Consider the following 72,089-nt stretch of genomic DNA (forward strand, 5'->3'; position numbering starts at 1 on the left):
GTAGAAAATGGTGGATTGAACCTGGTTTTTAGCTACCTAAACCTCTCTTATCTCTCACTCAATACACTTTCTAGTACTTCCTTTTTTCTCTATATACTTGCAGGAGGACAAGACGCAGATCTGAGTTTTTTGAATTAGTACAATATACCTCGAGATTTAGATATCTCTTTTTATGTCAAATTGTACGGACGCTGTAGAGAGAAGACAGAAAAACAATAATATCATCAAATCTTCGTAAACAGTTAAATATATTAATAATAAAAGATTTAGAGTTGAATTTATTTCTCATTAAAATAAATATTGGTTAATAATTATTATGTGTTTACACATGTATGTGCAACATGTACAATCAATTGCAGAGCTTATATGGATGCTATTTAAAGAATAGATATAATACTGTAACAGTTTGTGTCTGTGTATTATATTTTGTTTATCGTTCAATATTTTGTGCATATAGTAGGCCGTTAGTTTTCTCTTTTTAATCGTTTTACATTTGTCATATCTTAGCCTTTCATAACTGACTATGTGATATGGGTGTTACTCATTGTTGAAGGCCATACGGTGACATATAGTTGCTAATTTTTGTGTCATTTAGTCTCTTGTGGAGAGTTTTATTGACAATTATACTAAATCATACTTTCCGTTCGGTGGCACATGTTTCGTTTATGTTCTGGAAAATCTTAAGGTTTAGTTGCACATGTTTCATGTATGTGCATTACTTTACTTCACGTTCAGCAGCATGTTTCATGTTTGTTCAGGACTATACTTTACGTTCAGTAGCATGTTTAATTTCATGTATGTTTAATTTTTATTACTACACTTCACGTTCTGTAGCATGTTTCATGGTTGTCAATGACTATACTTCAAGTTCATGGGCACGTTTCATATGTTCATGATTTTACTTACGGCCTAGCCACAATCAGATGTACATGTTTCACCTGAAGTCATAAATGAACAACACTTCAGGAACAAACTCGTTTGATATTATGGTACAGAAATGGTTTAAGTTATGAAAAATATCAATAACACTGGAAGCATTTATATAATTGCATGTAGTTTTTGAAACAAAAATTTAATATTTTTATTAAAAAAATGGTTTTTAAAAACTGTCTAATATTTTTAAATGATTACTTTCAAGACATGGTCACCAGTCTCAGATTTTGGGTGAATGACAAAGACAACAAAATATGTTTAGAATTATTGAATATCAAACATTTTAATTGAAAACAAAATGACAAGAACATGTTTAAATCACAGTTATTTCAAACAACAGTAGCTTTCTTGATCATCAATCTTATCAAACTACATGTATACCTAACCTATAAAGTAATCTATAAATAACAAAACTTTCAAAAAAAACTTTCTTTTGGTGTATAGAACATTAAAATAACTTGATGCATATTCTTACAATAAACAATCAAACTTAGCAATACAATGTATATGTTTTGTCTACGGACAAGATATTGCATTCATATTTAATGAAATGCATTATTAAAACCTAGTTTTGACAAAGTTGAAAGTGTTCTCTTGAAAAAAAAACCATACATTTAATCAGGTGTATCTATCAAATGATGCTCAACTTCGATGAAAATGGAAACGAATCATTGCGATAATGTCTACGGACAAGAAATTTTATTGATATTTAAATTAATTAATTGCTTTCAAAGATTAAGATCAGTTAAAGTTAAGATTAAAAGTTAACAATTAAATTTTAAGCTGTGTTTTTTTTGATTTGGAAAATATAAAAATGTACCCATAATTCTTTACATATCTCAATAACATATTGATTAAGCCAAAATGAAGACACATTCGCTTAACTGAAATCCATATATCTGACTGCTTAAAACAATCAACTATAATGATTATTAAAACTCAATTTTGACATAGTTGAATGTGTTCTCTTGAAAGAATAACGTACATTTTATCTAGAAAATTAGGTTGAAATCAATGAAATTTGATACAAATATATTGTGGTAATGTCTACGGACAAGACAATTTCAGTTGAAAAAAATCTGTTAGAATTAATTGTGACTACAGTGGCGGATCCAGCCATTTTTAAAAGGGGGTTCCCTACCCAGAGAAAAGGGGGTTCCAACTATATGTTCCCATTCAAATGCATTGATCGTCCAAAAAAAGGGGGGTTCCAACCCCCGGACCCCCTGGATCCGCCACTGGACTATTATATCATCTTATTTTTATAATATTCTTCTTATTGTCTCTGTTGTTATCTGATATTGCTTCTTAAACCAGCTTAAAATAAAAAAAAATAAACTTTCGCATATGATTGATTTAAAGATTGATACTTAGGGAATTCGAAATCTATGATATGAAATAAATTGTTCTGTGTTCGACTTTAGCAGATCTTATTATGTATTGCTACCAGAAAAGGAGCAGGTTTAGGAAATACACTATTCATTCAGGTAAGGAATTTTGGAGAAGACGTTACTAAGTTGTAAAACTTGTGTCTGATCCTTTTGTCATTTTGATCACTACAATATATGTTTAAACTAAACTAAGGAATCTAGTTTGCTCAATTTCGAACGAATGCATGGAAACGATAACCCTGTCGGGAGAATAGTTCCTACATCGTATCCAACTCGATGTGACTTGAACAGAAATTCCTATCACCTGATCATTACTGATTTTTTATAATCAAGATGCGAAAGATCCAAAAGAGGCACTCAATCATATGAATTGAAAATAAACTGACAAAACAATGACAAAAAAAAATAGTATGCAACAACATAGAATAACGAAAGACCGAGCAACACGAGCCCTACTAAAAACCGGCCGGGGCTCCATACCGTGATGTCGTCCGTAAAAAAAATGAAGAATGATTTCAACTTCCCAATTATTGGTAAAATATCTTTCTATTGAGTAGCAATCCGAACGGATGAGAGAAAATGTAATCTCTGGTATGTCGAAGCAACTAGGGCTTGACATATACTCCATATGCTGGTGCTGATGGAATTTTGCTTCATAGAAATGGAAAGTTCACGTTAATGAAGCCGAAATCATCTCTTTTGTCACAACGATTTGCTCTTAAACGACCCTCATTGTCAATTTCTATATTTTGAGTTCCGCGTTGGGTACATATGTTTCAATATACTGAATATAGCAATACTACACAAATCCTTGAATATAGTCACCAAACTTGGATTTATATATTTATAGAACACCATTGATATCTGTATAGCGGAAAGTTAAGTTAAAGGATAATGATAGCAGCTTTTCATTCGACTTCCTATGAAGTTCCTGTAGCAAATCAGACTCATGTAATAAAGGTCAAATCCCGACGTCCCAAAATTCGAAATAAAGAATTCCCGGAAAGGGTCAATCCCGAAATCCCGAGCTTAGAAACACCCGATCCAGAAGTCCGGATAATTTTTTTATCCCCCTCTTAAGACAAAACGCTTTTATCTACGTTGACCTTTTTTTTTTATAGCCTAGGAACTTAGCAGAGCCAAAAGTCATATGCATATTTTAATGCTATTGCATGATTATAAAGTCTTAGATTATATTTACTCTTCACAGACCTTTGAAATTTGTTAGTATCAATAAGTCAATCCCGCCTTCTCTACAATGGGTAGTTTCACAATTACTTTATAAACTCTATCTTTAGAATACAAATACACTACCTGGTCGCCTTTATCTATATAGAACATCTTCTTTCCAATCATATGCAAAATAAATTATGAAAATAATATACTAAATGATCAAAAAGAAGATGTGAAATCAATGCATCTTTTTAATTAATTTCCCCCCAAAAGACACTTCTAGAAAATGATCATTCATCATCTGTGTGAGGCAACTTTGGTAAAACAGAATGTGGTGAGAAGGTAGAAAGTGGGGCGAGTTGGTGATAAAGTGGGGCGAGTTTGGTGATAAAGTGGGGCGATTTTGCCGGTTTAGGGCGAATTCAGGTATTTGGGCGAGATCATACTATATTATTCACTTTTTGGTATACTATTCCTAGAAGGAAAGCAATTTTTGCACATGAGCTGTTATTTTCTTTGTTTAAGAATTCAACTCTTTCAATTGAATTCTGTTTTGCTGAGTTTTGTAACTGTAAATTAATTACAGTTAAAAATTACGTAGACGGAACCGCTCTCATTATTTTAGGTGCAACAAAGAATAACCATTATCTCCCCTCAAATTGCCGCCAAAGTCAAGATTTGTGACAAGTCAAAACTGTAAACAAGAATGGTTTTGGTTTGTATTTCTGTTGATGTGATGCTTATCTTTTAAAATCGAAACTTTTTTCCATCTCGTTTTTGTTTTTATGTAAATTTAATAAGTTGTAGGTGGTCCCCGTTTCAGTACCAAAATGAAATGAGCGTCCGTGGCAACCAAATTGTCCACTTTTTGAAAAACCTTTTTAAAGTCATATTTAAAGGTGAAACAGGGTGTTTCAAGAAAAGTGTTCGATAGGTATAGCCTTACATCCTAGCTCACTGCTTGACAGTTGAGCCGGGCAGAATACACAACAACATGGCTTTGTCTGGTCAAAATAATTATGAATATGAAGTGTGGCAAGGCTATTTAATTTTGTTCTGGGACGCCTTTCTACAACATCACAACACTGAAGCTAGTCCAAATAATTATGACGTCTTGAAAGGCTATTATATTTTTTTTCTTTGACGCCTTACATCAACGTCATAACGCCAAACTCATATATTCAGCTGGACTTTGATAGGGAATTTACTGCTTTATAAAAACGTTTAGCTGATTTCTCCTTAAGATGCTTCATTTAAGGTGTATAAAATATATTTTTGAACCAAACTCGGTACATTTTGACCAACCTGAATTTCCGGATAATGTAAAACAATGGTTCCGGAAATTCGGGTTTTACCGAGTTTGGTGTAAAAATTATTTTATAATCTCCTTAAAAGAAATCCGACAAACGTTTTAAAAAATGCAGTCGACATGTTCCCGCCTCGGATGGAATTGTTACTTATATTATTATTTCTGTAGGGATTAATTGGAAATATTTTCGTAAAACAAACACATAAAAGGTAAGAATTTTTATATATGCATTTTTCTTTAGACATCTTTGAAAATTTGATGGCTAAATTGGGTCTCAAAGTTGAGAGCAAAATATGCTCTCAAAGTCCAACCGAAAATGGCGGCTTCAGCATTATGACGTCGAAGTAAGGCGTCAAAGAAAAAAAATATAATAGCCTTTCAAGACGTCATAATTATTTGGACTACACTGAAGCTATTTTTTTGCGTCTGGAGTTTGAGAGCAGATTTTTGGGGGAACTTTGACACCTAATTTTGGCACGAAATTTTCATTCCGGGTTAGAAATTTTTACGTTACGTTTCAAAGTCCTACCTTTTTTGTGCTTATTGATGAAAAATATTTCTTGAAATATCCAAAAGAAAAGAGAATGTTAGTTGTTTCTTACCTTGTCAATTCGTAACTACGCTTATTTGTAACTGTGACGTTTCCTACCTAGTGTCTCTAGTCTTTAGTCTTTAGAAGTGTCAACTTGACACTATAATCTCTCTGTAATTTGAATCACACTGGTAAATTTACGTCACTTTTGTATAAAACTCATTGGTACATTTGTATTTATGATGTGGCACTGCAGAAAAAAATTAATATATAACTAAATAAATAATTAAATAATTAATTACCAAAAAAATTAAATTAAAATTGAATAAATTATTAACCCTTATAAAACCTTAACTATCTATATTGTGAACCTTCCAGTATCTTTAATAAAGACCCCGAACAAATGTTGAATATCTTCTATGTGATGTTTGTAATTATCATTTTCTGTTGTTGCTAACAATACTTCAGATTCAAGTGTTAGTTTTGCTGTTATGAAGTAGAGTGCTGAGGGGAGTTTTTCTCTAGCCTCCTCATAATTTTCACAATCCAGTAGGTAATGATAGTCCGTCTGTCCGTCCTGTCTGTCCTTCTGTCCGTCCGTCCGTAACACTTTAGTGTCCGCTCTATATCTTGAGAACCGTTATGATTTCAAAGTTTATACTTGACATCCATTTTAACCAACACCAGAGGGTGTGTCATGATGTAGGTACAACTTCCTAGGTCAAAGGTCAAGGTCAAAAACTTTGGTTTCAGTTGACAACCCTGTGTCCTTTGGTGAAGATTGTGTCCGCTCCATATCTAGATAACCTTTATGATTTTATACTTAATACTTAACACGATTATTAACCAACACCAGAGGGTGTGTCATGATGTTTGTACAACTTTTTAGGTTAAAGGTCAAGGTCAAAAACTTTGGTTTCAGTTGACAACCCTGTGTCCTGTTGTGAAGATTGTGTCCGCTCTATATCTTGAGAACCGTTATGATTTTAAATATTATACTTGACATCCATTTTAACCACCACCTATACTTGACATCCATTTTAACCAACACCAGAGGGTGTGTCATGATGTATGTACCACTTCCTATGTCAAAGGTCTGTCTGTCTGTTGGTCTGTCCATCACAAACAAATTTGATCCACACTATATTTTGAGAGGACAGCTGTTATTATTTCATACTTTATACCTGACAAACATTTTCAACTTAACATATATGGACCATATATTTGACACAAAACAATAAATTTTATACAAAATGAAATAATTATTTTATTTTAGTTATAGACATAAGTTTACTTCATGGGTTCCAGTGGAAGTAAGACTAAACCTGGACCAAATTCAAGTAACAATGCTGGCCCTGAGTCAACCAATAAAGAAAACAAATCTGAAGGTTCCATAAGTTTACCACCTCTAAATCCACCACAGAGTACTGAGGATAAAAAGATGACCACTCCATCCAGTAGTGTTACAAAACTGCCTGAAGTTTCAAGCTCAACAAGTCAAAATCAGAATGAACAAAGTAAAAACAAGGGAAGTAACTCATCAGATTCTAAAGAGGAAACAAAGGGAGATAAGTCTCAACCAAAGGGAGATAACTCTCAAACAGAAGATGATTTTATTGAATCAGAGGACCAAAGGAAGTTTGATGAAGCACTGGGTTGTGCATGTGTTCTTGTTAAACCAGAAAGTTTAATGAAAAAAGTGACAAAAAATATAACAAAACTACAAATGTTCAGAGCTTTACCAATGAATTATAATTTTTACGATTTTTTATCCAAGTTGTCAAATTTACAGGTAAGAATTCAATTGATTACAAAAGGGGCACTTATTTATTATTGAAATTTCCTGTAAGAACTGCTCCTATTGTCTGTGTCTTAAAACATGTATACTGTTAATGGAATAAACAGATCTAAGCACATCAAAGATTTACCTGTAGGCTGTTACACCTGTCCAATTTATCAAAATTACAGGAAACACTACATTGTAATATATGTTACAATATGACAGAAGTCAAAGACACAGAAGCATACAGTTATCAGAAAATGTTCATTTTTACAACACAGAAATAATTGAAAAACTGGAACCCCACTGCAACTTTTTGCCTGTCCCAAGTCAGGAGCCTCTGGCCTTTGTTAGTCTTGTGTGATTTTTAATTTTAGTTTCTTGTGTATAATTCGGAGTTTAGAATGACGTCCATTATCACTGTACTAGTATAAATAGTTTTTAAGGGCCAGCTGAAGGACACCTACAGGTGCAGGAATTCTGGCTACATTGGAGACCCATTGGTGACCTTCAGCTGTTGTCTGCTCTGTGGTCGAGTTGTTGTCGCTTTGACACATTCACCATTTCCTGTTTCAATTTTAGTTATCAGAAAATGTTCATTTTTACAACACAGAAACAATTGAAAAGCTGGAAAATCTTCATACAAAACAGCTCATACAGTTATAAGAATATGTACATTTTACTACACCAATTTACACAGCAACAATTGAATGACATGAAAATCTGTTAATGTAAGAGAATCAGAAATGATTTTAAATTACTTTCCATATGACATGTATGATTGCATTCATTGCACGTATACAAAATGTTTGTAATTCAACGTAATTATTTTATGCAGAAAGATTATATTTATTGCAGGAAATTGACATATCTAATAATAACATAGGACCACATTCATTCAGGAGTATTTGTTTAGCAATGTGTAACAATGTGACAGTGTCCAGTCTAAATATAGCAGATAATATGGCCGACACTGACAGTGCTGTAAGTATATATAGTAAAGGGATTTAATATAGGGGAGTCAGGGGCAGCAGTGCATGTGTTGATGCCTAATGGTTTGATAAAGGGAGGATTAGAGGTCAAAACCTTTGTTAGGATAGTTGGAAATAGGAAAGATATTTATATTGAAACAACATTCCTAAAACATACATTCGACATAAAAAAACATTTTTATGATTGTGATCACATCAGTCTCTGGTTAACCTTTAAAATATTTAAAAAAAAAAACCACAAACAATATTTTTAGCATTAGATCCACAGCAAATATTTAATGAACATCAGATTATTATAAACAAAATGGAAGTCAAGTTAAAAACCATAAATTTTATTATATATGTAATACTTTCTTTCATGATTATTGATCTGTTGCCTTTAAAAATAATGAAAGTTTTAACATAAATGTTTTCTGTTTTTCAGGAATGTTTGGGTAAAATGATAACACAGAATAAGACATTGGTATACCTGAATGTGTCCAGCAATTCCCTTGGTAAAGATTACTTCTCCAGATGTGTGGGACCTGCTCTTAAAGTAAATACAACACTCAAGACTCTTAGGTAAATGTAAGGACACTCCCCGTCTGCATTTATACAAATATCCACTGAGAACAAAGAAAAAAAACCCCAGACTCACACCAAAATTTTTAAGGTAAATCTACATCATGAACAAAAAACACCTGTTAATGAAAATACATGTATTATTTGGGGCCCTTTAGTCTGTTGTAGTTTAATTATGTATATTATACATGTATACTCTTAACCAACTTATTTTTCGGAGATACTTATTTTCACTTTTTCTTGTCCATTTTGCGGCTATTTAATTTTGCTGTTTCCTATTTTACTTGACATATTTTTATAAGAAGAAATCCAGGTTTTACATTTTATTGATGATTTATTTCTGTGTTATTTTTCTACTCTCAAAAGTTGTGAAAATAAATTAGTTTTTAGTTTTATATACATGTACTATTTTTAAATTATTGTGCTTTGTTTATCATGCATCTGTATCTTTTAATCAGAGCACAGAATTTAGGATCATCAGACATGAAGGTGTTTATGGAAGGTTTGATGGATAATACAGCATTAACAGATATTGATCTTAGTAACAATGCCTTGTCTGATAGGATGATTTTAGGCAAGGGATTTGGTGAGAAATTAAAGGTAAAATTTAGGCATTATACATTATTTTGAAAATTATCAAAACTTATGGTCATCTTGGATTGTAAAAAACAGTACCGGTACAAAATCAGTCCTGCTAGTTCTTTGTATAAGAAAAAAGAAATTAAATGCCACATTCAGGATGCAGTCTTGTAATTGACTGCTCCATAGGCTTACATGCAAAACAGCTGATCTTTGGAAATAAAAAATGCCACATAGGAAAAAAAAATCATGTTCATATCATGTATGTACTAATGTGAAATTGTGATTAAATCCAAAATAAAAGGGGGTCTTGCCACGAAGAATAAAAAGTTACGCAATCCTGAAGTCAAAACATTTTTTTTCTACTTTCTGTTTGCTATTTTTACTTGGCCGCACCACTTCCAGTAAACATGAGATCCTTCCACTTTCCTGGATTCATATCCCCAAAAGATTTTTTTTAAAGTCTATATATATATGTTTCAATTCAGCCTAAACCTATAATCAAACAGAAAAAATTGAGTTCAGAAATAAATTCAGAAAAAAATGAACTATTTTGTTTCCCTCCATGTTTTGACATGCATTGGAAATTGAAGTTGTAATACAAGACTGATACCTTCAGACTGTTTTAACAAAGACAAAACATTTGTATAGTTCAGATCAATTTTTCGATTAAGCCATTTCAGGGAAGATAACTCAACAGTAAGATTTGTATTTTTTGTTACATTTGCAAGAAATAATAACTCATGTTTAAAAAAAATGAATTATAAAACTAAATAACAATGAACTTGGTTTTTTTTCAGAATCCTAGCTGTATTCTCAAGAGTATCGCCTTGGCTAACTGTGAGATAAATACAGCAGGGATTGATGCCTTTATACAAGGCTATGAATATAACACAACTTTAGAGGAGCTTAATCTCAATGGTAATCAGGTAAATAACATTGTAGAGGAGCTTAATCTCAATGGTAATCAGGTAAATAACATGGTAGAGGAGATTAATCTCAATGGTAATCAGGTAAATAACATTATAGAGGAGCTTAATCTCAATGGTAATCAGGTAAATAACATGGTAGAGGAGCTTAATCTCAATGGTAATCAGGTAAATAACATGGTAAAGGAGCTTAATCTCAATGGTAATCAGGTAAATAACATGGTAGAGGAGCTTAATCTCAATGGTAATCAGGTAAATAACATTATAGAGGAGCTTAATCTCAATGGTGATCAGGTAAATAACATTGTAGAGGAGCTTAATCTCAATGGTAATCAGGTAAATAACGTTGTAGAGGAGCTTAACCCCAATAGTAATCAGGTAAATACCATTCTAGAGGAGCTAAATCTCAATGGTAATCAGGTAAATAACATTGTAGAGGAGCTTAACCCCAATAGTAATCAGGTAAATACCATTCTAGAGGAGCTAAATCTCAATGGTAATCAGGTAAATAACATGGTAGAGGAGCTTAATCTCAATGGTAATCAGGTAAATAACATGGTAAGGGAGCTTAATCTCAATGGTAATCAGGTAAATAACATGGTAGAGGAGCTTAATCTCAATGGTAATCAGGTAAATAACATTATAGAGGAGCTTAATCTCAATGGTGATCAGGTAAATAACATTGTAGAGGAGCTTAATCTCAATTGTAATCAGGTAAATAACGTTGTAGAGGAGCTTAACCCCAATAGTAATCAGGTAAATACCATTCTAGAGGAGCTAAATCTCAATGGTAATCAGGTAAATAACATTGTAGAGGAGCTTAACCCCAATAGTAATCAGGTAAATACCATTCTAGAGGAGCTAAATCTCAATGGTAATCAGGTAAATAACATTGTAGAGGAGCTTAATCTCAATGCTAATCAGGTAAATAACATTCTTAATCTCAATGGTAATCAGGTAAAACACATTGTAGAGGAGCTTAATCTAAATGGTAATCAGGTAAAAAACATGGTAGAGGAGCTTAATCTCAATGGTAATCAGGTAAATACCATTCTAGAGGAGCTAAATCTCAATGGTAATCAGGTAAATAACATTGTAGAGGAGCTTAATCTCAATGGTAATCAGGTAAATAACATTGTAAAGGAGCTTAATCTCAATGGTAATCAGGTAAATTACATTGTAGAGGAGCTTAATCTCAATGGTAATCAGGTAAATAACACTGTATAGGAGCTTAATCTCAATTGTAATCAGGTAAATAACATTCTAGAGGAGCTTAATCTCAATGGTAATCAGGTAAATAACATTTTAGAGGAGCTTAATCTCAATGGTAATCAGGTAAATAACATTGTAGTTTCTAGTGTCATTAGTTTGCTGGCATATGGGAATTGTATGAAATAGCTGTACAGACTTGTGAATTAATGTCATTAATCACCTTCAATTAACTAAGGGATCAATACTTTTATGGTTTAGAATTCAGAATGGAAATTGGAAAGTGTCACCAGTCCAAAGAGTATTCTATTCTATTCTACCATATAGTGACCGCCTTCAACAAATTGAAGATTATGTCACAGGAGGAAACTTACAACAAGACATAGATTGGAAAAATGTACAATTTTTAAAAAATAGGAAAAATTAAAAATTTAAAATGTTTTGTATAATAAAGTAAGATGTTGTAATTGAGTTAATATTGATGCTTTGAAATTGAAGATTTGAAAGAGTCGACTGAAGTGCAATTTACAATGTTGTCCGGTAGTTTGTTCCAGTCGGTGATAGTTCTTGGAAAATATGACTCTTTTCTGTACTGTGTTTTGCAGGATGGAATTTGGAAGCTGTTCGAAATTGTATGTCTTGTTTGTCTTTTTTGTGGAATTAATTTATTTTGTTTAGGGATTGCAACCTTTTCGTGTTCAATTTTGTAGAGCATTACCAATCTGGAGTCTTTTCTTCTGTCAGAGAGACTGCGCCATTCAAGATGTTGTAACATGTTACCAACGCTTGAGGTGTTTCTGTATTTGTTGGTAACAAAACGCGCAGCCCTCCTTTGAACTTTTTCAATGCTATCTATGTCTTGTTGTAAGTATGGATCCCAAACAGAGCAAGCATACTCTAGTGATGGTCTTACTAGGGACTTATATGCTTGCTCTTTAATGGATGTTGAACTTATGTTCAGGTTCCTCTTTAGAAAGCCTAGTGTGCTATTAGCTTTCTTGCATATGTTGTTAATATGCACATCCCATTTAAGGTTTGAACTGATGGTGACCCCCAGATATTTTGCTGTTGTTACATGTTCTAAAGAATGATTGTGTAATGTGTAGTTAAATGTGATTGGTTTTTTATTTCTGGTGACTGAGATTACATTACACTTATCTGGGTGGAATGCCATTTTCCAGGTAGTTTCCCACGATGCCAGTTTGTCAAGATCTTTTTGTAGTGTTAATGCATCGGAGTTTGATTTTATTGCCAAATAAACTATTGTGTCGTCTGCAAATAAACGTACTGTAGATGTTAGACCAGATGGAATGTCATTAATATAGAACAAGAAAAGACTTGGTCCAAGAACTGACCCCTGTGGAACCCCTGACTCAACTGCAACATACTCAGATTTTTCCCCCTCTAGAACTACTGCCTGTTTGCGATTGCTAAGAAAATTTTGTATCCAGTAATTTAATTCCCCCTGTATCCCGTAATGATGAAGCTTATTAGTTAAAAAAGAATGTGAAACTTTATCGAATGCTTTAGAAAAATCCATGACCAAAATATCTGTTTGTTTACCATTTTCCATGTTTAGTGAGACATCGTCTATAAATTCTAATAGTTGTGTTTCGCAGGATCGATTTCTGCGAAATCCATGCTGTAGGGGATATAAAATGTTGTGATTATCTGCATGTTTCATGATGTGTTTTACTACGATGTGTTCTAAAAGTTTGCAACAAATACATGTGAGTGATATAGGACGGTAGTTTTCAGGGTTATATTTTTGGCCTTTTTTGTATACAGGAGAGACATGGGCAGTTTTCCAGTCATCTGGAACAACGCCTGTTTTGATTGACTTCTCAAAGATAATAGTGAGTATGGGTGCAATTTCATGTGAAAGTTCTTTTAAAAATCTTGGTTTAATTTCATCTGGTCCTGCTGCTTTGTTTGGATTTAAGTTATGTAAGAGTTTTTGTATACCTTCTGTTTTTATTATTAATTTTGATATGGGTGGAAAAGAAGTATTCTGTGGCATGTTACACTGTTTGACAAATTCTGTATGAGAAATATTAGATGCTGGTGTAAATACAGACTGGAATTGTGCGTTAAGTGCCCCAGCTTTTTGTAGTGGATCAGTTAGAAGTTTGCCATCTTGTTTGATTTCAGTAATACCACTATAATCAGTTTTTTTATGTTTAATGTAGGTCCAAAATTTTTTCATAGTAGAAAACAGCCAAAGGCCACCAATAGGTCTTCAACACAGATAGAAAATCCTGCTCCTTGAGGAGGGGGAGGGGGCTTCAACTGTCTCTTTAACAAAATGTGTACTACTGTAGTTCAGGGAAAATGGAAGTAACACTAAACTCCAAAGCATATAAATGAACTTGAATTTAAAAACATAAAGACTATCAAAGGCCAGATAGAGGCTCCAGACTTTAAACAGGCACATAAATGCAACTAAATATCTAAAACTGAAAAACATAAAAGACAGCATATATTTTTATTACGTTGACTTCTATTGTTTACATTTATTGCTCATACACCATATTAAAGTCCTGTTTAGCTTTGAAAATGTGGTTATTTGATTTTGTGGTTTTGCCATTCACTTAAAATTTACATAAAGCTTATAGAAAATTTGTTATTTGTTGAACATTTGAATTTGCCGTACATCTGTACCAACGAAAAACAAAAATTGATATCCAATCACTAACAATGAATCAACAGTAGTATATTTCATGAATTGTGATCTTACTCATATAAATATAAAAATATAACGATGTTTAAAAAATATCTTAGTTTTCATCATTTCCATTTTTTATAGTTTGACTCATTAAAGAGAGTTGGAAAACTTGTAGTTTTGGCAATGAATTCTTCCACCATGAGAAATCTTAGCTTGGATATTGTAAGAGTAAAAGACACAAATGTATCTGTAGCAGGTTAGTTTAATTTTTTTGTTGGTGAAATACCTTTTTATGCCCCACCTACGACAGAAGAGGGACATTATGTTTTCTATTCTGTGTGTTCGTTCGTCTGTCCGTTCGTTCATCTGTTTAAAGTTAGTAAACATGTTCCCTATGATATTATCTTTCTAATTTTAATGCCAAATTAGAGATTTTATCCCATTTTCACGGTCCACTGAACATAGAAAATGATAATGCAGATGGGGCATCCGTGTACTTGGGACACATTCTTGTTTGGTGGTAAAATACCTTTTAAGTACTTATTTACCCATGTATATAATATCACCCTGTGCAGTTGTTTTAAATATTTGATATCTCTGCTTTGCTACAATAAAACCAAACTTAATCAATTATTTATAAAAGTAAAAAATGTGACAACTGTACAACAGAACTTTGATTTATAACATAAAGGTAACTAGAACACCATGGATTATGAAAATACAATTCTTCATTCCAATAGTGTAAATTTAATGCTACAAAAAAATAATAGCAACTACACTTCTCTTAAAAGCTATAAGATGTTTTATGGTCCCTAGTATTAATGAAAACTATGATACAGCACCAAGTGATGGTAGGGATACAGGTAAGGGTTATTAACAAAACTGCAAAATAAATCCTTGCAAATTTACATTAAGGATGTTCGCTACTCTGTTTAAAAATAACAAGCTATTTAAAAGACTCTTATAAATTGAAAGTATGTAAATAAAGAAACGAAAAAAGCAGAAAAAAATTCGGGGTCCATGTGCTTATTTTCGAGATACAAGCCGTTGAAAATTTGGCGGGAAAGAATTCTCTCTAGAATTTCCTTTCACTTAACAATGACACTTTTTTTCTTTGAAAAACTATGAAAAAATCACAAGGATTTTATAAGATTTTGAAATATGGCTCATTAAATAATATGTATTCAAAATATGAAAAGAAAAGTAGGGGTTAGTGTGCAACTTTTATTAATGTTAATACATGGATGAAACCAGAGGATTCCAAAAATCTGACAAAAAATAAAAAAAATAGAGGAGCAAACATCCTTAAAGAAAACATGAAAATGCGAGAGATAATGTTTTTTTTATGCTGTGTAGCTAGGTGTTGGGGCATTACCACATCCCGTCTGTCAGTCCTGTCCATCTGTCCAGAATTTGGTTTCTTTTCTCTAATTTTAGTTTGCCTTGACCAAATGTTTTAAAACTTATACACAGTGCTTAAAATCACATAACATAAGTTACAAAATTCGGTGGCATCATTTCTAAATTTCTTGAGTTATGCTCTTTTATAAATGGAAAAATTGCTTGATCTGTCATTTCTGTTCTCTATTTTTATTTTGCTTCAACAAATTGTTATAACTACACAATGCTTGTAATCACAAAAACTGGTCTTAATAATGTGAATTCATTATCTGCATATTTACAAGCTAGGGCATCTGTTGCCCAAAGACACATTCCTAATTTATTATTCTTAAATATTTCAGATTTAAAGGTAGATTTGAAAGAAGATCACACATCACTGCTGCAGATTGTCAGTTTGAGTGATGGTAGTCTGACTGACAACTTCTGGGCTTGTATTGAAGAGGTTTTCAAAGGGAGACAAATCCCTGTGTTTGACATAAACATTGGCTCTAATTCAGATTTATCACCAAAGTGTTTTGACTCAATCCTAAAGCTAACATCAGGTTTGAACTTTTTTTTTCCAAATTATTTAGAGTATTAACACTATGGCAAAAACACATACACAAACTAGTGGATACTTTACTGAGATATCTTAATTTGTAAACCTTCCACCACCTTTTCAAGGGAAAAAAAATGCAACAAGTGTTTTTTTAATTCATTGCATCATATGGGGATGACAGTAGTTCTAATTTAATTGTCCAAATTTTCTTGAAATTTAAATACAAACAACATTTGATTTTTAGATTTTTAGGGGTTACTTCAGACTTTTTGATATAACAATGCACTGTTTAAGAATCTAAAGACTGGATTTTAACAGATCTGGTATTTCATTGCTTGTATTTCAAAAAAAGGAAAAATACACATCAATTGATTAATAAATTTGTCATTGTTATGGATGCTTAAATATTAGCATTTTACCATTTTGAAAATATTACCCAGAAAACATTAGGTTCTAAAACTGAATTGGTGCTTTCTATTTTTAGATGGAGAAGGTAACAGTACATTACAAAGAATAAACTACAGTTTAAACAATCAGTGCAATGATCTGTCAGAGAAGTTAGAGAAATTTCAGGATCTGCAGTATGTCAACATTAGAAAATGTAGGATCAAAGATCTCCACCAGATGACAGCAGTGTATACAACAGGGAACCTGACTACACTGGTACTTGATGGAATCAAGCTGGCTTCTACTGATACATTGCAGGCTTTAATGGGTATCCTGTTAACTGTTTTTTTTGGAATTATTTAAAAACAATTTTATTGCAATTTTATTTGCTGTTATGACAAATGACTCAAACTTCAGTAGTTGGAAGAGTATTACTAAGAATAAGTCTCTGGATAATAAGAGAAATTTCAAATCACATATCAAGAATGAACTGATCACGCTGTGGCCAAAAAAAAGACCCAACAGACAAATGATAGTATAAAAACACAACATAGAAAACTGAAGACTGAGCAACACAAAACCCCACCAAAAACAAGTGTAACCTCAGATGCTCCAGAAGGGTAAGCAGATTCACATGTGGGAATCATCATGTTGCTCATATAATTAGTACAGATCATTACAAGTATATATAAACATGTTAAAAGAATACAGTTATAGTTGATGCTAGTGGCAGTGATTGGTTAGTCCAGCAATGAAACTGCCAGATCCAAATACAAATTTGAAGTTAACAAGTGCTTATGGTACCTGATTATTGGGGAAAAAATCAAATTTTGATCTTTATGACCACTTACACTTATCACGCATCTGGCGTATATACAAAATTTAGTTTTATTATTAAAATGAGATCTCAGTTGCTGAAGGCAGGGGCATCTGTTATTTGTATAGTAAGCATTGCATATTTTATTCCTTTTAAAAAAAAAATCTCTTTTTTCTTTTACAGGGAATGTTGTTGGATCTTCATTAAGAACTCTCAGTTTTGGAGGTTGTTCCCTGTCTGCCTCTGACATAGCTCCATTGTGCCAGGCAATAAAGAAAGGGTTCCAGTTACATATGTTGAAACTGTCAGCCAATCGTTTAGAAGATGAGGGTGTGATTGACTTGTCACAAGCTGTTGTTAGCTGTAAGAAACACCCTTTAGCTGTCTTAGATTTATCGAGCAATACAGTGAGTTATAATTGACATTTGCAATGTGTTCCATTGAGCTAGCATAAAAAGAATATCCCCTCTTACTATTTTGATTGCCTTGATGTTGTTGTTTATGTAATTAATAAACATTTTGGTGGAATACTCTTTTTTACTTTAATTTCATGGGTGTAGAATGGCATGATCTCAGGAAAGTTTTAAATTGTTTTAGATACTGACAATTTCATGGTTTGTCAAAACTTCAAAATACGATCTAGTTAGTGGAAATTTGTATATAATTTTAGTTTCACCAATATTTCCCCCAAAAGGTATTATGAATCTTCAATAATGGGGTTGGTTTGCTAAATAGATACTTGAGTCATCATTTTATAATGGTTATGACCAGTCCAATACAATTGGGTGCATCAGATGATGAATAAAACCTCACCTAAAATTTCTAGTTATATCTGTTAAAAATTTAACTATATCATAGTGGATAAGTATAGTAATCAATGGAACATATGCTACAATTATCATTTAATTTTAGTTTACAGACACTGGTGCTTTAAGTTTGTCAAAGATCTTTTCCACAAAAAGTCACAAATCTCAGTTACACAGTCTCAATGTCAGCTCGAACAATATTGGTAAGATTTTTATGTTTACTTTTATATCATCAAAATTAAACAAAGGTAATGAAGGGGTTTCTAATCTTTGTATTTATTTTACTGTTAATTTTGATTAATTTTTAGAGGTTGAACATTTTTAAAAACAGACATCAGGGGGCAAGGGTCCGGAAACGGTCATATTTGCCAGTCATGTCCTAAACTGAAACTATAATGTCCTAAACTTTTAATTGGGATTTAGGTCAAATTGTATTTTTCAACATTAATAATTTCGGTCATTTCGTTGAGATCGACTTTCAAAATCGCCATTTTGAACATATTTTTGTTTTGTTATCGACTTCCTGTATTTAAACTGCCACTCCAATAAAGTGTTATAATCCTGAGGGCCCTCCTAATAACTATATTAATGCCTCGGGGAGCTATTGGCTAATGATTGCTAATCTCTTTACCTGTGTTTTTAATTCACACCTGGCAATTAATCACAAGCTCCAAACTATTATTATAAAGAAATAAAAATTCCATACCAACTGGCTTCATTATTTAATTACTCAACAGGTCAGACAATTGTCAATTATGATTTAAAATCAAATTAAAACTTGGTTTAATTTTGTAGAAAAAATATTTGTTTACTTCTAACACACGTGCTTTGTAATATGTAATACGCATGCTTGAAATTCTCTTCCACAGATTTAGACAATTAATTGTAAATTTAAAATAATTTCATCCTAAATAAAGCTAGTGCAACTATTTTAATTAATATTCTGACACTATTAAAGGTAAAATATTAAAAAGCCGATGATTTCCTGTGATTTTGGATAAACAAAACTAATCCCGGAAATGAGTCCGGAATTGTTCGTTTTAGTATTGTCGCAGTACATCCGGTTTGAATTTTGACTTCAGAATCGAAAGAAACGTAAGCGATAACTGAGTATATTATCGTTATGAGTCATTAAAATCATTCTATTTTTAAACTGTTGCCTTCCCTTAATTGCCCTTGATCGATTTTTGAAAAATGGTAGGACAAATCATGAAGTAAATGCGATGCAACAGTGAAACAAGTTTGTTGATGGTACGAACATGACGATCGAGTATGAGCATACTCATAATTAGTCTCATGCAGTAATGTGATTTTGGCAATCATCTTTTGAAAAGGGGCATCAACTTTTAAGTTGTATGAAAATGACCGAAATTAGGTGAAAAATTTTCCGGATCCTTGTCAGGGGGAGATTTATTATTTAAGGAGACTTTAGATGATATCTTGTGATTGACACTTATGATATAGAAAAAGGGATTACCAATATTAAACAGCACAACAGTTGACACCAACCTAAACACTTGGCACTAAAAAAAAAGGCATACTGTGGATTCATTTATTTTCGCGGGTACCAATTTTCATGGTTTGAAGAAAACTTGCATATTCTTGGATATTTAATTTCAGGGTTTTGGCAGAGTCTGACTACATTCCTGTAGGAAATTTGTAATTCGTTGAACCTTTAAATTCATGGTTCCCCTGTCCCCATTAAAATAGACGAAAATTGATATTCCATGAATATTAATGAATCCACAGTATTATATACAAACAGGAAAAAAACAACACATAGACCTGCTAGCCTGGCTTGTTACAACCACACATTATGACCAGTTTTGATGTGCTAAAAGTCCATTCTTGTCTATATAACGGTATGTCAAATGTAGTCCGAGATTACTCTGACGTCCGATGGCTGTTTTGCCAGACAAGCTCGGGCCGTGGGACGTCAGAGCTCGTCTCATATCAAAAAGTGGATTTTTGCCCACCCAAAATAGATGCCCTGCATCGTCTCTTCTGGAGCCAACTGAAGGCCTTGGAATTATATAAATCGGGCTTCAATCTCTTCATTTTTCATTTATCTCTTCATTTATGCAAGTTTCACCTACCTGCCAAACCTTTATTTTCTATATTTTAACATTTTTCACAGAGACCCATGATTTCTGCATTTTGCCTTTCATTTTCAAAGATTATCACGTGACCACGAGAAAACAGTGCAAATGACCATAATGTAACACCTTGTTCATTTACAATGCAAGCTAAGTTATCTTAATGTCCGAGAGCTTCCGATTGTTATCGTGGTCGGAACTAAATGCTTGTTACCGATCTCCTGTAAAGGAGGTGAAAAAACATGGTTGCTTCTAAATGTTAAACATCAATCTCCTATAAAGGAGGTAACAAAATATAAATATTTGCATATTTGAGTTTCGAGGCCACGAAATCTCCTGTAACTTGACATCCATTTGAAAGTGAAAGTCAAAAATGCAGAAATCATGGGTCTCTGTGAAAAATGTTAAAATATAGAAAAATAAAGGTTTGGCAGGTAGGTGAAACTTGCATAAATGAAGACATTAATGAAAAATGAAAAGATTGAAGCCTGATTTATATAATTCCAAGGCCCTCAATCGGCTCCTGAAGCGAAGATGCAGCGCATCTATTTTGGGTGTGAAATTATTCACTTTTAGATGTGGGACAAGCTCTGACGTCCCACGGCCACAGCTTGTCTGGCAAAACAGCCGTCGGACGACAGAGTAATCTCTGACTATGTCAAATGATGTGAAAATAAAACACGCAACATAAAACCAGCAATATTTTATGTATTTAAGGTGGTACCCAACACCTTCACTAAAACTAATTTGGCTCGTTTAATTTTCTTAAAATTTTGACAGTATTTACTTAGACCCTTTGACAAAAATATAAAAATTTCAAAAAATTTGAACCAACCGTTTGATCAGAAAAGATACACTGGTTATATAGCTCTTCGACAAACACTTATTTTGAACATTGAAAAGCTTAATATTCCCTTAATAACGGGTGCAGGAATTTCTCACTACATTGAAGACCTGTTGGTGACCTTCTGCTGTTGTTTTTTTCTATGGTCGGGTTGTTGTCTCTTTGACACATTACCCATTTCAATTTTCAATTTTAAAGTAATTAAAACGTTTAGCTGATTTTACAGAGTTATCTCCCTGTAGTGTTAGGTACCACCTTTATTGATTTTATTGTTACATTTAGTGAGAGTAATTGACAGTATTTCTATAACATTTAATTTTCTATATTTCAACAATTTAGTAAGTTTATAAACATTTATTTATAGATATTTCTTAATAGGTAAAGAAGGAATGATGAGCTTGGTATCAATGGTTGGTGGGAAGTCTCCTTTACATTCTCTTCATGCTCAAAATCAAACAGAAGGTTTGAAAGAGTTGGAAATGACAGAATTATTTACAAAACTTGCAACAGTATTAGGTAATGCTATCTATAAGACATGTAAGAGTAATACAATTTTTGTTTTATTTTTGAACTGTGTGGGGCTAATTTTTAATGTGGTCCTTTTTCAGGTAAGTAAATCTCCAATTAAACCAATTTTTATAAAGTTTTGGATTTTAAAGCTGAATGAATGAATAATCTTGAAAAATATAACTTTCTGAAGTTCTTAAGTTCCTGAATATTGTAACAGAACAAAATGTAGAAAAAACAAAACTTCAGAGTGTTTTTTCATATTATAGTTTGCTTAAAAAAAAAATAGTAGATTAATTAATATGAGCAACAGTGCTTTAAATTTATAGTAACTGTTTTTAGTCTTTGTTTGTAGTTTTGTAAATGTGTAATTGTTGATAATGCAGTTTATTTATTTACGTGGGTACCAATTTTCATGGATTGCAAAAAACTCACATATTCGAGGATATTTAAATTCATTGTTTTGGAAAAGTTTGCATGCATTACTTTGGAAAATTTGTATTTTGTTGAACATTTAGATTGGTGGTTCCACTGTTCCCACCAAATCCACGAAAAATTGGTATTCAACGAATATTATTGAATCCACAGCAGTCGTTTATTACAGCTTTAAAAATGTACTAATTGATTATATTTTATGACAGGATTTAATATAAAGAAGATCGGACCCAGTACTTCGGATCTACCTATTTTACCTGAAGGATTACTAGTCAACTTATCATCAATGGGAGGCAATCCAGGTAATGGGAGACAACTCACATTTATAGTTGTACATTATATTTATATGATATGGAAGAGAAGTTTTTCTGCAAACATGGGCCTTTTGAAAAAATATGTTGAACAGATGTGCCCAATTTTGAAGATTATAAGGCCACATTTAAAAGAATGTTTTTTCCCCTCTCCCAGTGTCATATGGTATTTTGAACCCCATGGTAAAATGACCCTGGGGTCAAAATACCGCTATGGTAAATTGAACCTCCCCTGTATGGAAAATTTAACCCCCATGGTAAATTGAACCACCCTTTTTAGCTCACCTGGCCCGAAGGGCCAAGTGAGCTTTTCTCATCACTTGGCGTCCGGCGTCGTCCGTCGTCGTCCGGCGTCCTGCGTCTGTCGTCGTTAACTTTTACAAAAATCTTCTCCTCTGAAACTGCTGGGCCAAATTAATCCAAACTTGGCCATAATCATCATTGGGGTATCTAGTTTGAAAATTGTGTCCAGTGACCCCGCCAACCAACCAAGATGGCCGCCACGGCTAAAAATAGAACATAGGGGTAAAATGCAGTTTTTGGCTTATAACTCAAAAACCAAAGCATTTAGAGCAAATCTGACATTGGGTAAAAATGTTCATCAGGTCAAGATCTAACTGCCCTGAAATTTTCAGATGAATCGGACAACCTGTTGTTGGGTTGCTGCCCCTGAATTGGTAATTTTAGGGAAATTTTGCTGTTTTTTGTTATTATCTTGAATATTATTAAAGATAGAGATAAACTGTAAACAGCAATAATGTTCAGCAAAGTAAAATCTACAAATAAGTCAACATAACCAAAATGGTCAGTTGACCACTTTAGGAGTTATTGTCCTTTATAGTCAATTTTTAACCATTTTTCGTAAATCTTGGTAATCTTTTACAAAAATTTTCTCCTCTGAAACTACCAGGCCAAATTTAAACAAACTTGGCCGCAATCATCATTGGGGTATCTAGTTTAAAAATTGTGTGGCGTGACCCGGCCAACCAACAAAGATGGCCGCCATGGCTAAAAATAGAACATAGGGGTAAAATGCAGTTTTTTGCTTATAACTCAAAAACCAAAGTATTTAGAGCAAATCTAACAGGGAGTAAAATTGTTAATCAGGTCAAGATCTATTTGCCATGAAATTTTCAAATGGATTTGACAAACTGCTGTTAGGTTGCTGCCCCTGAATTAGTAATTTTAAAGGGAAACTTCGCAAAAAAATCAAAAATTGATATAATGTCCATTCTGTATAAAAATGCTCAAATTTATAAATATCAAAGTTTTATTCCGCTAGATAAGAAATCACCATCGATTTTAAATTTTGAGTATCAGTTCTTTGCCTTCCGCCATTTTGTTATCTTGTCCAAATAAAAATCCCGATATGTCTATAAACCACAAAGAAACAAAACTACAGTAACCGATGTAGTCTTTATTACGTGTCGATATCTTGTCAATCTTACGGTTGTTTTATTTGACTAACTAACTTGATACGGAAAATGTTCTTATTTTTTTAATAACCATATAGTCTGTTATTTTTAAACTGTTAATATTGGAATTAGTTAAAAGTCAAAGTTCAAATCATAAATAAGTGTTCCGTGAAAATTGTTTTCGAAAATCTAATTCGTTCATAATTCTTTAAAGTAATATACTTTATTCAAATAAATTAGGATCTTCGCTCCACTGGTCACCCGCATGGCTTAAGGTATTACTCCCAAAGGTATTGTGAGGGGTGTAAGGTGACACGTCCAGGTATTCAGGCGATTTCCTGTCGGGCTTGCAAGTTCATGCATCGTTTCACTTCTGTAGGTATTGATCAGTGTACACGGCCGATAACTTATAACTTTCCATTTTGAACTATCAGGTGCATTTATAATATACATCTCTGTCTTGCGTGTCCGAAAGTGATATAATATACTAGTCATTACTTAACTCATACGCTTGTTTATAAATAAAATTTCTGGTGTAAAGAATATTATTTATAAAAAAAAAAATGATACAAGAAAAAAATAAAAAAAATATTTGTATTATATGTCTCTGGGAAAATGTAATATTTACACGTTGTCAATAGTAATGGACGTAGTTGGATCATTCCAGAAATGTTGATAAAAAAAATGTGCGCACTTGTCGACGATTCGTTTATACGCCCGGATAGAAAGTTACGGAATTACAGCGCAATTTAAAATATATACATGTATACATTGAAAGAAACATAAATTTTGTGCAAATTGGGGTAAAAGTTTTGTAAATATTAGACTAGTCCACGTATACCAACAGTATGTAATCATCCAATTCGATAGACTATCATATACCAAAAGAAGAAGAAGAAGAGGACCAATTTGATTTAAAGATAGGTCGATCTATAACTTGCTTTGGTTCATCGAAGTTATGAACATAGTAAAATCTACAGATTTATATATCAATTAGATTGTTCTCGAATAAAGAAAGAAATTCGTCATCACCATAATTGTTCCGACATATGCAACTGGACGTACTACACTAATAATCCCCGAGGGATGTGAATATTTTCTAGGAAAGCTATTGAGTATTAAAGTTTCAAATCATTTTCGGGATTTATTTTCTTTCTTGATATTCAATGACAGCAAATTTAAAGAATAAACTGCTTGTCAGATATTTGTCCGCTTTAGGGGTATTCTTGCCAGTTGAACAGACTTATAATTACATTCAAAAATAGGGAAAGATGACATTAAATTCGTTGTCTTTTGTTTTTAAACATCTTTGGTCAAATAGTTATTAAGTATTATACGTTGTGAGACGAAGACTATTTTAATAAGGACGTCCCCGATTATGATTAAATTTGGTTGACCTTTTTCACACTTGATAAAAAATATCTATTCGTAATTTTTCGATTCCTTTCCAAGAAGACCGTAAATTTGCTGTCAAATTTTTAAAACTTCTCAAGTAGAAAAATATTTTTTCTTTATTCGTTCATATTATATTCCGCTTCGGTAGAGTTATCTTCAGTTCCAGTTATTAATTTATACGTGGCTTTTAAAAAGTCTAAATCTAAGTGTTCTCATTCATTTATTTGCCTAATAAAGACAAATAAAAATACTTTGGTAAAGCTATTTATAATTTCTAAGTACTCCTTTTTATTAGACATCAATCAAGGACAAAAGGTGTAAATCATTTCGATCGGACATATGATTTAAGTTTCCCGTCTTTAACCGAAAATTGTGTATTTCTTAGTAAATTAACTTATTTAAATTCAAATAAATAATAGCACAAAACATAATTAAATAATTCCACGGCGATCAATTTTTATTTGTCACAAACTTGAATATATATTTTAAATATGTATATTGAATGCTCCCTTGTCTTATAATTCACTGATCCGAATAGACAGTCACACCTGGCAAAGTGTGCCCGAGAGGCGTGGTTAAATACCAAAGTGCAAATAATAATTTACCTTTCAACAAGCCATCTACGAGTATTGCCACAGAACCGTGAATACACACATCGTATCAAGTCATAGCAGAGATAGTAAAAGGTCAATAAGAGTACACCAACATATTGTCTTTACAGATTATTGTTCTTTACTTTGTTCACCTTATCAGTCCGAAAATATATTAATTAAAAATAAATTTATAAATTTTTGTGTTGTCTACAAAAAGAATTCGAATATATACGTTTAACATAGAAAATTTATCTCATGAATATGTACAATTGAACGTCTGTGCGTTTTATCTTCTTATTATCGGATGGTTATTTAGATAAAGCATAAGTCATCGGCGCGCTTACGATTACGTTAAAATATGATTAAAAACCAAGACTTTTAATGATTGTATTTTAAATCCCGGCATGCAAAAACCAGGAGAAAACGTCACGACCTACAGGAAGTAGTTAATATTTTTTCATTAAATATTGAATTTCTCCTTTATTACTGCACATATAGCGATAAAACTTTGTGAATATATATATTATGTCATAATGAACATATTTAAACCATAAGTAAAAAATCGTGAATTTTCCCTTTAAGGAAATTTTGCCGTTTTTTGTTATTATCTTGAATATTATTATAGATAGAGATAAACTGTAAAGGGAAACAATGTACAGCAAAGTAACACCTAAAAATAAGTCAACATGACCTAAATGGTCAATTGACCCCATAAGGAGTTATTGCCCTTTATAGTCAATTTTTACAATTTTCATAAAATTTGTAAATTTTAACTAACATTTTCCACTGAAGCTCTTAGGCCAAGTTCAATATAGATAGAATGATTGTAAGCAGCAATAATGTTCAGTAAAGTAAGATATACAAACACATCACCATCACCAAAACACAATTTTGTCATGAATTCAAATGCGTCCTTTGTTAAATATTCACATAGACCAAGGTGAGCGACACAGGCTCTATGGAGCCTCTAGTTTTTTCATTCTAGATGATTAATAAAACATTTAACACTATGTAAAAGCTAATCAAATATTTAAAATAATTAATACATGAAGGGGAGGTCAATTTTCAATGATTGGCTAAGAGAAAAATATATATATATATCGTCGCTGTTATGCAAAAATCTCGTATCTAAGGTTTTCATAATTTTACACCAGGCAATAAAAACTGATTTTTTTTTATCGATTATTTAGAATTAAATATTTATGTTCCAATGTATGCAAAAATATCGTATCTTCTAACCAATCAATTACCAAGGCGAGCAAAAATTTCTGCACCTATATTGTATTTTCAAAGCTTTTCATTATTTCTAAGCTATACATAATATATTAGACAAAAAATTGACAAAACTGTACCTGTTATAATCTCAGCTGCTAGTGCCATCTTTTTTTTCTTTTGAGATATGATATTTTCGCACAACAAAATGTCTCACCAATCCGACTACACTTTTTCGTCACTTGTCAGAATTCGGGTTAATGATTGGTTAGAAGATCAGATATTTTCGCATTCAGTGGAACATACATATTTAATTCTTAATAATCGATAAAAAGATTTCCGCAAAAAATTGAGATACGAGGTTTTTGCATAACAGCGACGATATATTAAATATTTTAATACTTCAACAAGTAGTTTGTATGTATTTAACATGCTGGAAAAGATATTAGGAAAATAAATGATTTCCATGGTATTTTGACCCCTTGCAGTATATTGAACCCCCTACCATAGACCTTAAATTTCAAAAATTCTTTCTATTCTAACTCCTAAACATGATAATAATACTCCAATAAGTAGTTTGTATGCATTTAACATGCTGGAAAAGATATTTTGAAAATTTTACTTAGCCATGGTAAGTTGACCCCCCTGCTGTATATTGAACCCCCCTACTCAAAACCTCAAATTAAAAAAAATAATAGACAATAAATTGTAAATTCGATTATCTGCAATACTATTTCTCAAAAACAGGGGGGTTCAATATACCGCAGGGGGGTTCAAAATACCATATATGAAAAATGACCCCGGGTTCAATTTTTAGGGGGTTCAAAATACCATATGACACCATGTCTACCCTTTGTAAACAGACCAGGAAGGCAGGTTTTTTTTTTTTTTTTTTTAACTGGATGTGATTGTCATAGCATGGTCAAATGAATGGTTTGACTTGTCCAGTCCAGGCCACTTATCAATTGTTTGTGCTCAATTTGAGTGTATTTATTTAAATTACCAATCCTTCTGCTTTCGATTTAAAAAAGAAGATGTGGTATGATTGCCAATGAGACAACTATCCACAAAAGACCAAAATGACACAAACATTAACAATTATAGGTTACCGTACGGCCGTCAACAATTAGCAAAGCCCATACCGCATATAGTCAGCTATAAAAGGCCCCGATAAGACAAGGTAAAACAATTCAAACAAGAAAAGCACTTTCCAAAAATGGAAACAAATTATTTTCAGGAAAAAAATATTTCGATTTTTTTGTGGAAAATAATTTCTTGACCCGGGGGCTTATTTTTGACCCGGTCGGGGGGAGGGGAAACAAACATATTTTTAATTTTGGCCTAATCTTTATTTAAAATTTTAGCATTTAAAATTGCAAAGAAATCTATGCATGCATGCGAACAATCATCAAATTAATAATTGTTTTAGTCCCTGTTTGGTAGACAAATACACCATTGTTTAAGGTACTGAACAAGACCATGGTGTACACAAGATTGTATTTGTAAACGGTAAATTATAAAATTAAAAATGTATGCATTTAATTATTGCTATTGTTGAGCAATGAACAAAACATAAGATATTGATTATTTTTGCAATATTCACCTATATATCCAGTTACACATTTCACAATACAACATAGCTAAAATTTCTGAATTTTCAGTAGTTGAAATAAATATTTGCAATTTAACAGATCCTTGTGAGAGCAAGATGAAGGTTGCCAAATAAAAACTGTTGTTATTTTCTAAAAGTAAAAGTTATTTTTGATATCATTAAGTAACAATTTGTCTTTTTCAGGAGAGACAGGATCCATGCTTGACAGTCAAAGAATACTCACAGATTATCGAAATGATAAAATACCAACCATGACTTTTGGACATATACAAGAACTGTGTGCCTGGTTAAAAAATACAGGTAAACTTAGTGCTCTTATGTTAGGCTAATGATTTTTAAGATTAGATTAAAAGTCCTACACCTTAACTCATTCTAGTACGTCAGATGACCATGTTTTTCAAAATCAATATTATTAAGTACATGTAATTTTCTTTAAATACCTTGCCTTGGGATAATGGTTGGGGTCTGAATATATCACTGTTGACAACTACAAAAGTTAGTACACAATTTCATTATGTTGTTAACATTTAAAATCCAAAGTTAGGGTTTTGAGACAGATTTTACAGCTTAGAGAACCTTGAAACTTCAATTGTAAGAATAAGATTTATGTGGTTGAGAGTTGTTTCATTGGCAATCATACCACATCTTATTTTTTATAACCTTAGTTTATTTGTAAATTGTATTAGGTTTCATTCACGCTCGAGACCAAAAAGCCTTTTGTTTATACACCACTAGCACAACTTGGTAGAGACATAAATGCTCTATGACAGTGTTTCTAGCAATGAAAAAAACATCAAATTATTATGTGCTATTTTCTTGTTTTTCACGGAAACCAACATAGTGTACGCTTAAAAGCATGTCTTCCAAGAAAAGTGGAATTAAGCGTTGTGTTGATATCTAGTGAAAAAAACTTTAGATCACTGTAGACAATTACAAAAGTTAGTAAACAATTTCATTATGATGTTATCTTTTAAACTATATGCAAAGTAAGGATTTTGAGACAGATTTTACACCTTAGTGAACCTGGAAACTTCTATTGGAAAAGGCAGATATACATGGTTGAGGTGTTGTTTCAATCATACCATATCTTCTTAATTTTTATTGTCTCAGTTTATTTGTAAATTGTATTAGGTTTCATTCACAATAAAATATTTGTCTGCTTATTTAACCCTATTATATACTGTAGGAAATATCATATGTGTTTGGTCTAGTGAAGAGTGGGGACTGATAACTGGATCAGGTCGACCTACTACTGATGCACCATCATGGCTGCAGGTATTGAAGATTTTAAGCTATTGCTTTAATTTGTACTTTGTTATTTGTCAAATGTCAAATAAAAGGAAGGATAGTCAATGAACAGAGGGGATTAAGCAACCAACAATCAATTTAGAGATAACTGTATTGTATTTGAAGCTTTAAGGACGTCCATTGGTAGTTTTACTGTCGCAAATTTAGTTTACCTGGCGATGCCTAGCGGAGACAGGTAAACATGTATTTGCTTCAGTAAAATTACAGATGGACGTTTGAAAGCTTTAAATACAATACAGTTATCTCTATTTTAATGCAAAACAAGTTCATTATTAAATTGCAATCATTATTTCAGTGTAAAATCTTCATTAAAGAAAATTCCACGAAAAGATGTAATCTTCTTTGGTCCCTACACTAGGTGACGTCATAGGTATGCTTCTGGCGTCAAACATAAACACAGGGCGTTTTCTGGCTTATGTGTCGCTTCAGAATGTAATAAAATTTGATAAAAAGAATATGTTTAGGTGCAACATGTGAGTTTTTGGCTTATTATTGTAGAAATTACATGTCAATACATTTAGCAATTCAAAATGTTGGCTACCTTAGTTACAGACAAGGAGACAGAGAATTTTACGCTAACTGTCATCCAATCAACCATTGATACAAAAATAAGAATCAATATTCTTTACATTTTCAATAACTAAGGAAAAAAACCTACAATGCGTGCCTATAAGAAGCAAGATGTAACAAACAAATCAATTTGAGTTTGAATCAGTAATAAGAAACATTAATTATATGACAAGCAAAATTATATATTGTCTATCAATAAAATGTTCAATATAAAAATAAGAAGGTGTGGTATGATTTGCCAATGCAACAACTCTCCTCAAGCATACCTGCCAACTTTTCAAAATGCCTATGGGGGTTTTGCTTGCAAGATGGCGGTCATAGTTCTAAAAAACCTTACTGTTTTTTTTCATACTTTTATAAGCCTAGAGTCAATTAATTGTTTTGTTTAATATTGTTGACAAAATTATGCTCTTTCAAAAGTTGAATTTGGAAACCTCCATGGGAGAAATCCCCCGCAAATAGTGACAGTTGGCAGGTATGCTCAAATGACCTTATGAAACAGAAATCAATAAATATACGTTTCTGCTCAGCCTTCAACAATAAACAAATGCATAATCAGCTATAACAGGACTCAAAATGACAAGTTTAAACCAATTAAAATGAGAAAACGAACGGCTTAATATGTGAACAAAATGATAAATACAACATAAATATGTTACACAACAACAAACGACAACCACTGAATTACAGGCTCCTGACTTGGGACAGCAACATACAGAATGTGTTGGGGTTAAACTATTGTTAGTATATAGATAAAAATAAAATTGATATTTACAATGGGACAAAACATTTGATGATAAATAGCGCACAACATCTATAGCAAGTACCTCACAGTGTACCTTAGTAATCTATTTGTAAATTTGGAACTGGGTTAAGGTGGTACCTAACACTACAGGGAGATAACTCTGTAAAGTCAGCTTAACCTTTTAATAAGTTGCATCGTAAAAGGAATATAAAGCTTCTCAATGATCAAAATTGGTGTTTGTCAAATTGCTATATAAACAGTGTAATTTTTCTGACAAAACGGTTGGTTTAAAATTTTTTTTTTTTATATTTTTGTTAAAATGTCAAAGTGAATACTTTGCCAAAATTTTATGAAAATTAAACGAGCCAAATTAATTTGAGTGAAAGTGTTGGGTACCACCTTAAAGTCCATTTAATATTTTATTTCAGCTTGATGCAAAGAGATCAAAAGCTTTGTATCTAAGTAACTTGCCTGGCAACACAACACAGCAGAAAATGGATGCTATGTTTGAAATGGAGGCTGATTGTAACTTGGATGAAGTTTGTCTGATGAAGGTAAGATATAAGAACAGTACAAAATGTCAAAAGTTTTGGTGATAAAATTTTGTTATTAATTTAAAGATACCAGGCCTAGAATTGTGTATGACACACTTGCGTTTTAGACTACAAATGACTCATCAAGGACAATTAATTATTAAGAAGTCAAAATAAAGTACAAAATTGAAGAGCATTGATGTATATTTTGAGATCAAAAAGCCTTCATATAATGTCAAGCAGCTGATATTTTACAATACCAATATGCAGATAATCTGATAATCGATTTATCGGGCTATATTTGCATGTTTTGGAAGTGTTTTCTTTGTTTCACAGCACACAAAAGATGACTTGATAAGTTCGGGTCAAAGTTATTAACATCGGTTCAAACATTATGACGTCGCTGATATTTCCGGGTCAAAGTTATTAAGGCAGGGTCAACGTATTTCACGTCACAAAGACATGATACGGAATAATATTAAGAGCTGAACAGAGTGATATAGACAGTGGGACGACCAATAATTATATTTTTTCTGTTTGTAGGACCCTGTAACTAGGAGTATAAATGGTACAGGTTGGGTGACAATGTTAGATGATCAGTCTATACAGAAAGCTATAGACTTTTTTAATTCTGGAGAGGTGAGTTCATTTGATTTGTATAGCTTCTTTTACAATTTGCATTTCTTTGAAAAAAATTAAACTTACCCCTACTTGAAAGAGGGTGGTAAAGGGTTATTTTCATGCAACGTGATCGCCTTTTTTAATTTCACGTTCAACATGTTTTTGCTTTTTTATTTGATGTTCAGTCGTGCAAGATGGGTGCCTCAATCAACATGTTCTGCTTATTTAATTTTACATGCATCGTGATTTTCAAAGTCTTATTTTGCGTGCTCAGTATTTTTCAAATAAAATTCAAACACTTGACAGGGATCGTCAAGAAATACTTTTTTAACAGCCGTAAACCAATAATATCATAAATGTCTAAACTAAATCGGGAATATCAAGTAAAACAAAGAGTTAATATATAATAGAAGACAGTGATTTAGTCACAAAAGGTTTACATAAAAGAATTTATTTTTCGTGCAACGTTCATTACAGAAATTATTTCAGGTTCAACGTGAAATTATGTCTTATTTCACGTTTTTTTCGTGCAAGCACCCCCCTTTACTGCCCTCTTTAAACCAACATGGTAGAAAACCTATAATAAAGTATTAAGTTTTATATTTCAGATTGAAGAATACCTAGATACCTTACATGCAGATGCCCTATGATTTTAGTTTCTGTCTGTTCAATGTCAGTTGCCCTTGACCTAGATTTCACTGCTAGAAAAATAGATACAATTTTATTTACTTTTGAAACACTTGCTTACTAGGAGTAATAAGATAACTATATTTGGTAGATAGATTCTTTACAAGATCTTCATGTCTGCCAGGCAGGATTCACCTAAATTTGACCTTGTTCCATGTATACGGATTAGCGAAAATGTGATTTTTGTTGTTGTCAAGTCTGTATATTAGATAAGCAATAGGTAAACTTTTTTTGGCTCACCTGGCCCAAAGGGCCAAGTGAGCTTTTCCCATCACTTGGCGTCCGGCATCTGGCGTCTGTCGTTGTTAACTTTTACAAAAATCTTCTCCTCTGAAACTACTGGGCCAAATTAAACCAAACTTGGCCACAATCATCATTGGGGTATCTAGTTTAAAAATGTGTCAAGAAATGGTCAATTGACCCCCTAAGGATTTTTTGTCCTTTATAGTCAATGTTTAACAATTTTCATAAAATTTGTAAATTTTTACTAACATTTTCCACTGAAACTACTGGGCTTAGGAATCTGATGTACAGTAGTTGTCGTTTGTTTATGTAATATATACGTGTTTCTCGTTTCTCGTTTTGTTTATATAGATTAGACCGTTGGTTTTCCCGTTTGAATGGTTTTACACTAGTAATTTTGGGGCCCTTTATAGCTTGTTGTTCGGTGTGAGCCAAGGCTCCGTGTTGAAGGCCGTACTTTAACCTATAATGGTTTAATTTTTAAATTGTTATTTGGATGGAGAGTTGTCTCATTGGCACTCACACCACATCTTCCTATATCTATTAGTTCAATAAGATAGAGATAATTTTATTCAGCGAGAATGTTCAGTAAAGTAAGATGTACAAACACATCACCATCACAAAAACACAATTTTGTCATGAATCCATCCTCTTCCTTTGTTTAATATTCACAAAGACCAAGGTGAGTGACACAGGCTCTTTGTAGCCTCTAGTTGGTGTATGGAATGCTTGTAAAGTGTACATATCCAACTGACCAGGTTTCATTTGACACTGACATTATCTTTATGGTTCTCTGATCAATGTTAGTTTCATTTGATTTGGTCAATTTGTCATTAATGATCCAATAAGCAATAAGGACCACTTTCTTTGATGTATGGAATGGTTTAAATTGTAAATGTCTGTCCAACAGGTTTCATCTGAAATTACTCTGTTCATCAATGTTTAGTTTTCTTGGTTATGTTAAAAATGTATAATGTTTGTTTCTCAGAATCTATACACAATAGGTAAACTTTGTTTGGTGTATGGAATGATACATGGTAAGCATGTCATCTGGTAGGTTTTTATCTTACCTTGACTTTGTTTTATACTGTGAATTCATTATTATTCGTTGGATACCAAATTTAAATGTTGAAAGAATGACAAATTTTCTATAGGCTTGTATACAATTGAGAATGGAAATGGGGAATGTGTCAAAGAGACAACAACCTGACCATAGAGCAGACAACAGCAGAAGGTCACTAACAGGTCTTCAATGCAGCGAGAAATCTTGCACCCTTGGCGTCCTTCAGCTGGCCCCTAAACAAATATATATACTAGTTCAATGATAATGAATGCCATTCTAAACTTGTATGTAGACTTTTGCAAAACCACGAAATCAAATATCCACTAATATGCAAGTATTTCCTTAATACATGAAAATTGGTACCCATTAAAATAAACGAATCCACAGTAAGTCATATGTGACTGTTGAGATATTTTGTGGTTTTGTCTTTAATCTTTTATGTATATTAAGCAATAGGTCAACTATATGCATTGTATGAAATGATTGTAAGGTGTACATTTTTTGCCTTGAAGGGTTCACCTGACCTTGATCTCATTTTTATTAGCTCACCTGGCCTAAAAGGCCATGTGAGCTTTTCTCATCACTTGGCGTCCGTCATCGTCGTCTGTCGTCGTTAACAATTTTTCAAACATCTTCTCCTCTGAAACTACTGAATGGATTTGAATGAAACTTAGCATGATTGTTCCTTAGATTATCCTGCACAAAGTGTGTGCTTCCATTTTTGATCCGTCAAAAAACATGGCCGCCGTTACTTAAAATAGAACATAGGGGTCAAATGCAGTTTTTGGCTTATATCTCAAAAACGAAAGCATTTAGAGCAAATCTGACATGGGGTAAAAATGTTCATTAGGTCAAGATCTATCAGCCCTGAAATTTTCAGATGAATAAAACAAACCATTGTTGGGTTGCTGCCACTTAATTGGTAATTTTAAGGAAATTTTGCAGTTTTTGGTCATTATCTTGAATATTATTATAGATAAAGATAAACTGTAAACAGCAAAAATGATCAGCAAAGTAAGATCTACAAATAAGTTAATATGACCAAAATTTTCAATTGACCCCTTAAGGGGTTATTGTCCTTTAATGACAATTTTTCACAATTTGTTCATCATATTTGCCAACTTTAAAAAATCTTCTCCTCTAAAACTAAAACCAAATTCAACCAAACTTCAACTGAATGATCAGTAGGGTGTATAAAACAAAGTTTGTGCTTTATTTTTTATTTCGTCAAAAAACATGGCTGTCATGGCTAAAAATAGAACACAGGGTAAAATGCAGTTTTTGGCTTATATCTCAAAAACTCCAGCATTTAGAGCAAATAAGACAAGAAGTTAAACTATTTATTAGGTCAAGGACTACCTGTCCTGAAATTTTCAGCAGAATTGGGTAACTAGTTTTTCAGGTATAATGCCCCTGAATTGAAATTTTGCAGTTTTTGGTTATTATCTTGAGTATTATTATAGATACAGATAAACTGTTAATAGCAAAAATGTTAAGCAAAGTAAGATCTACAAATAAGTCAATTTGACCAAAATTGTCAATTGACCCCTTAAGGAGTTTTTGCCCTTTACAGACTTTTTTCACAATTTGTTCATCATGTTGACTACTTTAAAAAATCTTCTCCTTTGAAACTGCTGTATCAATTTCAGCCAAACTTAGGCTAAATGAGTTTCAGAGTATTTAGTATAAATTTTATATTTTATTTCCTTGTATGTCAAGAAACATAGCTCCTATGGCTAAAATAGAACATAGGAGAGAATGATTTTTTTTTTGCTTTTGAAGAAAATAGGACGATTCAAAGAACATTTAAATAAATTGAAAAGCCAAAATAATCATTGATGAGAGATTTAACCAAAAAAATTAAGGTGAGCGATTCAGGCTCTTGAGAGCCTCTTGTTATTAATTGATAATCTAAAGTTTACAATCTACATATGATACTTGTACTTAACCCTTAATGTTTTGTTGGTCAATGTTATTTTTCATGGTTTTGTCCATTTATCAGATACTATATATTTTGTATTTGGATTTTAAGGTAAACATATCTGTCTGGATTGGTTGATCTGACCTTGATCTCATTTACATTGTTCATTAGTAATCTTTTAGTTTGTGCAATTTTATACATAAGGTGAGACGTAAATAAAATATTGAATTGAATTGAATAGACAACTTTGGAGTTCCATGCATTTCCGTCAAAAACTCTGGTTTTAGTGAACGTCATTTGTGCGTTTAGGGGCGTCATCACTTCCATTCCAATGTTGAGTGAGTGGTTGGAAAACTATAATTCTATATTGTACAAATTTTTCGGCAAATTGAATTCTCAAAATTGACAATCAGCATTGCTGTCATTAGGGAATTGTTCTAGTTTATCCTGCACAATGATGATCACTAAGATGCATGATGAACGTAAATAGTGCAGGGATACAGGCGACCCCCTCTATCTGGTAAATGACATCATAAGGTGCGATAATTGACGAGTTTTTTCCTGTGACGGATGAACTTGAAAGTGGTCAATTGCACTACTTGCACTTAATATATCATATAGCTCACTTTCAACATAAAGTCAAGTATAGCAGGTGAGACATTTCAGTATGTACACTCTTGTTATAATAATGATTTATCTCTTTCCAGGCGAAAGTATTTGGTCAGCCTTTCAAGATCTCCAAAATAAACATTAAAGTAGATGATGAAGCAAACTCTCTAGCAGAAGCTCAGGCATTGTAAGTTTTTTTTATGATATATGAAGCTTTTTATGCCCCATCTACTATAGTAGAGGGGCATTATGTTTTCTGGTCTGTACATCTGTTCATCCGTTCGTCCCCCTTCAGGTCAAAGTTTTTGGTCAAGGTAGTTTTTGATGAAGTTGAAGTCCAATCAGTATGAAACTTAGTACACATGTTCCTTATGATATGATCTTTCTAATTGTAATGCCAAATAAGAGTTTTGACCCCAATTTCACAGTCCACTAAACATAGAAATGGTAGTGATAGTGGGGCATCCGTGTACTGGGGGCACATTCTTGTTATTACTGTTCTGCAGATGGTCATCACAATTCAGATTGTTCCAGAATTAGTTTGAAAAATTGTAAGCTGCTTACAGTTAACTATGTTTTGTAAACCAAATAAAACTTTTTGAAAAATTAATACAATATTGGGATACATTTTTTTTTTCTTTGTTTTTAAATTCAAAAAGTCTAAATAAAAAATATGTATAACATACATGTATCACACAAATAAAAAATCTGATGGGGGAATATTTATAGCCGACTATGCGGTATGGGTTTTGCTCATTGTTGAAGGCTGTACGGTGACCTATAGTTGTTAATATCTGTGTAATTTGGTCTTTTGTGGATAGTTATCTCATTGGCAATCATACCACATCTTCTTTTTTTATATTATATGTTATAAATAAGTCATTTTAAGATTTGTAAATATTATATGTCTATTCTCCTTGTAAAAAACCTGCTTTATTAAAACAGGAACTTCAGTCATTTTCTTTCTCAAACTTCCAGCCCTTATTTACTAAGATATGAATAAGTAAGGAGAGGTATTGTTTCCTTGAACACATAAGACTTCAAAATCTCAAGTACATATATTTTTATGGTAATTAGGTTTTAGATCTTATTAAATTGAACATTGCATTGCATTGCTGTTTGAAAAAAATATAGAATATTGCATTTATTTGTTCAAAGTCTATTGAAAGGGATCCCTCTGATGTTAAGCATATACAAACGACAAAGATGTATTTGTCACTGAAAATTTGGAATTTTAGGAGATTTTTATTTTTACTATCTTAATGTTTAAAGATGCATTACCAATAATTGTGTCCTTCACAACAGTTTTATAGATGTTATTAGACTAGGCAAAAAAAAAATATATGTCTGTTTCCTGTTCCCTACCGACCCTGACTGAAAACCCCTGACCCTAGATCTTTTCATTTAATTCCAGAAAAAAAATGTTTCTGGTCTGGAAAAATGTGTTTCAGGGTCCAATCCAGACCCGTATCGTACTATGCCCAAACAATCACAATGACTGCTCCCAGCACAAATGTGCTGCAATTAAGGTTTAAAAAATGTCAGCACTGGGAGGATTATTCAATTAAAGCTTCTTTAAAATGATTAAAACATTTTAAGGGGTAAAGGACCCTAACCAAACATGACATATAACCGACTGCAAATCTGACATGGAGTGCAAAAATAATTTTTTTAAAAATGCCGATCTACCGACCCTGATTTATTTGCCTTGGCGACAGGAAACAGCAGGGATGATTCCAGCTGTTTTGAAATGGGTCCCTTGACCATCAAAATTGGGAATTTTCATCAAATTGGGAATTTTCTTAAAATTGGGATTTTTTCCCGGCATAAAATCTATGATGAAATAATATCATTTTCCTGTAAAAACGGAAATTGTATCAAGTTTCACCTGTTTCATAGTGTGTGGATATCCTTTCTCATCATAAATGATCTGTCGTGTATTTTCAAAAATGCGCTGACAGTCGTTTTTTTTAATTTGAGAGCCAGGCAGAACCTTTACGCAATCGGCGCCTATTGAATTTTGATAATTAATAAGTTTTTCTCCCTGCTGAGGTCTGCTTTTAGTATGTGACCCATTTTGACAAAAAGCATCTATTATCTATATGCTTTTACAAAATCAAATACTCCCATAGCATTTTCTGCAATTTAATTGAAGAAAATGCTATGGGAGTATTTGATCTAGTATTTGATCTAGTAAAAGCATATTTCATTTAAAGGTCTGCTTTTACGAGAACTAAGGTATTGAGAAACGTCTCAGAAAAACACATAATAACGATATGATAACATATCTTATCTTATCATAAATCTTTCGTTTACATCATTCTTATTTGGATCTTAAAACACTTTGAAGACAAATGGGAAAAATTGTAATTGCCTTCATCGGTGCAGGAAACATTTCCGGAAAAAATCCATTTTAAAATATTTTTTTTCTGAATTTGGAATTTATTTTCACACAATTTTTTGGGTCCGCTGGAGGAATTGAGGGCGGCTTAGCGGCCCTAAACTATATAGTGGAATCATCCCTGAACAGATATATATATTTTTTTGGCTCTATCTTGGCAAGGGATCTTTGTTTTTCTCTTTTTTACAATCACAATCTGATATACAGAAACAAAAGGTTATGCTTTATTTACTGTATTACAGAGAGGACTTTGAATTAAGACAGAAACAAAAACAACAAGAGGCTAAAGAATACAGATCTCTGATTCAAAGAACAACAGAAGAATCATGGAAACGTCATGCCTATAGACTAGCTCATCCTGCTTATGCAGATGGAAGAATATGGTGACAACCTGCATTGATGCATACTTTATATACTAATAAATTAAAACATATCTAAAACACTGTAATCTAATACAGTTGTGAGTATTGTTGATATTTACATTACAGAATATATAGATATGTTAAAGAATTGAATTTTAGTTTATTGAAGGACCTTTTGTCTGATTTTAAAAATATACTGTAAATTGTAATAATATTTAAAATAGCTCTCACCGCCATTCAGCCTTTTTGCGCGCGTTTGGTGTAAAGTAAACACCAATCAGTCATTACTGGTCAAATAGTTTTTCCATTATAACAAATTTATGGATGAGTCATAAATTTTTTATACGTCTCCTGTTTTAAGTGGACATGATATTTCTTTTATTTGTGCCCTTACTGCAGCCATGGGTTTGTCACCAAACGGTTTTCTGTTTTTTTTCTCTTGAGGTTGCCTCAACTAAATGTCATGAAACTTATGCACAATGCTTATGTTCAGATGAGGATCAAGATCAAATTAAAGTTTCACCTGCCCAAACAATTAAACACTTTACATAATAGAAAATGGCTGAATTCTTTGGTTTATGTTATGATACATAATGTTCCTTCATCCAAGCATATCTTGGATGTGCAGGATGAAGGTCATTCTTAGAATATGAGCCTGAGGCTCGAAAGTAATGAATTAGCTTAACTTCTCTTTGAGGGGTGAAGCTTACATATAATATCTCTGTTTAAAGAAACAAAGTATACCTGGCCAGTGACCTTGACCCTAGTATATAAGCACCTGTTCCATAATAACTTGTCATAATTTAAAGCAAGTTTGTGTCGACCAAATATAAAACCCAGTGGAAAATGGTGGGTCTGACTGATAATCCCTAGGGTGGGAATTAATTACTTTCGAGCCTCAGGCTCATATTCTAAGAATGACCTTCATCCTGCACATCCAAGATATGCTTGGATGAAGGAACATTCTTATTCATATTTCGCCTTCGGTCTCAAGTAATGAATTAGCTTGTTTAAAGTGTAGACACAAACTAAAAACATTTTTTATATAAATGCCAACATTTAATAAAGGATAAAAATCACAAGATCATCCAGTAACTACAACTGAAGAAAAGTGTTTTAGTACTGATATTATTTACTTTCCTGTTATAGAACTTGAAAAAGTTTTACCATATTTCCAGACAAAACTGTTGCCATAATGTCCTTAATAGAACATCCTGAAGCTAAATGCACTTAAGAAGAGGTTCCTCTAAATGAGTTAACCTTAAAACCTCGGATAAAATATGAACTCTCTCTAACTATCTAAACTTTACTAGACTTAGATGAATTCTCTCACTTATTTTGTACACAAAACATGATAAATCATTGTCTTAACAACACAAAGTTTTGGTTTATCAAAACCTTTGATCACCTCATAAGGTAAACTAACTAACAGATCTAGTATTTTTTAAAAACTCATGTATATGAAAAAATAAAGTGCCATGTCTCTGAATGAAAGACATAGAATGTAACTCTACAGCTGATAAAGATAGTACTATAAGGCAGATGTAGTCAAGGCAAATAAAAACACAATTATAAAAGACAGTCTTCAATGTTAAATACTCCAATGAATATTAAGAACCTAAAAAAGATAGCACTAAATTCATCTCCCAAGTGAAAGAGTATCTAACTCTTCAATTGCAGATTCAGGTTTCAGCAACCTTACACAAATACATGTAGTAAACAAACAAATTAAGTAACATCTTGTTCTTAAAGGATAAAGTCTGTTTCAACATAGAACAAGGAAAATTCACATTAAACATGCTGAATATGAAAAACTTGAGTTTTACAAAAAATTCAATAATCAATAACATCCTTTTTAGATGGTGATAAGGAATTGATCACACCAAATAATGAAATTTCTCAAAAAATATTGATAATGCTTGATTATAGATGCAAGGTCTCCAAGATGAAGTGTAAATATATTTTACAAATGATTCTGAAATCCCCTGTTTATATTAAAGTGATTTCTGAGTATAATACACACGTTTTTACCCTACTGCACAATCAACTCTTCAGGTGTTGGTTCACTTATATTTTTTACAATATACAGTTAAATTAAGTCTCTTCCTGACGGAAAGACATTATCTTCAGTATACAACATTGTTACTAATTTTTATGCTTAGCAGTTTAACTGGCAAATAAATTAAAATTGGTTTTAGCAAAGAAACCCAACTCTGAGCAAGCCAAAAAGGATAACCAAAAGAGCCTTCTGAACTTTATCACTAATAATTTTCTTTATAATTATCCCCAACAATGAAAAAGATGGGAAAATATAAGGTCTTAATTCTGATCATGAAAAATACAAACATCTCTGAAAGGAGCTTGTTGGTCAAAAGACAATAAAGTAATTATCTACAGATTTGAAAATGAAAATGTAATAACAACAAAACCAATACATCTTCTTTCAATTGCCATCCTTTTGAATCTGTAAATTTTTTAGACATATGATAAGCATCAAAATTTTCTTACCAGGAATAAAAAGAGCTGTGATAAAAATGTTCTTTCTTGAACACCAAGTCCAAATAATGAAATATTTGTAGTAAGTATGTTAAGTGACAAAGAGGTTATACTTCCTAATTTGCATAATAAAAGCTACTGAAATAGTATTTTCTGATTGTATAACTATCTGTGACTAAAACTTTTTCTCCAAAAGAAAAATATAGCCAACAATTAATACTATGAAATCTATATTAAATGAGTGCATACTCTTAAAGAAGCTCCAATAAATTCTACCAACAGAAACATTTTCTTCAAATTTGGATCCCAAATCCTTCTTATGTCAGAGGAATCTGGTTCAATCCAAAAACTTATTTGGATGGGTCTATAAATCAAATTTTTAAATTCTGATTTTAAATTGTTAAAAAATTTCACCTATCATGCCTAATGATGATAATAAACTTTGTAACAACTATACAGTGTTTCAACATTATTTCTTGCCATGTTTCTGCAATGTAACATTCCCAAAGATACTGCATTAAAAGCATTCGTCACAAGACCAATATATGATGTAAATCATCTAAAATACAGTAACACAATTCTATTTAAGAAAAATTTCCCAAGGGAGATAATTTTACCATTTCTCATCTGTCAGAAAAAACTTAAATAGCTCAGTATCAATAATGAGACAAAGGAAAACAATGTGCTTCCAAGGAATGAGTACCAACTTCTCAAATTTTATTCCGAAGCACAGCTTATCAAGCATTTGCACCACTTCTTCTGTATTCACAATACAATCATCTAAACTCTGATCCATAATAAAAGAATCATCAATGTATAAACTATAGCATGTATATACTTCAAGTGACATTATTTCATAAATACATAAGACAGGTTTTAAAACCTTAGTAAAAACTCTTGATGCAGAAGCCAATCCAAAACAAAAAACATAAATATCATATCAATGTCTTTTCCACAAGAATCAGGAAATTGTGATATAATCATAAATGATACCTAAATATGCATCTGTGAGATCTATAGATGTTAGCTCTCTCTCTCTATATATATATATAGATAATTATTCTAAAAAGAATTACATCTAAACAAAAGATAAATGGTCCTGCTCCAAATGCTGATTAGCCACAAACTAAGTTTGGTTGAATTTTTCAAATAGATACAAGCCTTGAAGACCAATCTTTCTTAGGAACTAAGAAAATATAGGAAATAAACTGATTTTCCATTGATCGATCAACCTCTTAAATAGCCTCCTTAGCTATCAATTTTTGGACTTATGAAAAAAAAAATTCATCCTTATGAAAGGTGAAATGTATTTAATTCAAAAATGATAAACCTTGTGGTACATCATTAAAAACAATTTTATAACCATTTCTTAATATATCTAATATCAATAGATCATTAGAAACATTTTCCAAATCATAATATTTAAGTTATCTACTGTATATATAGCAACTGGTTGAGAAAAGTGACCTCTTCGAAATTCTCTGTTCCCTTATGGAAACCTCTCTCTCTCAATGAAGGGAATTGCCTACTAGTATAGTACACTAGTTGACCAACAGAGCATCCGCAGTTAAAAAACTGATATTGCCTTTCCCATAACAGCTGGGAGTAAATTAATTGATAGACCTGGAACCTCTTCCAAGGAATCTATAATTTGCTATAGAATCTTTGTATAAACACAAGTTTGCTTTTTGCAATCATAACTAGAAATGTGATAAAGCAACTATCACAACAGAATTACAAAAAAGTTTTATCATCTAAATATTTCTGAGCATCTCCTATGGGTTTAACCAGAAACCCATGGTCAAACAAACAAATAGAATTTTACAATAAAATCCTTGTATTATCAAGATCCAATGGCTCATTCTTACAACAAGAAATAGCCAACTCGACAAAAGGGGTAATGATCAACCCCTTAAGAAAATATCTCTCCAGGTTCCCTGCATCTTTGAAACCATAGAGTGGGCCTGTCTAGGCAGTGCCATTTCGATTTTAATTTATCCCCGACACACTAGGATTGTCACAGTTCTCAGTGTGATAGTATTATTTCCTCTATGAACTTTATATTTTCCTGATTTTATCAAAATCATGATTAAACTGATCAACAAACAGGATGAGATAATGGACCATTAATCTCACTAAAAAGAAGCCTTAAAGGCTTCTGAAAACCTTAATGCAGGATAAAAAGACGTATCAAAATCAACTCCGGCTGGACTATCATCAGCCATGGCACAAACTCCAAAAAGAGGTACATACACCGTATCATTTCAGTAGATCAGATCAAAAATTAGAACTAAATCTTCATAAAAGTAAGCCTCTAATGGCAAAATTCAAATAAAGCAGCAGGTTTCTCTACAAACTCTGCTAGAGTTGAAGGCAGTGAAACTGTCTCAAAACTCATGATTCATACAGGTTCTTTACTACATTAATAATAATGAGTAAATGTATCAATATACATGCCTATCTTAAATCTCAACAGCACTTTCGTGAGAAACATTCACAAATCAAGTAGAATTTGAAGTTATACAAGTAGCACTAGATTTTAAAACTTACTTTTTACAGGTTCTGTTGCTTTGTCAATTATTTCCAATTGCCATGACATTATGACCTATTATAAAACTACTAGGTTTTATAACTGTTAAGAAGAGGATTTATTCAAAATACCTCTTGATTTCCTATTAAATATATCATCTTTAATTTCTAAAACATTCCAGAGGTAATGAAAAACATAACCATCACCCTAGTAAGTGTAAACATCATTCTAAACATCTTGCAAAAACAATACATTTGCATAACTAAATTCAGCCATTGTAATACAAAATGTGTACCTGTGCAGGTAAAACACGTGTAAATTGTGAAGAGTACTCACGACCTTCATGTGAATAGAAATACTTTTAAGTATCTACCTGTTTAACAAACAGGAGTATGAATTAAGTAACACATGTACATGTGCCGTACATCGTACTAATACAAAAACTTAATGAATATATAAAATTGTCATACATCGTAGACAATAAAATATTTAATTAATTTCCATGAACACTTGTCATACATCGTAGACTAGAAATTTTTAAATTCATTTCCATCAACACTTGTCATACATCGTAGACAATTGAGGAATTATTATTTGTAAATAACAAAATAACATTAGAACTTGTCGTACTTCGTAGACAAGTTAATGTAACTTTAATAACTTTCTCCCAAAATTAAGATAAAAATAAAATAACTAAAAAGAACTCACGTGAAGTGTCCACTTCACCCTCAAGAAAAATAATGACAAGTTATTATGGAACAGGTGCTTATATACTAGGGTCAAGGTCACTGGCCAGGTATACTTTGTTTCTTTAAACAGAGATATTATATGTAAGCTTCACCCCTCAAAGAGAAGTTAAGCTAATTCATTACTTGAGACCGAAGGCGAAATATGAATAAGAATATTAATTACCACTTAGCCCAGATCAATTTGGAATTTGGATGTCGTTACTTTTATTGTTCTCGAGTTAAAAAATTGAGAATGGAATGTCCATTTATAATGTTATAATCTAGTGGGGTCATCATCTGTGTCCAATGGACACATTCTCCATTGTTTTCTTAATTATAAAACTTGATAGTACATTTCATTGCAAAAGTATGAATTTTTAAGCTATTGTAATATATATTTGACTGGATCTTGTGTTATATTTGAGTGGACAAAGTAAAAACCATCTCAGTTGTATAGTGTACATTTATGCAGTGCCCATTGCCATATTTTTTTCTTTATTTAGAATGTTAATGACGTCTTTACACTAAATCCATTGGATGTGTACTGATTGAGATAGCTTTCAGTATCTGCGAGTAATCTTAGATTAGTACTTTGTTTCATTAGTCTTTTTTGTTTGTTTCGTTGACCTTTCCAAATGATATTTATTGATTTCTCTTATGTTGTGTTACACTACTATCCTCTAGTTATGGAGGGTTCGAGCACTCAAAAACCGTGTCACATTTCTGTATGTGCTTGTCCTAAGTTAGGATCCTGTAATTTATTGTCATTAGTCACTGTCTGTTTTATTGTATTTTGTTTATCAGTTTGTACAAATCCAAGCCATATTTCATGGTCAAAAGTAATAAAATTGACAAAACAAGGTTGCCGTAAAATTATGTCATTATTGCTTTATTTTTGTCGAGCCTTTGACTTTAGTCGAAAAAGCGAGACATAGCGATCCTACATTCCGTCGGCGTTGGCGGCGTCAACAAATATTCACTCTGTGGTTACAGTTTTTGAAATTTTAATAACTTTCTTAAACTAAACTGGATTTCTACCAAACTTGGACAGAAGCTTGTTTATGTTCATAACATAGTGTGCAGAAGTAAATTTTGTGAAAATAGAATTCCATTTTTTCCGTATTTTACTTATAAATGGACTTAGTTTTTCTGCCAGGAAACATAACATTCACTCTGTGGTTAAAGTTTTGGAAATTTTAATAACTTTCTTAAAACTATACTGTATTTGTACCAAACTTATACAGAAGCTTGTTTATGATCATAAGATAGTATCAAGAAGGAAATTTTGGAAAAATAAAATTCCATTTTTCCATATTTTACTTTAAAATGGACTTAGTTTTTCTACCAGGAAACAACATTCACTCTGTGGTTAAAGTTTTTGAAATTTTAATAACTTTCTTAAATCTATCCTGGGTTTGTACCAAACTTAGACAATAGCTTGTTTATGATCATAACATAGTATCCAGAAGTAAATTTTGTTAACAAATAAATCCAATTTTTTTGTGTATTTTACTTTTAAATGGACTTAGATTTTCTGCAAGAAAACAACACATTCTCTGTGGTTAAAGTTTTTAAAATTTTAATAACTTTCTTATACTATTTTGGACCTGTACCAAACTTGGATAGAAGCTTGTTTATGATCAAAAACTAGTATCTATAAGAAAATTTTGTAAAAAATTTTGTACCTGTGTATCTGTATTTTACTTATAAATGGACTTATTTTTTCTCCAGTTTACGTTACAGACAGTCTGCAGTTAAAGTTTTCAAAACATACTGTATTTTTCCCAAACTTGGACAGAAGCTTCTTAGAATCATAAGATAGTATCAAGAGGAATATTTTTATTGATTTTATTCCTCTTTTGTTGAGCCTGCAATTAACAGCATAAGTAGGCGAGACAATGGGTTCCGCGGAACCCTTAAGAATTTTTTTATAATTATTTATGCTTGTTGATGATTCTTGATGTTATTATTTAAAGTATGTTATAAATGTTACAAATTACATTATAATTTATTGTTAAATTATCTGTGATATAATGTATTTGAAGGTTGCCAAATAAATATAGAACTCCTACTACACTCTGAGTTATACTCTAGAAGAGAGGTCTATTTCACTGTGTTGTCGATTTTTATCACACTTTTCTTATGTACTGGTGGATGGAATGACTTCATCTTCAATGTGAAGTTTGACACCAATTTGCGAAAGATACCAGAGGGACAGTCAAACTCTTAGATTGAAAATAAACTGACAATGCCCTGGCTAAAAAATAAAAAGACAAACAGAAAAATAATAGTACACAAGACATGGGTGCACTATTTAATGCTTTCAAACACTATCTTGCATTTTGTCCTATATTTTTATGCCCCACCTACCGTAGTAGAAGGGCATTATGTTTTCTGGTCTGTGCGTCTGTTCACTCGTCCTTCAGTCCCACTTCATATTAAAGTTTTTGTTCGAGGTAGTTTTTGATTAAGTTGAAGTCCAATCAACTTGAAACTTATTACACAGTCATGTTCCCTATGATATGATCTTTCTAATTTAAATGCCAAATTAGAGTTTTTATCTCAATTTCACGGTCATTTAAACATAGAAAATGAAAGTGGGAGTGGGGCATCCGTGTACTATGAACACATTCTTGTTAATTTTTGATAGGGTCTCAGAATTGAAGGAAGACAATGACTATATTTGGTTAACAACATTTTGTTTTCAAATACTGAATTCCAACATGTTCAATGTAAAAAAATTCAAGAACAGGTTTTATTCATATGCAAACCAGTCATTTTCTCATTGTTGAAGACGATACAGTTGTATAAAATTTCTAACATTCATTTCATTTGAACTTTGATGGATAGTTGTTTAAAAGGCAATCGTACTTCATTTTCTTTTTTTTTAATTTCATATGTGTATGTTGAAGTAACGTTTTAAATTCATGCATTTTAAGACTGAGACTTAAAGAATTTATTTAAAAAAAAAAAAATATGTAGTATTGATATTAGCTAGAGTTCTTCATAGCTTTTGAAAACTTGTGTGCAAATTGAAAAACAAATTTGGTCATTAGAGGGATTATTTTCAATGGACCACAATACTTCTTTCAAAATGATTAAATTCTCATTTTCAATTTGCAGCATACAGAAAAAATAACTTAAAAACTTAAAAGAGTATTGAAGCTGTAAAGAATATAAATAAGTCCTATTATATATAAGTGGAATAAGTACATTCTTATCATTTTGTCCCGAATAGGACAACAATCTCTGAACTCAAGCCATACCGATTTTAATTGCGGTGAAAGTGTTCAGTATTTGTATAAAGCTTTATATTTTGTTGTCAGAAGACCTCAATGCGTCATACCTAGTATGCTGATACCTTATGTTATGTAGTTAACATCTGTCATATGTCCATTGCCCTCAAACTCATTTTCCAGGATAAGTGACTGCTTTTAAAAAAATGAGTGATATGTCATGTGCATAACTTACTACTGTTGACCTTTTTCCAAATATGACTGTTTTGCTGAGTGACAATTCGCATTGCTTTAAGACGTGTCAATTTCCTTTTGTTACAAAAATGCATCTCGACTGTTTTGACGTGGAAAATTTAAAACCATTTTCCGAGGCCCATTTTTCAATTCTTCCAAGACATAACTGTAATTGTCTTTCTATATTATTCATATTTTTGCCACTGTAACATATTAAAAAATCATCACCGTACAATGAACCTTCAATATTACTTTTTAAAACTTCAACAAGGCTGTTGATTTAAAGACTACATAATGTAACAGATAAAATATGCCCTACGGAACACCCATCTTATGATCATACAGATCGGACATGGTCGAATCCACTCTTAACATTAAATTTTCTGTCAGAGATAAAAAAAAAATAGAAATAAAATTTGGCATATTGCCTGACAATCCCCAATCAAATACAATCACAAATAAAGCCATAAAATAGGAGAGCGATATGCTAAAGTACACTTGGCATACATTTTATGAAGTTCGTTTTGTATATTTGTGTTGTGTATAAAGTAACCATGTTTGGCACAACATTTTGGAATTTTGGATCCTCAATGTTCTTCAACTTTGTACTTGTTTGGCTTTATAAATATTTCGATTTGAGAGTCGCTAGTGAGTCTTATGTATATGAAACGCGCGTCTGGCGTACTAAATTATAATCCTGGTACTCTTTTACGAATTTCATCGATTACCTCAATCTAAAATCATACAAAGCTCTTAATTTTCACCTTAACAGTCAGATATCCTTTATCAGTTGTTCAATTATAATATGTCAAAGTTTGTTATCTGTCAGTTTACACATAGAAAACACGAGTATGACATCATATGCATGTAAGTTATTATAATACATATTGCAATAAGTCGTAGTGTTCAAGGCTTTGCTTTTAGATATACGTACAACCTTCGTTTGTTTGTCAAGCCCCATTTGAAAACAATTGCATATTATAAGTTTTAAGTAAAGTGCTATGGGTCTATTGTAACGACTTCACTTCTCACTAAAGACTGAACCAAAATACAAAATATTGACAGAAAAGTCTAAAAGATAGTTTAATGCAAGTTATATATACAGTTTTAGCGCTCCTTTTTCCACTGGGGATAGTTTCAAATTTATAAACACCATAAAACACCGTGGATACATACGAACTCTCATTGTGGGGGAGTCTAATTTACTATGCACAATAAATAAAATAGAACCGATTGGTTAACCATGTAATATCCGCGTATAATTAAATCTAGAACTATAGCTGTCGAATTGAAAGAAACAGACATTCTTTGCTATGTTAAGCAGCATCACACGTCTATTATGCCAAATTGGTTAATATATTTTTACCCTGAACAAATAATCTACACATTAAACACTATCAGGATCATTTATGCTCTTTAACTTTGTACTTGTTTGGCTTAATAACTATTTGATATGAGCGTCACTTATGAGTCTGGTGTACTACACTACAATCCTGGTACCTTTGATATATAACTATGATACACACGCATAGCATGATAAAAAGATATTTGGGATAAAACATACTTACTTGTAATCTGCTTAAAGAATCCATACATGAAATATAATTATTGACAAATAAAACATTGAACACGCGTTTATTTGCCTTTGGGTTTATCAACTGGGTGTAGTTGTTTTTATCTCTTATTTTTTATTGTAATTTCACGTCAATATAACTCTCATTGGAAGACTTTCTGCCATCATCTCTTGAATCAATATAATATTTTTAACATCAAGGAGTAACATAGAAATTTATTTGTTGATTGTTGGTTCCTTAACGCCCAATGAGCAATATTTCATTTACGTTCAGGACGAAAGAATAACATAGTATTTTTTGTTACACTAAAATTAAATCATTTTCGAAAAGCATCGTTTAAAAAGATGACACTTACTTGTCAACCAAGTACCCAAAACGCATTCACAAGATAAGTTCAAGAAAAATAATTGCATTTGTAGTTACCAAAAATTTAAATGGTGTTAACATTATAAAATTCGATATATTTCTTTTCATAGATTTTCATCTTATCGTTGTCTTACTTACACAGATACACTATATTTGTGAGTACTAATTATACATGTTCATCTTTAAACCAGTCTATGTAATACTCAGTTAAGAAGTGTCGACAAAAATCCACAGACCTAACCATTCTACTTTGAAGTTACTATCTACTTGATTAGAACATGTAGATCTTTTGCTTCGTCATGTCTGGTTTATATATGGGAAATCTCAAAATAACTTGTTAGAAAGATAAATAATAATGCAGTTACTTCTCCTTTCAGTAGTATTGGTATCTTTCGTAATCTTTGATTGTAAGATATCAGACTTTAAGTCATCAACATGAAATGAGGAGTGCAATTAACTAAGGTTAATTTTCATTTCAAAGACCAAATTTATAAGATTTCAATTTTTTATAATAGATATTTTCACTAACGAAGATTATTATTGCGTGATTTTCAATATTTTGAAATTGAAGTATTAAGGGTAGCAAAATATGTTAGGTGCACAATTCAATTCAAGACATTTAAATCTGTGCACATTTATTTTGTTACACTATATATTTGTTTTACAGTTTGTGGACAAGATTGTTTATCATGCACAAATGTTGCAAATCCGTCAAGATGTCATTATACGGTGACTTGCGCAGATATTGAGGTAAATATATAATTCAAAGATGTATCCCGGATTCGGAATCCACGGAGGGATCGGAAGCCCGAGGTGCAATTACTTTTTTTAACATCGCAAAGTGGATAGAAGTTTGATCATGATTTGATTCCCACGGTAGATTATATAAGAAAATGCCATTGTTCATTTTAATATTTGTTAGGCATTTTCAACAACATTTGATGCATCTTGCCAATGTTATATATTGCATTAGTCTATTGTACTTCCTAAGATCTATCATCAACATCATATTCATTAAAGGAACATAAATTGTTTATAATGAAGGACTACGAGTAATGTACAATTATATAAAGACATATGTACTGCTCTGATGATCATTTTTCACTTATAGGTATGCTACAAACACAAGTTCATTTCTCAATCAGGATCAGTCAGTTACGACTTAGGATGTGCATACCCACACGTAAGGATATTTTTTTCGCCTAAACCTAATATTTATTCATCAAATCTTGCTTGTTATAAATTGCACCAAGAGTAAAAGCTTCTCTTGATTTACCCTGTTACATTCCACTGATTATCCAGGGAAATAAACAGCTGATCCAACTTATTAACTTATAAAAATAATATAAATGATGTATAATTGTCCTATACAGAGACGTATTAATACAAACACATAATTTTAATTGACAATAATATTGGACATATAAATAATAATAATAATAATCTATTTTATGACATCTTGATTTATATGATAATACGAAAGACATCAACAATGTTTGTTCTCTGCTCAGATATATAATATGAATTATAAATAGAAAAAACTTATAACTGTTATCAGATAATTCATTTTTGTTTTACCTTCTGTGATTTTATATCCAAAATTTACACTTATCTGTACTAGTTACTTTTCATTGCAATAACAGTATTAATCGCATAATCTTGAAAGACATCTGAAAACAAATTTAAAGGACACAAAGCGCAGCAACCAAGAGTATATAAATGAAATCACGACTCATATTAACTGACAATTTCATATACCATATGCAGGCTCAGCTTGATTTTTGCAGCATGAAATAGAAAAACATTTGGAAAGTGAAAGTCATCCGTTTTGTCGTAAATTTAAGTTTTAAACCGAAATTGAACATTATAACTTAGTCTATTATCCATGCGTGGTAAATGTTTTGTTAAATTATAGAGATAACTAATCGGCAGATAGTTTTATATACATAATAAGTTTTTGCAATTCATTGATTGATTGGTTGTTGGTTGCTTAACGTCCAGCAAATATTTCATACATATTAAGGACGAGAACAAGTTCACAATAAATACAATAGGTAGGTCTGGTCACAATAGAGGCCATCTGGGATGATGGTCGGGGAAATTTGGACTGCCACTGGAAGGGTATATTGAATAGGGACATAAATTTTGCCTTGCAACAGGCCACCTACGGACCCCTCAAAGAGTTGTTGCAAGGGTTCTTAACGTGCAGAGAGCGTGGCACTCTCTCTACACGAGACATCGGATTTAACGTCCCCATTCCAACCGGACGTGACTGCGAACTTGATACATCCCGCACAGCCAAACGGACGCCCCACTTCGGCAAGTGTTTTACTGCCGGTCGGAAGAAGACCAAGTGACCATATTTCTATTCCACAGTCACCCTTGGGGGATATTTGCAATTCAGTGTTAGGTTTTGAATTCATTTTGAAGACTTTCAATTGATACCTTGTACATGTTATAGACTTGCAGCCATCTAACAGGTTCGATATTTGGCAAGAGGATATCTGAAAGAAGAAAGCAGATTTGTTCCGAATGCTGTAATAGTACCAGACTTTGTAACCGTGATTTACCTTGTTTGACCACGGTTTCAAACGGTAATTAATCATTTAGGCATATTACGTGTTAGAATAATACAAATTACAAAAATTCTAGAGAATTTATCTGATATAAAAACCATTTAAAACACCAGCATTCTTGACATAAACTATTAAAGAATGTATGCATTTATAACGTCTTTTGACAAACACCATATTCAAACTGTTTTGTAATTTAGATTGTTTGTTGGTGTTTAAACGCCTTTTTTTAATCGCCACTTAATGGTTATTTCGTGGCGGCCAGTTTTAATTGACAGAGGAAGCCCGGAGAAAACTACTGACCTTCGATAGCAAAACTGACAATCATTGCCATTTCAGATAGAAGTCGGTTGCACCTGCACGAGCGGGGTCGAGTTGACAACCTAGGTGGTGTTGACTGACTAGTGATTACAGTAGTAGAACTTCTTAGAAAACTTGGCCACCGAGGCCCCTCTATGTTAATCAGAAGAACTATAGTGTTGTAATTTTAAAAAGGATAATGATAGTTAAAAAGTATATCAAAACTTTATGTTAGCATGCAACTCTATTTAATTCGATAGTCGTATTGGACATTCTCTAAAATACTAATTATATATAAAGCAAAACGTAATTTTTATCAGTTGAAATTTTACATCTGGTGAATTAAAGTTATCTTCATTCTCCGATTTGTATTTTTCTTTAACTACCTTAATAAGCCTATTAAACCGAACAAGAAACATAAGTACAGTCCTACGTTCCTATGTTAAGCAAATCGGTCTGGGTTCGGAATCACACAAACAAGTTTTACTTGATTATTAAGTTAATGCATATCATACTCAAAAAATAAAAAATCCATTTGCATTCATTTTGCTGTTCCTTATACCAGAGTCCGCCATGCAAACATATATTAACATAAACTGACAATTATTTCTTTAGTACGCAAATTTGACGGACAACACCACAAAAGGAGTAATCGTTAAGGTATATTGTCAAAGAGTGACAAGATATGTTCGATTTCTCATTGCTATAATGCTCGTATTTAATTTTCATCAGATGCGACTCATCGGCGACTTGTCATGTTTTGAAATCAACATGACACATACATGTAATACTAGTAAAGCAGGTACTGTTTTATATTGCGGTAAAAAAGTGTAACTTTTGTTATTTTGTGAAGGTACTCGATTTTGCTAAATTTTCTGTACGGTTGATTGATTGATTGATTGTTGGTTGCTTTACGCCGCATTAGCACAAAAAGGCTATATCGCGGCGAGAGCTAATTCGAATATTTTTACAATTTAAAGCATATTTTTAAAATAAGACAAAAGGTCCTTCAATACACTAAAATTCTTGACTAAAGCAAATTGATTATATACAAATAAAAATCAACAGTAAAATAACGTGATAAAAATTAAAATCGATTTAAATGTAATAACATTTTTATATTTTATAATAAATTCCAATTTCTTTTAAAAAAGCAACAATATTTGTAAATGGAACATTATTAAATAAATCATACATATTATTGACATTGAAATGCTTCTTACGAATATCAGCAAAGTCAATACAATTAATTAAAACATGTTTAATAGTATACTTGCAGTTGCAAGGAACACATTGTGGTTCATCTTAATTTTTTAAAAGATACTCGTGTGTTATTCTAGTATGACCAATACGACATCTAGTAATAACATTTTCTGTACGGAAGTGTTCCGATGCCATAATAAAGTTGTTCTGAACATGTCTCATGCGTACAGCTAAACACCAACTGTATGTGCCTACCGCATGCGACTTATCAGTGGATTTGTGATATGAGCAAGATATAACAGATTTCCGGATTTCTGTTGAATATCGTTTTGCGTGATGTTTAGATTTAAATGTAGATTTTCCTGTGTTGCTTTTCGTTTTATCTTTTTCTTTTTCTAAATTATTGTGGTTTTGTAAGTTTTGCTTTGAATGCATTTCTTCTAAGGTATCAACCTTTATTATGAGGACGTTATATATCATTATTTATTAAATACATCTTTTTCTAAATAAAACAGGTATAATTTTACCACGTGAATGTTCAGATATCGCAAATGTCAAGACCGGTGTTTATGATATATATCCAGACGGTGTCCTACAAGCAGTTCCGGTCTATTGTGTCGTTAATGAAAACAAGAAATGGACGGTATTATTTGTATACATTTAAGCTCTGCTGGACTGATTCTTTGATTGGTGTTTGCTTTATGCTGCATTAAAACAAAAGGCTTTATCGCGGCTAGAGCTTATTCAAATATTTTTACAATTTACAGTATAGTTTTAAAATAAGACAACAATGTCGTTCAATGAACTAAAATCCAAGTCTTAATCACATTTGGTTATTAACAAATAAAATTCAAACATTAAGATAGCGTGATCAAAATTTATATAATTATTTAAAATGTATACAGCACTTTGATCTTTTATAATGTAATCCAACATCCTTCAAGAATAAGAAAATATTTATATTTGGAAAACTATTAAAGAAATCATACATATTTTTGACATTGAAAGGCTTCCTACGAATATCAGCAAAGTCAATAAAATAAATATGTTTAAAAGAATATCTGCAGTTGCAAGGCATACATTGTAGTTTGTGTACAATTTTTAACACTCATGTGTTATTCTAGTTTGACCAATACGACATCTAGAAATATAACATAATGTTCTTTTCTGCACATAAAGAGATTGAAAGGTTTACCTAAATAAGTTCAATTTCATGTGATTTATTATCATCATTTTTTCCTGCATTAATTTTTTAAAATATCAAAACACATGTCCTAATATCATATCTTAAATCGTTATATGGTTTACCATAGTTAGATAAATGGTCATCCAATGCATTTTTTGCCTCCTGGTCTACAACCGTGTTTCCATAGACTCGGTACCCTTAGAACAATTATCTCTTTATGAAGAGATGAATACGGATACGTATTTGAACTAGAAATACAGGGTTATATTGATTTTTTTTTCTATAGATGCAAATTCATTTTCTCAAACATAATAATACTTGTATTCAGCTATTTTACCGTCCAATTTTCTTGTATTTAATTAAGTGATGAAAAATAAAACCCTTTTACACAAACCTCTCTCCTTGAACTAATAGTAAATACAGTTTATTATATAACAGGTTATCCAAAGAAGAATCAACGGATGCACTGATTTTTACCGCGGATGGAATTCCTACAGACAGGGGTTTGGGAATAGCAGTGGAGAATACTGGCTGGGTAACTGCTTTTTACAAAAGGAATTCTATAAAGATTTGGATAATATAATAATTTTTCGCAAAGTGCGCGTTAAGTGAAAAAGAAACAACAAAGACTCAGCGGTGATGCTCGAATGAAAAAAGTTGAAATGGTAAGATTAAAAACAAAGTGCAAGATAATTTACCTTGATCGACGAACTGTTATGCACCAAGGTCAGTGCTTACTAAAGAGAAAAATGATTGGATTTGCTTTCAATTTAACTCTGATATAAACAATAAACGGCATACTATGTAGCTTAGCGGACTCTAAGGGAAACAGGATATTATGCCATCACCAAGTGTGAGTTGTGTTTGTTTCCTCGTTAATTTATTTGAACTTTTGTCATTTTAATTTTCTTCGAAATCCACTGCACAAATGTTTGACGGTGACAATGACTGACTTTTATAACGATCTATGTTTTAACCTATCAAACCAAAAGACGCAACATAAATATATGCTTTATCATACCTACAATTAAGTGAAATCGACCACGATAGTCAGTCCACTTCTTATATGAGTGTGTCTTACTGTCTTACAACCTGAGTAAACTGGGTCCAGAATACACCGGTTTCCTGTCCATTCTGGCTGAAAATAGTCCCATTTTCCCCTTCAAAGTCTTTGTTAAAATACCCTTTGCAAACCGGACCCTGTGTATTCCGAATTCCGCTTGTAAGAGTCCCAATACTCTTAATTAAAATAACTATTACCTGTCAAACCCGGTTTGTGTAATTAATTTCAAATGAATGATTTGCAATCAAAACATATTTTTTTTATGCATTGGCTTTTCAATGTAAACAATTAGCCAGGTGTTAAACTGTGAACTTACAATTGTACAGTAGAGAGCTCTATTATTTATTAATATTATAAACGTGTCAAGAAAACAAAAAGACAGACAGAATATATTTCGGAACGTTGTAACTTTGATAAAAAAAAAATAATCACGGAGTATGATATTTACATCGTGTTTTCGAAATTCTGAGTTCCCTTTTTCGAACCCCTAGACCAATGATCCTGATAATGAAGAACACCCAGATGACAACAATCAATGGGTATTGTTAACTTTACGAAAATGTTTCGATACTGTTGAAATTTTGTTTGATGACATACTGGCTTATTAATCGGCCATACCAAAGTTTCAAATTAACAATGATGGAAGTAAATTAAAACTCTCGTCTTACAATCCAAACTACGCGAGTATAATGGTGCAAATGAAGCAAAGAAAAAACGAAGTGAAAGTGAATTGACAAGTCGGAGACTGGTGCTACTGATGTTTATTTGATATGCGAGGATGTGTAAATCACGGTGAAATTTATATTTTTAGTTCGAGGAACAACAAGTTTCTTTTAAATTTCTTATAGCCAATGCATATGAAGATTCAAAACAACGATCATACGTTGTTATTTTGTTACGTTTAGTATTTTAATTTCTCTAATTCAATGGATATTTATCCCTTTCCGAACCCATTGTTTAAAAAAATTAATCAACGTGCGGTTGCCGGTGATCACAAAAGATCATTGGATGATTTTAAGGGTATTTACCTCTTTAGCTAATTGGATGACTCAAAATATGCTAACAGGTGTTAATGAAATTGACAACATCGAGGAATGTGAAAGGCACTTGAAGGGGATTTTCATTTGACAAAAAAAGGAAATTTATATCTTAATCAGTTGAGAAACAGATTCTTACATAGTTACTCGTGGATTATTGGATTTATCGAATCTCGATAGTTAAACTATAAATTTTAAAGTCTTCGCCGAGGCTCGGATTTTAAAATTGATAATTTAACTATCTTGATGCATAAATCCGATAATCCACTCGTATCAATGTAAGAATCTATATTTTTAAGTTTTATATTTACAAGAAGACATAACTTTTACATGCAATATATCGAACGTCGCAAGTCTTCTACTTCCGGTCAAAACGAAAACCTGACTATACCGGTTCACTTTCCAAACAAGCCCTTTTTCATAGTCCCGTAGCTGGACGGTTTGTTCATGTTTTACTGTACTATAAAGATATGTTACCCCATGTTTAATGTTTGACTAAGCACGAAGTACACAATACATGAGATTGATGAGAGATGTCTTTACTGTTCTATTGTTGTTGAGAGTTGAATTGTCAGACTTCGATAACCAAGTAAGATATGCGGAGTATAAAACGTTTTCAATCGGTGACGAACAGGATGGATATCAGCTTGCTGTTGGTGGTTATTCCGGTGATGCTGGTAATGAAATTTATGTGAATATTATTTTTATTTTGGATGTGAACATACCATTTTCCACTACTTACAACGACAATTTCAAACTCGAGAGGTTATTCGCTTTTGCCTATTCAAAGATATAGAAATATGTGGTATGAAGGCAAATGAGAAAACTCTCCATCCAAGTCATAATTTATCAAAGTTAACCATTATAGGCCAAGGAACCGAACCAAAGCTCCCACCGAATAGCAAGTTATAAAGGGCCCAAACAATGACTAGTTTAAAATCATTCAAACGGGAAAACCAACCGTCTAATCTATATCATCTTCGCTAGCCAAGGGTTACGATTTACTCCCGTGAAGAGAACGAGTGTATCGTAACCCGTGGCTAGCGAAGATGAATATATATATGAAAAACAAGATACGAGAAACACTTATTAATTTCATTCACTGACGACTACCACTGATGCAATTGTGTTGAACATTTATCTATAAGATTATTTCTGACGGTATTAACATCACATTTTAGCTTTGTTGAAAGCTATGATCCATACCAAATAAAGGACAATGGTTTTACACTAGATGACCATTTATTCGTGCATAGTTCGTACAACTACCATATGAACATATGTTTAATAGTATAGATATGTTGTTAATTGATTTTATTAAGCATCAAGAAGGGGATATTTCAACGGCACTTAAGTAGATGGATTGATTGATTGTTGGTTGCTTAACGTCCAGTGGCAAATATTTCATGCATATTCAGGACGAGAACAAGTTAAACAATAAATACAATAGGTAGGTTGTTGTAATAAAGGCCATCTAGGATGATGGTCGGGTAAATTTGGACTGCCACTGTTAAATGAGGGCATATTGGATAGGGACAGCAATTTTGCCTTGCAACAGGCCACCTACGGACCCCTCAAAGAGTTGTTGCAAGGGTTCTTAACGTGTAAAGAGCGTGGCACTCTCTTTAAACGAGGCATCAGATTTAACGTCCCCCTTCTGACCGGACGTGACTGCGAACTTGATACATCCCGCACAGCCAAGCGGACGCCCCACTTCGGCAAGCGTTTTACTGCCGGTCGGGAGAAGACCAAGTGACCATATTTCTATACCCCAGTCACCCTTGGGGATTAAGTAGATGGAAATGTGTGAAGAGAAATATCTCAAGATGTATAAAAACAAACGAGTATCTGAGTACTAAAATTGTACTAGAGTACTCGTCTTTCCGATCAAGTACTCGAGTACTCGTTGCCATCCGTAGTATCTAACCATATTACATCAGCGACATAACCCTACACCGAAGAACAGTACCTCTTGTAATACATTTCTCTTGCTCGTGCAGTTCCGAAGGGTTTACAGTTTAGAGTTTGTCCGTTTATTTTATTCGACATGTATTTAAAGTGATAAATTCGCCATGTTTCAAGTTGGGTGACGTTCAGATGCTAACAAAGGTTGCATTCCCCAAAAAACTTGAAGTGCCTATCACAATCCCGAAACTGACAGTTGTTGATCGCTGTCAGGTTTTTGTCTTTAAGCAATTGTTTTATTTTCTCGTTTGAACTATTTCCAATTTTCTCATGTTGATGTTCTTATAACTAGAGGCTCTAAAGAGCCTGTGTCGCTCACCTTGATCTATGTGAATATTAAACAAAGGAAGCAGATGGATTCATGACAAAATTGTGTTTTGGTGATGGCGATATCTTTGTACATCTTACTTTACTGAACATTCTTGCTGCTTACAATTATGACTATCTATAATGAACTTGGCCCAGTATTTTCTGTGGAAAATGTAATCGGTAGTAAAAATTTACAAATTTTATGAAAATTGTTAAAAAATGACTATAAAGGACAATAACTCCTTAGGGGGTCAATTGACCATTTTGTTCATGCTGACTTGTTTGGAAATCTTACTTTGCTGAACATTTTTGCTGATTACAGTTTAACTCTATCTATAATAATATTCGAGATAATAACCAAAAACAGCAAAATTTTCTTAAAATTACCAATTCAGGGACAGCAAACCAACAACGAGTTCTCTGATTCATCTGAAAATTTCAGGACAGATAGGACATGACCCGATGAACAATTTAACCACGTGTCAGATTTGCTCTAAATGCTTTGGTTTTTGAGTTACTAGCCAAAAACTGCGTTTTACCCCTATGGTCTATTTTTAGCCATGGCGGCCATCTTGGTTGGTTTGGTACAATAGGTAGGTTGATACAATAGAGGCCACCTGGGATGATTGTCGGAGAAATTTGGACTGCCACCGGAAAAAGAGGGTATATTGGATAGGGACACAGGATACATGTGTAATCTCTAACAAAGCACCAGTTCACCTCTCAATATCAACCTGATTTAATGATATGGTGATTTCTGCAAACTTCAGCTTGATGGAATTAGCCAATTAATCGTGTCCGTTGAACTGCAAAGACCAAATAACATAGAAGTTATCGACTATCGTATTGGTCAACCCACGGTTTTCATAAATTAGCAAGACACATTGCACATAGTTAGCAATAAAAGTTCAAGAAAATAAAAGATGTAAAACAGTAATAACGAGAAAATCTTACTGACTGATTGTTTTAAACTAATCTTTGAACGAAAAACTAAAGTATATGATATACACGACAACCGACAACAACTGAATTACAAACCTCCTGACCTTGGATAGACATATATAGAATGCGGCGATGTTTATATGATCGCTTTGAAAACTGACCAGGTACCTGTATCTGTAAATATATATCAAACATATTGCATGTTTGTCTTTGTGTTTGTGGTAAAAAGTAAAATCACAAAAATACCGAACTCAGAGGAAAATCAATACGGAAAGTCCATAATCACATGGCAAAATCAAATAACAAAACGCATCTAAAACGAATTGACAAGAACTGTCATATTCCTGACTTGGTACAGGCATTTTCAAATGTAGAAAATTGTGGATTAAACCTGGTTCTATAGCGCCAACCCTCTCTCTTTAATAACAGTCTCATCAAATTCCGTTATATTTACATGATGCGTTAAATAAACAGTGTATCGTCTCATTGACAATACGAAGGTCTGGATAAGTTTAACAAAGTAGAGATAATGTGCTAAATCCATAAAAAAGTCGTACATAACAAAAAAAGAAAATAGAACAAAAAGTAAACAAGAGGCTGTCAGAGTGACAGCAACCCCGATTTTCCTGCAGTAGTAGAACACTGAACAGTTTAGCAAGTATGGCCAAACATATCGACTAAAACAGCACTGAATTAGGATTGTGATTGAATTTTGTTCACATTATAGATTTTTGACCACAAATTAACGTGGGCAAAGAAAAATAAATAATTCAAAATCTTTTATGGTCCAATATCAAAATTCAATGTTGAATTAGCATATCAAAGAAAACCCAAGAATGGAATTTTTGTTGAAATTTTCATTTCTGTTCAAAGGGAAACAACGCAAATTCATGTATTTACATCAACCAGTGATGACTTAATACTCTAAATTTAAATGTGATGAGATTAAACAAAAGTTTAATTTAGCATCCTTTGGACCTTAATGTGGTATTATATAATTATTGATGAAAATATATACAGGTTTATATTCATCATTTTCAAAGAGCTATTCATATATTCAATTGTTTTTGGAAAGTTTTTAAAATAGCACCTAAAATCATGTCTGTCTTATTTTAACGTTTGTAATTCACGTTTAAGAATGCCGACAAAATTTCACCTTGTAATTATCGAGATACTTGCAAATTACTGCCAGTTTGTCATTTGAACTCATGAGCGATTTTCGTAAATTAAACCACTACAACTCACTAGTTATATCAAACGGAAGCGACACACAGTGAGTATCACTGATCAAAAACATGTGTTATATCTTATGCAAATAAATTAACAGTTTTGATATATATCGGTGACAATTATACATTGAGAATATTGATATACATTTATCCCATAGACAAATTTCTTCCAAGATATGCATCGTGCTGGCTTGAAAGACCTCCGTGACTTAGAACGAAAAATACGGAAATTGCTCAAGTTTTTCGTCGTTTGTTGTTGATTGAACCGTCTTTTTATATAGCGTTGTAGATCGTTTTGCAACTTCTTGAAATCCTTGTAAGACCATGACATTTTCTGTATAGTGACCTTTCCACTTAATATTCATGCCTTTATACAAGTTTCTCAGTAGTATCAAGAGTTTTCCTTTTATTCCATAATGGTTCAGCTATTTGGATAGGATTTAATACATTAGTTTTTCAAATGCTTTTTCTGCGTCTTAAGCTATAAGGATCCTCATTATCTTTAGTTTCTTACTTTTTTCAATTGCTTCTGATGTTAGGAAAGTTGTGCATAGTGATGACACTCCTTCTGTAAAACCGCTTTGCATGGAGTTTTGTATGTAATAATTACAGAGTTAACTGTACAACTCATATTCTTGAAAGGCAGAGTCTGTGCGTACGAATAGTACAATTGCCGTTCGTAGGCTACGTGTCCCTACATCCGTTTTTTTTTTTTTAGTAAAGTGCCATCGGATCGGGAATGTAACGTGCAATAAATTATTTAAACTACTCAGAAGTTTTTTTTTATTTATAGGTAAGTGAACAGTGTTTTCAGTAAACTAGTATTCTTAAAACAGAAGAATGATATTAATATGGTGAAGAAATTTTACCGAAGTTGTATTTGGCATTTTAGAATTTGTTTGGCTCTCAATGCTCTTCAACTTTGTGCTCTATTTGGCCTTTAAAACTTTTTTTTATTCAAGCGTCACTGATGAGTATTTGTTAGACAAAATGCGCGTCTGGTCTCTCCATGCTGGTATCTAAGTTGAGTTTATTTAAAGTTGTCATGAATTGGAACAATTTGTTCAAAACTATCAGTCTATTAAGTTTATAAGTTTATAGAATTGTATAAATAAATCTCGATGTCTTAATTTATTCTATTGTTATTTTTTATTCCAGGATTCAATTTGCCCTTTCATCCCCCCCCCACCCCCCACCCCCTGTAAAAATTGTGAAACGGGAACCCTGATGGCAAAAGTCACTGTCATTGGTTTACCAAAAAAAGATCATCATGAATCATCTTTTCTCAAAAGAGCGCCTTAGATCACATAAGGAAAAAAAGAAGGGTAAGCAAAATGTCATAGACACAACATTGTATTCCGTTATTTATAAATTGACAAATTCACATTTAACAATTATACAGTGTACATTTTTTCCAGCGATTCTATCATGGATTCTGAGGGATGAAAACAGCACACTTAATGACATTATTTCTGAAAAAAAACATAGCCGATGCCAATCATCTTCTTGATGCTTCGTTAATAAATAACAAAATATTTGACGAAAATGTAAACCTTCAACGCACCCAAAATTTTAACCTCTGAAGCGTGGAAGCAACTTATAATTCGGATCAATGAAAGAAGAAAACTGCGAACAGATTGAAATTGTTTCAAATGCCAACAAAACCTACACGACGAGGACTCTTTAAGAAAGAAGACGAATAGTACGTTCGAAATATATCATACAACAGGCAATATTCCAGGTGCATAATTATGTCAGTATAAAGTCGGAGTTAGAGAATTGTTTTAAGAAAATTGAAACATTGCCATCAAAGACAATAAAATAAAAAAATATCAGGAGACGGTACACGAGTTACTCGAATTTCTAATTTTATCAGTGAAACAGCAAAACTGTCCGCAGACGAACACACTGTTTTAGCTATTGTGAAAACGTCAGAAAGCTACGAAAACCTTTCTTCATCTCTACATCCAGTGTTCAGTGAACTAAACGAACTGTACCATTCAGGAAGTATACGAATCAATGAAAACATTTACTAAATTCAGCTTTTTGTTGGGGGGGGGGGTGAATATTCAGCAGATGTTTTGAGGAATTGGCTCATCGACTGGGATGTATGCTTTTGTTTGGTGTAAAATTTCAGAGGAGACATCAGTAAGCCATGGGACTTTTACTTAGCGCCCTAAATGACGTGATCCATTTCCGAGACAACAGTACTATCTAAGAAGGGATATGGAGTAAAACAGAATCCTTCGCTAACTTTTGAACCAGAACACTGTGTCCAGACGAACTTCATCTATTTATGAGAATATACGATGCTCTACTCTGAATTTTTTTAATATAAATGACAGAATGAACTCGATTGGACTTTTCTTTGTGGGGCAGATATGAAAAAAGGTTATGAAAATTTTACCAGACCTGTTTGTTATACATAGTGCAACAAACAACACAGTTGTTAACCTGTGGAAAGATTTTTGGCATATTTACCAGTATATTTGCTCAAACGTATGCGAGAGGCGTACGGGAGAGGCAACACGCACTCTTGTCAAAGACTGGATTACTCTGTTTTTGAGTTTGTTCAGAAAAAGGAAAAAGGTCCACAAGCATTACCCCGTATATCCACTGTCTGATCTACCACGTCCAGTTCCTTGTCTCAACCTATGGAAGCTTAAAACAGTTTAGCGGCCAACCAACAGAAAAAAATCAATGACATTATCAAAACGATACATCATGCAAAAACTAATTTTCAATATTTCACAGTTGTTGCCCTGTAAGTGAGAAAAAGAATTGAAATGAATTCAGGTAACAAAAGAACAAGACATCCATATGAAAAGAGGAAAACAGACTATTGGAAAGATGCAATTAAAGTTATTCGAACGAAGAAAGAAGCTTCCATCCTTCAGGAAATCAAAGAGGCCAACAACCAGATACAACATGACGAGGACCGGCTATTACACGATTCCGACGAAATGACAAATGCAGACATTAAGGGAAAATTGAAAGGAATCGGTGTTACTACCAAGTTACGGAAAAAGGAAAAGTTAGTTTTAGAAGATTCGTTTAAGAAATAAATTAATTTTATTGTATCATACTAATTTATATTCCTATTTTGATTTCATGGTTTTAATTTCCCCTATTGAATCTACTTTATTGTTCTAGCCTTTTTCAGATATTTTTTTTGGTTATAAATCGTGAAGCAATCTAAACAGATAGGTTTATAAAGATATGTCAAAAGACGGGGAATATAATGATCAATGTATAATCTAACTTTTGCACTTTTTGTACATTTTAGAACAGGTTTGCGAAAAAATATTCTTTAAATATTTATTTTTTGCTAATATGTTTTTATCATTTTTATCTATTTACGTTTTCTCAGGTGAAATGTTAGGGTTTTGGTCAATTATTCGGTCGCCTTGTTTTTTCCAATGAATACAGTTTAAAATAGTTTGACATAAATATCAATTATATGGTCTTTTTTATAAATTTCCTAAATTTAAAACTTTGAATTTTCGAAAAACTAAGGATTTTCTTGTCCCAGGAATAGATTACCTTAGCCGTATTTGGCACAACCTTTTGGAATTTTGGATCCTCTATGCTCTTCAACTTTGTATTTGTTTGGCTTTATAATATTTTGATATGAGCGTCACTGATGAATCTCATGTAGACGAAACGCGCGTCTGGCGTACTAAATCATAATCATGGTACCTTTGATAACTTTTTACTAAAAAATATTTTTAAATCTTATATAGGTTAAAGTTAATTCTTTAAATTTGGATTTACATTTTATAATAGTATTCATTTTTATCAAGTTTTTCTTTTCCAGGAATTCACTTTTATTTACCATCAGTGTGTATTTAATTGACAAACGTTTATCATACATGTATTATTATCTAATAAATTGTACAATTTGAAAATAATATTTTCACTCTTCTTTCGTTCAACACGAAATCCCCATATTATCAATAAATTTCCGTATATATTTCATGTTTTATTCCCGATTTTGACTCGTAATCCGCATGCGGGTACGCGCAGACAATACCGTCTTCTTAAAATTGTCTTGTTATAACAGTAAAAATAAATGTAGAATTTCTTCTCAAAATCCCCATGTTTTGATATCTTCCTTTTTTATTTGTGTTTATTTTTCAATTCGGAAAAAAAACGAATTATTCAGTATTAATTTATTTAGGGTTTCATAAACTTAGAACCAAGTATTCCATACTGAATTATGGGTTTATTCATCGCTAGTTCAAGAGTATAAGGAGTTAGTTTTCACCAGAGTTTCAGTGTCAAAGTATTTATTACTATTCAGAGCAATTGTTCGTTGTGTGATCATGTGCATCACACAGTTTCAGTAACAAGCTTAAGAGACCAGTCAGTCAGGCTCTTATTACAAGTCACAAAGTTTCCCCGGTCACATACGCATGAAAGTGAATCAGAACATATAATCTATCTTATTTTATCTGAAGAAGCAATCAAATTTTAGCCAATATTTTTGCTTCTGCTTCAGTAGTAAAGATGAATGCATAAGATGGCAAACGGAGAGTTGCAGCTTGTAAATAAGAAAGGAGTTGTTCCATGTTAAAATGAAATCACAACCAATTCCGAGGACCGTGTTCGAGCTTAGTAGAAGCTACGCAACATTGCAAAAAGCCTTAGGTTTCTTTTTTTCAGAAACTAAACAACATTGGAGAAAACAGTAGTTATAGTCTATATCTAGAACCAAGTCAACTTCCAGCTCTGAGGATCATTCTGATAATGAATTGTCAGCTAAGTTATCGTCAAAGAAAAAAGTTAAAAGTTGTACAGGACTGAAAATAAATCTGCAGATTAAATTATAAATCCATAATTCTTCCACATAACTTTTTACAGTATAATTACGCGATTGAAGATTTGGAGTTTAAACAATTGAATTTTTAAATGATTATTGCAGGAGAATTTGAAATTTCAAATAATTTCTGCAAAATCAAATCTAAAAAAGAAAGATGTTTAGAATTATTACATTCAATTCCCTATGTTAGTTCGATTTATCACTTAGTGGGACAAGGGATTTTGCCAAAGATATTGATAAATATATCAAAAAGAAGGTAAGTTATGTTGCTGTACTAAGTACATTTACATTAAATCCATTTAATGAGCATATGGTAATATCTCGTTTGAATTCTGTGATAAAGATAAAGGTGAATTCTGTTAAAAAATTAAAAAGATTTACGCCGAGCCTATAGATTGATTGATTGATTGTTTAACGTCCAGTGGAAAATATTTCATGCATATTCAGGACGAGAACAAGTTCACAATAAATACAATAGGTAGGTTGATACAATAGAGGCCATCTGGGATGATGGTCGGAGAAATTTGGACTGCCACCGGAAAAGGAGGGTATATTGGATAGGGACAGAAATTTTGCCTTGCAACAGGCCACCTACGGACCCCTCAAAGAGTTGTTGCAAGGGTTCTTAACGTGCAAAGAGCGTGGCACTCTCTTTACACGAGGCATCGGATTTAACAACCCCTTCTGACCGGACGTGACTGCGAACTTGATACATCCCGCACAGCCAAACGGACGCCCCACTTCGGCAAGCGTTTTACTGCCGGTCGGGAGAAGACCAAGTTACCATATTTCTATACCCCAGTCACCCTTGGGGATCCGAGCCTATAGACAAATACCAGTTGATCCAAAAGACTATAACCTATTTGATTTTATATGGTAAGGTCATTATTTTGTTGATAGAGTTTAACCTATGTATTTCAAATCAAGTGCTCTCATTTGTTAGACAGTGACTAATACTGTGAGATTTGTTGCCAAAAAATCATGATACATCTTCAAAACATTTAGTTAATTTTGCTGGTGCTGAAAGTAGTGAAAAAGCAGATATTTCATATTAAAATTGATATGGGGTTTATATAACTGTGGATTGGAAGAATCAGTAGAGAAAGCTAGTAGTCCTTCTCACATAATGAGTTTTTTATGTTTTTGGTTTGATACTGAGAAAATGACAATGAAAGTCACTTCTGATAGATTGGTGGAGATTTGTGACTTGGTTTCGTTTTGTTTAAATAAAGACACTGCATCTTTAAAAGAAGTATAATCCTTAATGGGAAAACTGCCATATAAAATCGTCAATATCATAGTCGGCTTTTCAAAAAGACTGATTGATTGATTGTTGTTTGCTTTACATCGCATTTGTACAAAAAAGGCTATATCGCGGCGACTAAATTCTAGACTAAATCAATTGATTATTGAAGCAATAGAGTGTCGGACACCGACACTGTGAGATCTTCTGAATTTATCAGTCCAGTAATCACCACCAAGCTGGTGATCAAATTCTTGCAGAAAAAGGCTTCACTCTACAAGACAACTTTGCCAGTCTTTGTTCTGCAGATTTCACAAAAGGGAAATCACAGTTATCTTAAGGAGGTTAAACATCACGTAAAATGAGCAGCATAAGAATACATATTGTTAGAGTAATTCGTTTGATGAAAAACAAGTACAACATTCTACAAGGGACTTTTACAATCAGTATGATAAAATCAATCACCAATGGAAAAAAATTAATGTGACATAGTCTCTGCCGGGGAAAAAAATATCACAGTGGAAGAAATTTGTTTAGTTAGATATATTCCTTTAACTAATCGAAACCGGAAAAAAAAGAGAATGCACCGGAACATATTCGTCCAGCGTTTTTAAATGGGCATGCAGTAGAGTAATTTATATTGGATACACATTCCAGTTCATAGAAAGAACTCACTACTGACTATCACTTTTCAGAAACACCAGAAAACAGGAAGTCTTCATTTTAATATATTTTTTTATATTTGTATATGTCTTAGTTTGTATTTGAAACTTCAAACAGCGTTATTTAGTTTGTTAATGAGCATTGTGTTTCGTCGTTTGATCATTTTTTCAGAAACGCTTGTCGTCTTCGTTGAGATTTATGAGTTTCTGTTACTTTTATCTAGTAATTCCGTAAATTATGGATCGTCCTAAGACAAAAATCGCGGGATTTGATTTTAATAAACTGAATAATTTTGGAACTATTGGAATAGATGACATGGCATTTGAGTATATATTTTAGAAAATGACCAATAGTAATTCGAATCGGAATGCGTAGCAACTTTATCTAGAGGAAGACGATCTGCTCGATCTTATTTTCGGATGAGGAATCTAACAAAATGAATGAATTCGCGGCTTTAATTTACTCAACCCAACATAAAACTAGTCAACAAGTGACATGGTTTAGTTAAGCGACTGATGAGGTAAAGCAATATGAGACAAATAAAAATCACAAGTTAACAGTCACAGAGGTTTACAATTTACAACTAAGAGTGTATACCCTATTGGAAATTCTAAGCTAAATGGAAATTCCTCATATCACGAACAAAAACTGTAGCTATGATATTTAGTAAGAGTAGTTCCCCTTAAACTAAGAGAAACCTGATTGTCAGTTGTTAAAGAAATCAGGTTTGAAATGATTTTTCAATCAAAGCTTACATGGCTAAAAATGTACCGTATACAGAGAGTAGATGTTCAGGAATGTTTAACTGCATCGAAATTATTAACTGGTACCAAAGGAGGTACAAACAGGTCGAATTAAATTCGACCTGTTGATACTGTTTATAATGCTTTTTTGTCATTTTTTTTATTTAAATGGATCTTGGCTGTATACCAGCTTTGATTATTTGTAATATCTTCAATTTTTCACTTATTCTTACAACATTTGTATAAACTTCAAGATTATAAAAAAACGTTTTTTTTCTAAAGTGAACATTGATTGGTTAAATATTTCTCAGTGTGTTTGAATTTGTTTGATAGCCTTTTGGTCATGACTGTTTGTCTCTAATATTTAATTAACTGTGCATTTGTATTCAGATATCGCAGATCAAATTTATTCGTTCTTTGTGTAATCATACGTTTTTTGATTGAGTTAAGTCTGCTAATTGATATTTTATCGTATGTTTTTATATGTTGTGATGTTATGCTATTGTTTCAGAAAAAGGGAGAAGGTTTGGGCCCATTAAAACGTTTAATCCCGCTGCAAATGTTTGCACCTGTCCTAAGTCAGGAATCTGATGTACAGTAGTTGTCGTTTGTTTATGTAATATATACGTGTTTCTCGTTTCTCGTTTTGTTTATATAGATTAGACCGTTGGTTTTCCCGTTTGAATGGTTTTACACTAGTAATTTTGGGGCCCTTTATAGCTTGTTGTTCGATGTGAGCCAAGGCTCCGTGTTAAAGGTCGTACTTTAACCTATAATGGTTTAATTTTTAAATTGTTATTTGGATGGAGAGTTGTCTCATTGGCACTCACACCACATCTTCCTATATCTACAAACAGTTCCACCTTGCGTACATAATATATCAAGATTCAAAGATTGACTACGGTTGTGAAGTGTATAACCCAGCATTCCACTCCGCTAAGAAAGAAAAACAACATTTGATATCATACACGCACAAGCCTTAACAATATATATTGAGAATATGTGTAGGTGTTGATCATGACTACTACAAATTGAAATTGGTGACTTCTCATACGAGTTCAGATATAAAAATCTTATTACTAAGTTTTTTCTGAATATATACCCAGCGAATTAGAGTCTACAGAACAATGCTATATGTAAATTTAACAAGAAAAAAAAAAAAGGAAAAAAACCCACATTGTGTTACTGCACAATAATGAAGATAAAGCAGACTAAGGAATAACGGGCCAAGAATGAAGTTACTACTTATTCAGACGTTGCGCACGATATTGGTGTCACTTTGGAAATATGGGTTAGATGGCGGGTTATTCAAATTCAAGCTCTTATCCTATACAATAAATAGCCATGTTATGCATATCATTCGAAAGGAAATAACCCATAGAAATCAATAACATAGATGAATTTGTGTTTTGTCTATTTTTTTATGAAACAAATTGCTCATTTCGATGTCTATAACGTCATTTTAAGGGTGTCCCGCTGTTACAATTTTGTTTTATGTGCGTCCTTGAAATCCCAGTGTGGTCTCATTAGTAAGTAGAATGGTTTAAAATTTTACAACTACATTGTATACATTTGACGCTAAATGAAGTAATAGACGTTTTTCACTTTAAGAGTAGGAAGATCGTCAGAAAAGTTTAAATAAAAAAGAGAAAAAATGTCCCAATTTGCTGCTCAACCCGTAAAAAAACTTTCTGTCTTCAATTTCATAATATATAACATACGAAAATGGATTTTAATAATATCAGAAAAATTATACATGTTCTGAAGAAACTATCTGAAGACATCATTATGTAACTGCGGTCTTATTTTAAAAACATCGTAATTTTTCCCGTGTCCAATAAAATGTCCCGATGGACAAAATAACACAAAAAATAATTCAGAGACTTTTTATCAAACGAAATTCTACTATATCTCAAATTTTTATCACCTGGTAACTGATATGAATGGAAAATACATTTAATTTCCTTTAAAATGATATGATATGTACTTTAGTTTGAGTTGCAGGTGGACAATCCGAACCGATCTAAGATGTCCAATGAAATGTCCCCGTAACCGTAATTTGACGTTCGCGTTATAATAACGTTAAACTGTATACGACTTTTTCTTGCATATTTGGCATAACATAATTTCATGAAATGGTTTATAAAATAAAGTTCTCGTTT

At 32.4% G+C, this 72,089-nt stretch overlaps 1 protein-coding gene across 1 annotated transcript; it reads left to right on the forward strand.

The window, feature by feature from the left end:
* Positions 1–4,128: 4,128 nt before the first annotated feature.
* LOC134718750 (uncharacterized) lies at positions 4,129–40,077 on the forward strand. Its single transcript, XM_063581435.1, has 19 exons — positions 4,129–4,212; positions 6,615–7,130; positions 7,977–8,102; positions 8,535–8,671; positions 9,130–9,271; positions 10,051–10,179; positions 14,195–14,309; positions 15,796–15,996; positions 16,477–16,707; positions 17,380–17,603; positions 18,109–18,205; positions 21,321–21,458; positions 22,091–22,186; positions 28,606–28,722; positions 29,609–29,697; positions 31,474–31,599; positions 32,122–32,217; positions 36,821–36,909; positions 39,366–40,077. Exons 2-19 carry the CDS (start codon positions 6,636–6,638, stop codon positions 39,508–39,510), a joined length of 2,793 nt encoding a protein of 930 aa, XP_063437505.1. The 5' UTR covers positions 4,129–4,212; positions 6,615–6,635; the 3' UTR covers positions 39,511–40,077.
* Positions 40,078–72,089: the final 32,012 nt, after the last annotated feature.

The sequence above is a fragment of the Mytilus trossulus genome, chromosome 5 (genome assembly GCF_036588685.1).
Source record: "Mytilus trossulus isolate FHL-02 chromosome 5, PNRI_Mtr1.1.1.hap1, whole genome shotgun sequence".
NCBI classification, from domain to species: Eukaryota; Metazoa; Mollusca; class Bivalvia; order Mytilida; family Mytilidae; genus Mytilus; species Mytilus trossulus.

Coding starts and splice junctions, on each gene's coding strand:
- LOC134718750 (XM_063581435.1), top strand. CDS start 6,636: ATGGGTTCCAGTGGAAGTAAGACTAAACCTGGACCAAATTCAAGTAAC. Junction 8,103..8,534: donor TGGCCGACACTGACAGTGCT/GTAAGTATATAT, acceptor TCTGTTTTTCAG/GAATGTTTGGGTAAAATGAT. Junction 22,187..28,605: donor ATCAATGGGAGGCAATCCAG/GTAATGGGAGAC, acceptor TGTCTTTTTCAG/GAGAGACAGGATCCATGCTT.